Source organism: Lagopus leucura, unplaced genomic scaffold, assembly GCF_019238085.1.
Source record: "Lagopus leucura isolate 7727_CA_CO unplaced genomic scaffold, USGS_WTPT01 Super-Scaffold_100019, whole genome shotgun sequence".
Classification (NCBI taxonomy): domain Eukaryota; kingdom Metazoa; phylum Chordata; class Aves; order Galliformes; family Phasianidae; genus Lagopus; species Lagopus leucura.
Genome location: NW_024962273.1, coordinates 7,843,544 through 7,897,937, shown reverse-complemented (window position 1 = coordinate 7,897,937; position 54,394 = coordinate 7,843,544). Strand labels below are relative to the sequence as shown.

The window sequence follows — 54,394 nt, the reverse complement described above, 5'->3', positions numbered from 1 at the left end:
AGCTCTTAAATAGGTCCAGGAGGGGTGGAGCCTGGCTCCACCCCTTCTGGTAGCACAGGTGAATTGCCTTCACCTGTGCTCCTCTGGCTGACTCATGGCTCACCTCAGGTGATCAATCAGAGGTTCAGGCCGTGACTCAGCAGTTCCCATACAGATCCCTAAAGGCATCTGGTCCAACCCCACTGCAGTGAACAGGGACATCCACATCTCAGTCAAGGTACTCAGAGCCCCTTCCAGCCTGACCTTGAATGTCTGTATGAATGGGGCATCCATCACCTCTCTAGGCAACCTATGCCAGTGCTTCACCACTCTCATTGTAGAAAGCCTTCCCTGTCTGTGTCTCCTTCCCACTTCTGTGGTGGAGTTGAGAGGAGATGGGATGCAGGAACACTGGAGAATTGAGTTGCTTTCCACAGCTGTGGCATCAACTCTTGGGTCTACACCAGTGGAAGGACCAAGGCTGAGATTATAGCCATGTTCCCTCAAGAAACAGTGATTTCTCTGGAAGAAGGTGGCAGCATTTTTCATGCAAAGTTGCTGTAAATGTGGATAATGAGCTATCTGCAGCTAGTTTTCTCTTTTCTTGGGTAGGAGGTAAAGAAGGAGAACTAGCTTTATGCTGAATGGGTGCTTGTGCAAAGCGGGTCAATGCAGCCATTTGTGAGCAGCTTGCAGACATCAGGAGTAAAGGTTCGTTACATCTCTAATTTTTTTCCTCCTTTGGGCAGGTGGCCTAACAGCCCAGCAGCTGATCCTACTTTTTAAATTTAATTTTAATTGAATGCACTGCTAGAGATGCCTTAAATTGACTCTTTTTGTTTAAATTTCCTAAGGGATTTTGCCCCAAGACCTCTATCCTAGTGATAACTTATTCTGGCCAATGGAGCCAGTGCGTATTTATTGTATATCTGTGTCCCTTCTCTGGCTTCTGCTACCACGAGCACTGCAGTTGCTGATGACTAGAAAATTACTCAAGTGTGAACTGTTTCACTGTCTGTCACTTTCCTCATTAGGCTACTGAGAAAATATACCTATGACTCTGTCACACACAGCCCTCATTAGGTTAGCAGCACATGGAGATCATTGCCTTTTTTAAAGATGGCTGCAGGAAAATGGCTGTGCAGCTTGATGTTCCTCAGTAATAAGTGGAAGCAGCAAAAGCTGGGCTCACTACTTTCTTCTCTGAAATAATTGCATTGTTTGCAGAGCCTGATCAGTGCAAGGAACCAGTCAGAGACAGCAGTCCTGCTCCTCGCTGAGCAGAGTAGGCAGAAGGTGCTCCAAGTCAGGCACTGTGCTAAAGAGATTTGGGACATGAACACCCATTTTGGGCATCTGATTTTCCTTTTGCCTGTTAAACTCTGTCAAAAGTGGTGTGTTTTCCTTCTGAGAGCAAATCTAGATGTATCACATGTGGCTGCAGCTGGTGGAAGTGAGGGAGCAGTGTATTCTGCACCCAATTCCTACTGAGGAGCCATTAGCCAAATTAGCTTTAATTAATATGCACGTGGCTTTAGACCAGATTGCTGTTAAATGCTTGTGCTGAGCTTCTGCTAGAAAAGATGTGCGCAAGGACTACATCTCTAACTAGTGCTGCTTGCTTTTTAACTCACTTCTTTTCCAATGCAAAGTGGAGTGTGCCACAGCCTTCTGCAGTATGTGCTCTGAAATCAGTTCATTAACTCTTACACGCTCTAGACAGACGGGCAGCTATTTGCATGCTGGGATTTCTTTATCTGAAGAGTGCAAATAGAATAAGATAAAATAGTAACTACTGATGAACTGCAACATGTGCCAACTGCTAGAGAAGCCACATAATCCCATGTGCAACAGGGCCATGGTGTTGAATGGGACCATCTTGCAATGGGAACTGGTCCTTGCTTGAAACTGTGCTCCCGAAAATTGAATAGAGCCGATTCTGTGGTGGCTGTTCCATGGCTGCCTCAGTACAGCCTCCTGGGGCACTACTTTAGTCTTTCATGCTTTCTTTATATGTATTCTTATTGTAGTCTTAAAGACCTGATGGGCGTTTTCCACAAGTCTTTTTGCTCTGAACCTTGATAGCAAAGCATAGAGCAGTGTCTGGCCTCCAATGCTGATAATGCACCTCTGCTCAGCCATGTATGTGTTATTTCATTAGCAGTGGCATAGAGGACCAGCAATGTCCTACAGTTGATTAGCCTTGTAGCAGATGTGTATCCCAAAGAATAAGTTGATGAAAAAATTTATGGAATTTTAACTTATTTAAAGTTGATATCCAACTCCAAATTAATTTTGATGTTGGATATCATGATGTGCTTGACTTGCTCTGCATATATTCTCTTCAATTCCATATACATATGATTCTTCTCATTATCTGTACTTACAGATTCAAAGGCAATTAGCCTCGAGATTTCTAGAAATGTAGAAAAAGAGATGTTTGAATTTTTATTTCCCATAAAATTACTATTTTCTTTTTCATTTAAGTGGAACTGTAATTTCTCTTGAGGAACAGAAGAAAAATGTCTGAAACAAAAAATTCCCTCATGGCACTGGAGGCGGCAAAGGACCATGATCAAGAAAAAGAATATTTACTTGTGAGAACAGTGGTTCAGACATTGTCTGAGAACACTGTGTGTGGATTCTAAGGGACATGTGAGCTCAAGAAAAGGTTCAAACTTACATTTAGCCCATATGAAATGTGCCAAGGAATAGGAGTCACCCCACTAAGTAGCAGCCCAAAGAGGGTGGCTCTAACATCCAGCCACTGAGCAGCCATAGGAGACAAGCCAACATCTTGATTTTTTTCCTTTCTGTCAGATTCACACCACTTTGGTGTGAGTCACACCGAATTCACCCTGCTCACCCCAACACCCAAAGCCCAACAGGATTCCACATGGCTCGTCCAGCTTACCAGGCCGGAAAGAAATTCCCACCCTGTGCTAACTTCATAATTGCCTTCAGCTTCATGGTAGCAATTAGTTTTCTTTTCCACACCTAGCTCAGCTTCAGACACACCAACTTTTCAGGGAGATAATTAATTTACAGCAATATTACTTAGTTCATCTGGCTGCTTGCTGTGTCTTATTAATGCCTAGGTACTGAAGACTTTTTTCCCTTCATTCTGACAGGAATTCTTGCAGTCTCAATGAGCAATTAGTGTAAAAGAGAAGAGCTGTCATGAGGAGATAGAATTAATACCAAAAATATCCAAGCCCAAACCTGTAAATCTTTAATGTCTGCAACTTTACATTTTTTTTTAATTCATTAAAAGATACATTATTAACCACGAATTTTCTCCAAAATATGCCAGCTATTAAGTAAGAGCTTTTCCTTAAAGGTTTCACAAGTTAATTTTAATAATTGTCATATAAATTAGAAGTATTATGTCATATTTCAGGAGATCAAAATTTATCCTCTTTCACATACGATGCTTCAAGAGTTGATTTTTCTTTTTTTTTCTCTCTGTCTCTCTCTTTTTTTTTTTTTCTTTTGTAGAACAGCATTTTCATAACAAGGTACCATTTTCCATAGCTTAATTATCACTGGAGTTCCCATTTGGGCTTTCAAAGGAGTGTTGGCAGCATCATTTCATCTTCTTTTTGTTAAAGAACACGTAACACGTAAACGATGCGATACTTTCTGCAGTAGGAAAAATAAATAAGAGTCTTGCATGAAGATATTATGTGTAACAGAGCCCGAACTGGTATCTCACTAATGTGTATATAACCCACTTTATAGAACCATAGCTTAACCAGGCTAAGGGCTTAATTGTTATCGATTAATTCTTCCCACTGCTCCAATATCAGTCGTTACGGAAATAATCTCCATATCCCTCGTTAAACATGCATCAGTTTCCACAGGAATGCATTTTTAAATAAGAAATGCTGTTTGAATATTATTGGTTTTACTGGTTGTTCAGGCACTTGGAGCTGTGGTTGCCCAATCTGTCATAGTTAATCAACTCTCATCTCTTAACACTGGCTGCAGTTATCAATGAGTTGAGGATTAATATTCTGGGCGAAGCAGATGATAAATCATTTGTATATAATTAGTGTACAGCAAGGTTACAGCTGACATGAATTTTTATCTTAATTATGAGAGAAATTTGTTCCATTAATTTAATTTAGTTTGCATGAGTGGCTAGACACCTAACAAAGTTAATCTTACACCTGTCATTACAACATTAAGGAGAGTCTCATTTTCAAGCTGTAGACACAGATACTCTGCGTATAAGGATAATGTTGCTCATTCTGATGAGAAAATAGATGATCGTGGACAGAAGATATAGAGCCTACTCTTTTTAAAGTCTTCCCAAAGGATTTATGTGAGAATATTACAGAGATTCAGATCTTGTTGCCACCGTACTGAGTAGACTAATTTTCCTTCAGTCTTCCTTCTGTACTTCCTCATGAAGGAAGCTCATATTACTTAGAGAGGGAGTTTTTTTTGCCTTATTTTTATAAATACATATTTTAATTGCTACAACTATGTGTGTGTAGTCAGCAGAAGGCATGTGACAATGCCATACCACTTGTATGACATGATATCTGCATTAATGGCGATGGGTGAGGAAATGCACACTGCCTGCACAGCCTTCATATTTATGTGAGAAAGAATTATTCATAACTTCATCTACTACACAAACGGCAATTATGCAGGCATTTCTGAGGTTTCAGCACACTAAGTAAACCAAGTTCTCTGTTAATTATCCAAGCAATTATCAAGTCTGATAAATCATACGTGATTGATAGATAAGGTGGAGCTGTTTGGGTAGCAGGATATGGTGTTCGTTATTTTGCTCATAATTAACCGAGCACCTAAATGAAAGAAGACTATTTGTGGCGTCCTTTATAAAAATGTTTATCTTTATAGATTTGTTGATTATAGTTATTTAACCCTGGTAGGATGACTTCGGAAAAAGAAAAGCCAATACCCGAGTCTTTTTACAGCTAATGAGATGAGACTGAATACAGTGGGGACAGAAATATAACTGAAAATTGCATTCTGCACTCGCTTGATTCCAAATACATATTTGTAATACAAGCCGGTCTGCTTCACGTCTGCAGCATAAAAATAACCCTCTAACAGAAACACTAATTGAACAGTAACTCAGATTAATGTTTTGTAATATTAGTTCACAATTATTACTCTCAGCTAGGGTCAAGAAGTATATAGTTGGATATTCTCAAAGAAATGACTGATTTAAAAACAAAGAGCTCTAATGGAATTCAGTAGTGCTTTTCAGTCATTCCAGTTGGCATCTCTATTACCTGAAATGATTCACAGTCCATTATGGGAGCTTCCATGCTAATAGAATGTCTATCTTCTGTAATACAGACACATCAGGGCACTAACTGAGAATCTGTCACAATGAATTTCATCTAGATTTCACTTCATCTCTTCATGGACTGTAAAATTTGCTCTTGTACAATGCCTAAATTTACTGTGGGTAATTGAGAGAGATCTATAGATGCAGCATGTGGTAAAAAGCGGCTTTCCAGAGATCTATTGTAAATTGTGCAGATTTGGTTCAGCTGGGGAAAAATTATGAAGTGCTGAACATCAGCCTTTGCTAATTAAATTTTTTGGGGAGCTCTGGAAATATTTTGAGTGGATCACGGCAAATAGGGCAGTGAAAATAGCACTCTGCTTCCAATGTCTCTCCTGCAGCTGGAAAGGTAATAAAAAGCTTTTGAAATTTAAGAAACCCCAAAAGAGAGGTAGGCAAATGAGTGTAAGTAGGTCCCATTGCTCCTCGTGACAATTATGGATCACACCACGTAGACCTGTGGTATTTTTATCTGCCTCATGTTTACACAGTACAGGGTGGGCTGTTGCCCACTTTATCTTACTTCCTCCAGTCCTGTAGAAAATCCTCCTTAAACAGTGCAGGTAAGTACATTCTGAGACTATGAATTCTAACTAGATGTTGCTGTTAAGTTCTATGCATGGACTGCTGATAAAAAATTAAAATAACGTTTAACACATGGCTCATTTTTTTTCCCAGCTGAACACCTACTGCTCTGCTCATGAAATAGATATCCTGGGCAGTATCAACCATTTATTTCTTTTTCTTCTCTTTTTCTTTCTTTCTTAAAAATAAAAAATAAAAAAAAATTACTTGTTCTTATTAAAACCTAAATTAAATTATAGGTGTCCTTACCAATCACAGACTTTAATATTTGTTGGCCAATTACAATTGTGATATATTCTATAGCTTTTTTCCTAAGCCACAAACTGAATAATAGCATCATGCTCCACTGCAAGTGAAGTGATCTCAGCCTTTACATTAGGAGAAAATCAGAATGGTATGACTGCAGTTCATTACTGAAATAGGTAACTGATGAACTGAAAAGACAAAGGGCATTGTTAAATGAAATGTCATTATTAGAGCTGCTCATGTTTAACAAATGTACTGTAAGTGAATTCAGTGTTTTCTCCAAAGTTCTCTGTAGGAGGTTCACCACTCATATCTTATGTTCTCAAACCTGTTCAATGTATTTTTACTTTCCTCATGAAAGCAATGATAACTAAAGCCTTAAATAAACACCAGTTAGGCTGTTGCAAGAAAATGTTTCGTCAGCTTTTATCTCCATCAGGGTTTACCTCCAGAGCTATTGCTCACTCCTGATCTCCTGAAGACAAGCCTCTTAAAATGTTTCCAAATGTTTATTATGTTTGAATAAGTGCCTTGTTTACCCTGTAAGAAATTGGAAGGTAAATTCTGAATTTCGTGGGGAAAAGATGTAGGCTTTAGGCTCTGGTTCAGCAATCTATGACTATGCAACAAAGCACTTTGGCACGTGTTTAATGTCAGGTCCTGAGGTATCTGTTTTAATATGTTGCTGAATTGGGGCCTTAAAACACAAGCAGTACCTCTGTCCTCATATTTTAAGAGCTGTGTAAAAGTAGTGCTCTGATATTAAATAAAAAACATATAATACTTTCAGCATCTGTAGGAAACTGTTTGCATTGCCCCAGAGGTGATAAAAATAATTTATGGACCTCAGTATTTTTCTCAACAAGGAAATGACATCAGCTTTGGCAATCAGAGCTAGTTAGCAAAGCTTTTCTGCTACACTTATGGATATACTTGAACTGCATATTCTTTGACTTGTATTTTAGATTTATTGGCAGATACATAAGTCACAGTAAATAACTTAAAAAGCAAGTGATGCTCAGCGTATTTTGAGCATAGACTGATTGACAGATGAAGAACACTGCTCCTTCACCCATGATTGAAACCTGTGCCCTTCCTTGTTATAAATATGTCTAGTGGGATGTCATGTGCATTTTTTAAACAAAAATTCTAATATAACTGGAAGATGAAAAGCATATTCAGACTGTGATATGTGCAAATGTGAGCTTGAAAAGCAAATATGTAGTTATGTTTCTACAATAAGGGTGATGGAGAACTGAGAGCAACCTGGAAGCCCTCTTTTCTCCAGGCAGTCCCACTCTTCCACTCTTAGGGCTACAGAGTCTGACCCCATGCTGTGTTAATGGCCCAAAAGGAGAGATGAACAAGGCTCCTCTCATTCTGCTGCCACTGCATTTATGTTTGAGCCAGCACTGTTAGTAGCTGAGTGTTTCAGCCAGGGCTTGCTTATGTCTTGGACAGGTTTTGAAATAGAGATCTGGGCCTTGGATGCCCTGTGCTCCTCAGTGTAATGATGGGGTGTGATGGAGGGAAGTCATGGTGGGGTCCTCTGGTCTGCACTGAGCAGTGAATGTGAGGGATAGGTGTTGTATGTGATGACGTAAGAAAGCCCAAAGCCTGGAAGCACGATCTTTCCTGATACTGCTACAGATCTAACATGTTGAAAGCATTGAGCAAACATCACTACTATTTCTTCATCCTTTTTTCACTTTAGGCAAGGATTTTAAAAGCTGCAATCAAATATCTCCACTGACATCTCCATCGTTTGCCTGCTGGAAATTAGAAAACAAACATCCCCTCCTACCATCCTTGCACCAGCAGGAAGATTAATTTAAAGTGTGAGGCAGAGCTCCAGAAGTTTTTCTCTTCATTGTTTTGTTCTCGTGGCTTTAAACCAAGTCATCATTAACCCTTTCACGCAGCTTTTGTGGTGCTGAAAGAAATGGCATCGTAAAAGTTTTAAAGCCACCCGTGGTGATATATCCAAATTCTCTCAAATGTAGCACAAAATACTAAACATATAATAATAAAGAATGAAAGTTTACTCACTTGCAACTGAGCTTCATCCTCATCTGTGAAGATACACATAGGTTTTAAATACAGATTTAAGAAAGGAATGGTAGCAGAGCCTCTATGTTCTACTGTTTCTATGACCAAAATCATCACAAACAAATAAACATGACTTGGATTAGATCAGCAACTAATGAATGAATATTTCTCCCTCAATGTGCCTTAGTCATCCCACGGGTGCTCCATGCTCTGGAAATGAACCTTGCAGGCTGTGAATATGCACTGAGCTCCAGGAATGAGCTGCAGCAGTACCAGCCAGCGGGAAAAACATACGCTGAGATTATTTTGCCTATTTGTTGAACTTCACTGCCATCTGCTGCTGGAAGGGAACTCGGACCTCAGGCTGGGAAAGGTGCACGGGCAGTGTGTCATATCAATTCCAGCTTCGAGGTCTGAAAGTGCTGTAAATGGCAAGAGGAAAATGTTTGCTCACAGGATTGGTGTCCCATGGGACACAACATCAGGGGATATTCTAATAGACCAAAAGATGCTGTATCCCTACCAGTGTTCAAGTGGCCAGTGATTATGAAATCAGAAGCAATCCTGCCCCTGTGCAGGCTCATACTTCACTCAAGGGAGCTTTTTTCCCAGCCATGTCTTGTCACAACTCCAGAACACCAGCCTAAGGGATGCCATCCTTTGCCTCTTCTTGCACCTTCCTCCCTAGAGAATAAGCCTTCCTCATGTTCTCTTTCCAGCATTATTGCCCCGTCTTCCCTCCAACAGACCCTGAAAAATCCCATCTCTTCCAACTAGTTTAAAAGAACCTAGAGGAACAGCTTGAAAAGTAACCAGTAATTATAAGGTCTCTCATTCAGTGCAATGGAAATACCAGCACTATATTAGGCTGAGATAACCAGATTAGGTGCATCATTGCTCACATCATTCAGTATGTCAGGTAATTTTCTTCCAGTCCTATTATTATTGCCTGATGCTGGCATTTTCATTGTGTTTAACAACCAGAAGTATACCACATCCAGGAGAAGAGAATGAGGAAAGGATAGGGAATGAGGACTGTATATAAAGATATATAAAGACTATGTATATAAAGACTATGAATTCAAACAATAGAATTATATTACGAAAAACATGTTAACAATACAAAATATCACTGCTGGGTATAGTTAGAGATAAGAGGTCTGTAAAAGAAAATGACTTAATTCTTTACCTTGATGTAAGACAAAGCAACAGAAGTCTTTACTTTGACCTCAACAGGATTTGGATGAGACTCAGTAATACTGCTATGCAAGCTAAAGAGATCGTTGAAAATTAACCTAAATACTCTGTTTAGATAGTTAATCTGATGGCCTTGAAAATCAAATGATGATATTACATTTACTGCAATTAGTTGTTTTCCTCTGCAGTGTCTGGGGTATGCTCTCACTGAAGCAGTTACTACACCAGTATTAACTCTTTCCCCATGGCAACACCTACTATCTCCTTGCTTCTTTGCTGTTTTTTTTTTTTTTTAATTACTAAAAAGCTTGATAATCAATATAGCTGCAGAAAAAGCAAGATGCAGTCTATCTCCCCTTATGCCTTAGCAATAAAATTGCAGTTCAGTCCTGATCTCAGATTATCAGTTGCTATCAAAGCTGTGTTATGAACTACAAGGCATAAAAAAACGTAGCTCAATTTTCAGATACCCTACGTGCAGAGTTAGCAGTTAGAAAAATCTTATTTTGCCTTAGAAATTGACTGAATTTGTTATGGAATTCAGTGGAAAAGCTTCAGAATGGAACAGAGGCACAACAGTTCCCAAGTAGAGCAACATGTCTTGAAGCAGTCAGACTTGTATTATCCAGCACTGGGCTCCCTGTTAGCGCCAGAGTGTGTTCTGGTGGATAGACTCATGTCCATGTCTCCCCTGCATAGGCCATGGAGCAAAATACTTATCTTCTAACTCTTAAATGAAAGATAAGTGAAAAACTTCATGAAGAGGTCAGTCTAGAGCTGAATAAGGTCAAAGTGTAGAGACCTGTGTTCTTTTCTTTGCCTTTTATTTCTCTGTAACTATTCCTCTAAAAGTGTTTAAAGTAATAGTCCTAACTAACCTTTTCACAACACCTTTCTTCTTTTCTGTAGTTTCTTCTATGTGAGCAGTCAGTTCTTTGCTCAACCATCCAGCATATGTGCAGCAGCCTTTCAGTCTTCCAGAGTCTCTTAAGAACTGGTTTAGCCTTGGAAGTTCTGCTTCTGCCACCAAGTCTGTAGCTCATAACTGGCATTCTGACACCACAAGGCACAATAGCCCTGCTTACCATCTGATTTTGGACCCCCTGAATTTACTTCACTGTACTGAAAGCAGACTTTTTTTTCCCTCTCTCTTGCAGTTCAGCACTCTGACCCTCGCTAAGAGCAGCTCAACTATTCTGCTTAAGCTGATTGCACCGCTTCTCTGTTCCGCAGCACGCTGCCTTGCTTCATACACCTGCAGAAATAAAAGCAGGTAAGTCCTGATGTGATGCTCTGATACAGCACATGCAGCTCATTTCAGCTTGCTTTCTGAATCAAAAAATACAGGATATTTTCTGCTATACAAAGGGAGAGTACAGCAAAAGGACTGACTACAAGGCAGACAGCTAGGAAAACATAGATTGACAAAAGAGAAAAGGCATTGTCTGGTATTTTAAAAAATCTTCAGTAGAGAGTTGGAAGAGAGCCTTTCCAGAAGAGATTAGAGAGAGAAGTGGCTTTAAGATCTTGGTGAAAGGTTAATTATTCTCCCTGTGGAATCGTGCCTGAAGTAAATCTGGCAGCTGTACTTCCCAGTGGAAGAATTACTCAGTGCTGCCACTCAGTGCTTCTGCCCCACACCGACCATACAGAGCTTGCTGCTCAGCTTCCCATCAGCAAAAGGAAATAATTTCTGCTGAATCTATCTACAGCAGTGGATGGGTTTCTACTTTGCAAAAAGCCTGAATAAGAGAAGCAATGCATATCTGCAGCCATAGGTAATACTAGCCAAGTGTGTGGTGCTAAAAGAGTCCCACCAAGTCCTAAGAGCATAGCCAAGAGATAGAAAGCTGGAAGGTGATTATATTCCCTATATAGAGGCAGATCTAGGAGATAAGAGGTAGCTTCACATTTATTTCTCATACTATGCAAAAGTAACACAGACACCAAGTAAGAGAGCAGCAGTAATGGGAAGCAGAGCTTGCTGGAGGCAGCTTTTAATGCTTGCTTTGTGAATGAGCTGTGATTTTAATTGCCATTTGAACCAAACTAGTCTGGACAGCCTCCAACATAGCCCAAGTGTTAGCCTATCTGTAGGAATGTTTTAACTCATTGTAAAAGTCATGGAAGTTACTTAGCATCATTTTCCAACTGTTTCTAGAAGGAATAAGTCACTGATAAGAGAGCATGATTTGGGGATACACAGTATAATTCCAAACATATTACTTCATGCTTTCCAAACTCACAAGAATATGAACTGCTGGAGACAGCAGAGAAATTGCTAGGAGAATTCTACAACAAAAAGACCTCATTAGCTTTGAACTATACAAAAAAATCCAGCACAGTCGCTGGAGTCAACCAAACTGCTGCTTATGGGTTAACTGATAAGGAAAATGCTAACAATCTTGGAGGTGAATTTTTGTCCTAGGTGGCCCTGCTTAGAGGATGTGAGGCTGTGTAATAAAGTACTGCTAGTTCTCCCTATTTATATTATGGGCCCTTGCAATATTCAGTGTTTGTTTAAAGCCCAGCTCCTGGAATCGAGAGATTAGGTGAAAGTCTCTGTTCTAATTAAGAAACAAACATTTCTTCATTTTACCGCGGGTGGGGAGAAGCACTCCAAGGGCTCAAAAGCCAAAAGCAGATAGCAAAAAAGCTTTGTATTGATATATAATTTAGATATATTAAATCACCTCATTTAAGTCGATTACGTTATTTATGGAGATTGAATTTTTGATGTTCATTGTCTGGAAACACTGGCAATGCCATATCCAAGAAGTGTCTGATTTGCTTACTAAACATCCCATCTTTAATCAGCAACAGAACAGTTTCAGAGAGATGCAGGCTCAGGTCAGTAGATTTATTTCTGATGAAGATGGTGAGAGAAAAATAGCAGCAGTGTGCTTACCTGTGTGACTGTGACTTAGCAGGAAATGTAGAATACAGAGCAGGCATCCAAGGCCACCAGTAGATGCACAGTATGATGTCCATATCCATGGCATGTAGAAAAGGAAACAACTGTGTGTGGAACATTTGCAGAGCTGCTGAAGAGGGATCTTCCCTTTCTGGCATGTGATCTTTGGTACAACTGAATCACAGATACCCGATTTTAAAAGAAAGAACCTCCGGTGATGTAGAAACAGTTGCAAGCAATGCAATGTGCATCCACTGTTGCCAGTAGGTGAGATTGTGAGTGGATGCAGACTTGCTTATTGTCTCTGCACAGACAGCTTCAGAAACAGCTGAAATTAATGAATTTTCACTGTTAATGGAACCTTACCAGGTGGGCTTTTAACTATTAAGCCTTCTCGACTTGGGTCTCTCTGGCTTCCTATTTTTGTATTTTGCCTTCTGAGAAGCTTAGAACCCTATAAGTTGGAAGCTAAGACTTCTAGAGATGTAACTTTTTTCTCCCTCACCCTCTCTGATGGACCTTATTTCTAATTTAGCATAAGTGATTTTTCTTCAATTCATCAACTACTGAAATTAATATTATGTGGACCGTGATTGTGTGATAAGTTAAAAAGTAACTTGGTAATTATATGACCATGAATTTTTCACAAACCATATACATAAGAGACTTATGTGACAGTTAAGAACTTCCATGGTTTCTAAATTCTTGACTTTTATCTAATTTCTGGCAAGGTTCCCTGATCTTTAGGGGTTTTGCATGGCTTTTGAAGTACAAGCAGTAGGTCTGCACAAACCAAAGCTTAGCAAAGCTTGTTTTTTGAAGACTAAAATTTTAGAAAGTGCCTAAGTAATTAGCCAACTGTAATTACTAATTACAGTATCAATTTATCAATTTCTATCTGTACTCACATTAATTTCCCTTTGAACTGGAATGAAATAGATGCAATCACCACTGTGAAAAAGAATCTGTTCAGAAAAAAAAAATATATTTGCATATTCAGGTTCAGTTTGTGCTGAAATTGGTTATGATTAACAAATGATAGACAAGGTTATAAACCATTCTTTCCCCCTACCTCTGGATATACAGAAGATTTTTCTTAATAATTTTTTTTTTCTTAATAATCATTTCTGTGGGAAAAGAAAATCTTTGAAAAGACAGTTAAGCCAAGCTCCTTGAACACTGAAAAGAAATATAAAAATACTTAGATCACACATAGAAATCCTTGAAATGTCCAGTGCAATAAAACTTGCATTTCATGGGGCCCATAAAATCTGCTCCAAAGCTGCCTAAAAATGGCTGAGAACAACTCAGAGAATGCTTGATTTAAATTATGAGAACTTTCTGATGATTCAAAGGACAGAAGAGATACGGCCACCATCAGCTCAGATTTTTTTTAAGCACACTCACTCTTGTTTTCCTTATGTCTGATTGAATGACATATTAAAGCATATTAGAACAGGCTTTCCAAAATACATCCTCTACCCAAACAATACAAATAGCAGAATAGCACTGAGCTGTGGCAGGTGTCACCAGATGGTGCTCTTCCACCAACTGTCAAATGTTTGCCTTACTATAAGCAAGTTTTGACACTTAAAAAGATGTTGTTCTAGTGTTAGTTTGGATTATGTGAGAATCTGCCTAGAAGTAATTTAATGATGGAGGGAGTAGAAAGAAAATAGCAAAGTTTGCTTTCCATTTAGGGTTAAGTTGCTGACGGACTAAAATTCCTAAGAGGCTCTGTGGGCATCTTCCATTTCAGAGTGCATTCATGTATCAATAAATCAGTTTATGTCTATTCAGGCACTATATAGCTAATAGCTGCATTCTGAAGCAGCTTATAGATAGTTCAGAACATCTTAAGGGTGTGTGTAAATCGTTGACAGCTACTAGTGTCATAATGAGGTAATAGTATCAGAAGATTTGTTAATGGTTTTGATCCTTTTTTTTTCTTCTTTTTTTTCATTAGGAGAGGCTATTCTAGAAGTCAACAAAGTGAAATAATTCTTGACACAATCATTCTTGATGCTTCTAATTCCCAGAAAGGTCCTATTTACTTGAATATTGCAGGAATCAGGTAAGAAATGGGAATGTCTTTGTTCAGCACTTCACATACCTTCCCACTCAGTCTTCAGCCTATTTTCCTATTTTTTGCTCAGCTCTGTTCAAGGTTTCAGCTCAAGTGCTTACCTTGCATTTGTACCTTTCTGTCTTCCTGCTTCATCACTGGTATTTTCTTTTGCTCCTTTTACTACTTAGCTGTCTTTTCAATTGTCTTTCACAAAAATTGACATGAAAAAGAAAAGGCAGAGAAACTCCTCTACCTTAGACAGATTTTCTCTTGAGAGTGAAGTGTACCAGGGAGAAGTCTTTTATTGTTCCAGATTATCTGGCTCTACAGGAGAACTTAATTGTTCCTTTTTATGACTATTTCAAGTGAAGGATGTGCCATACTGTTATGACACATAGAAGGTAAAGTCTAAATCCATATATTTTGCCTAAAAAAATCAAAGATGAAAATATACACCACTCTGCCCCTGTGTAAGGGTTTGTTCCAAGAGAGACAGTAATCCAGCAGCCTGTATTCTTTTGTTCCTTCAACACCAAATAAATCTGAAAGCTTGATTCTATTTACAAAAGTTTTATCTTTCAAAAATATAAGTTAAGTTCTTGTGCTTTTTGTTTTTCAACAATTCCCAATCAGATTTGCTAAGTCTAAATATAAACAAGACAAAAAAATTCTCTCCAGAGCCAGCTTCACAGACACAGCTGTGATCTAACTGAAATTTAATACCCTGGCCAAATCGAGGCCTGCATGACGCACTTACAGTGCAATTGTTCTCATTTGCTTTGTACTTTCTCTGGTGAAGACTCAATGACTCAGACTTAATTAGCTGTTCCGCAGATGATACCTGAGCAGAAAAAGCCCACTTCATTCTCCCAGAGATTAATTTCTCCTGACTGTAAGAGCTACAAATGCCCTGAGACTTTCAAAAGAAAAGATGTGTAATAGCACTGTCCTGAACAAATTCCACTGTGAGTAATTGCTCTGTGTTAGCCTGTGCTCTGCCTGTCCTTGTTTGGACCTTGCAGTGTGTACCTACATGGAAACAGAGCTGTCCTTGTGGTCTCCATCCTTCCCACCAGCCAGAACAGCTGCAAAGCAATCAGAACTCCAGACGCTGGCAGAGCAGAGCTGAAAGAGAAAGGTTTAAAGCAGACAATTTGCTGCTTTTCAGTGCAGCTTTTCTAACTGCTCGCATGTGTTCTAGGCTTTTATCATGAATATCCATGATTCTCCATCATTAACTTCAATTTTTTCTTGGCAGCTCTTACTCCACAGTCAAAAATGATCCAGAACTGTGATGGTTGCTTGAGGTGTGTTATATTCAGAACTGTTATGAATTCTTAATAATGCTGAACATTAGAAGAATGAAATTATTAGGGCTAGATATGAGGTTTCTGAACATGTTTATTTCCCTTGTGCCGAAATGATAGCCATCGTGTACCAGTTATGAAAACAAACTAGCTTTGATCTCCATGAGGATGGTTTCCAGGGAAGGGGTCTCCTTGGTAGCCTGGAATTCCAAGTGAGCATGGCAGGAACTCTCAAAATCAAACTTCTTGTAACGTTCCTCCAAAATCAAAGATTCCCAAATCACAGAATCATAGAATGGCTTGGGTAAAGGGCCTTAACAAGCATCCATTTCCAATCCCCTGCCATGGGCTGGTTGCCACCCACCAGATCTGGCTACCCAAGGTCCCATCCAACCTGGCCTGAGCACCTCCAGGCATGGGACATGCACAGCTTTTCTGGGCAATTTGTTCCAGTGCCTCATCACCACCCAGGTAAAAAATTCCTAAATGTCACCAGTGGATGTAATAGTAGGCATGTTTAAAATATCATTGTGCAAAGTCATCTGTGATAAAAGGGCACTATACTTTGCAAAACATATCAGCCTGTATGATGGGACGCAATGATCTGCTGCAGCTCCTGACACAATGGCTACTGTAACAGGTCTGTGACTTTTTCATTTCACAGTCTTACTTCCACAAGTGATAACTGGAAATTTGCCATTGCCTAGCAAATGGCTTCTTATGCCTATTACATTTAAACAACAGAGGAAGGGGGATTCAGTATAAAAAGCTGGTTTACAACCAAGACAACAAAGAAGACAAAAAGAGTAAATGCACAAAGAGGAAGACACTGCTGCTGTGCCTAGCAGTCTTGCTGATTCCAGAAATCTAGATGAAAACCTTCATGGCAGGAACCATGTTGTTATGGATCAGGAAGGAAGTCATCTATGTGCTCGAGCTGCCAGGCAACAAGATGGGCTGCAAACAGGATTCATCCAAGAAGTGATCCGCAGAAAACAATGCAACAACAACAACAGCAACAACAACAACAAAAAAAAAAAAAAAAAAAAAAGATACTAACTTCAGGAGGCTTGGGTTCAGTCCCCTACACTTGGCTCTGGCTTCTCTGGGAATCAGGAACACGACTAAGACACAGTCATGCATTATGGAGGCACAGAGCCGTTATCAAGAAGACCATGTTCAAAAGAAAGTGATGCAGGGACTTGCCTTCATCTATCATGCAGAATTTATGGGTACAAAACAATGTCCTTTAGGCCTCCTCAACACAGACACAATTGGAAAAGTACCTAAACCTACCTAACAGTGTCTGCATAATGAGTGGAGCTTGTGCTATTGCTGTTAGAATTCCACCTCATGTTTTAACTCTTCCTATGAGAAGGCACAAGTATGTATTAAAATATACTGTGAAACTTCATGGCTACATCTGGTGGTGACCCACTCTGATACTGTCAGGAGTCCAGGCTCAACTGCAAAAAAAAGTTTTGTGGTTATAAAATAGAAAAATAAACCAACCTTTTTAGTTCAGCTTCATGAGGTCAAGATTAATAAAGTCAAAAAATCAAGACAGTAAGCAGAACGTGGCTAACCTTCACAGATCAGAAAAGAGCAGGGAAGGGGAAAACTAAAACTGAACCATCTAGAGGTTTGTAAGTATTAAATCTAGAGATCTGAGGAAAGTGAGGTTTTTCTTTTTTACACTGGATCCCTCTTGGGACTTTTTAAAACCTAATTGGTATTTAGAAGATTGATTATCTGAATGTCATAGGGGACAAGGACTCTGAATAATCAGGTAGATTTGCATCACAATTAGGTATTGGAAAGCAAAGCTTTGTGGAGCATTTTATTGAGGTTTGAGTAATCAAAGATGAGTTGTAATGACAATAGAGATACAGTTTTGTGTTTTCATGCCTTTCCTTTTGATTTCCTAGCCACATGTCAGGTGCAGGAATTGTGAATATTGAGAGTTGAAGCTTTCACTGCAAGGAGGAAAATGTTTTCAGTTCTCATGAAGAGAGGGCTGTTTCCAGCGCAGGTTTCATCCCTCCCTTGCCTTCCATGCAGTTAGCCTCTAGTTGACAGTGTTTCCTACTTCTTATTAATCCTTTAAAATGCTTCTTCGAAAGGGAATTTTACAGCAATATTGTGGCTCAGGAATCTTGTTTCTAAGCTGGTATTTCCTTTCAATAGCTTCGTTACAACCTGTCCAGGCCGCTGCCTCTAGGTCAGCACTTCTTGTCCTTCTTTCCCGTGTGTTTGCTTCAATCTCTGCGTGACAAATGAGAGCCTCATAGCTCCCCGTGAGCAGAAAGCAGATACGAAAGCGTGCATTGCTCACGTCAGTCTCTTGGGCTGCGCGACAGTTTTCTGCAACTCTAATTAAGACATGGACTGCTGTTACACCAGGATGCGGACCAAGCCAGCCCGGCGTATTTTTGCTTTTATTATGATCGTTCCGATCAGCACGGCCAGCCTCCGCTTCGCTTTGCTGCCCTCCAACGGGTGGAAGAGGCGATCCCTGGCGGCCGCGCTCCGAGCGAGCGGTCACATGAGGAGCCCCCGCCCTCCTTCCCCCGCACCCCCTTGCCGCGAATGGCACGGCCCGGATGCGCTTGTACGCAAGGAGGGTGCGGGCGAACCATTGAGCGGGGGTGGGGGAACCCGGCAGCCGCCGGCCGGGAAGAGCCCTTCGGGCGGGCGCTGCGCTGCGGTGCGGCGGGGGGAGCGGACGTGACAGGCGGAGGGCGATGGTGGTTCCCCGGGGACAGGAGCATCGGGCCCCGCAGGAGGTACCGTGGTCGCGTCTCTCCCCGCTTCTCCCTGGCGGAGAGGCCCGGCTTCCCCCGGCCGCGCGCCGTGGGGCCGCTCCCGGGGCTTCGTGCGGCGCTGCGTTGTGCTATGGGGCCGGGGGGAGCCGGGCCCGGCGGCGTCGGGGCTCCCTTGGGTCAGCCGTGCGTCGTGACATTGCTCGGCCTTTCGTGCCTGAGAGGCGGGGGAAGGTTCTGGGAGAGCTGGTGGGGAATGGGGGGGGGGGGGGGCGAGGGGTGTCTGCAGCGTGCGGTGCCCGAAGGAGGGCCCGCTGCCTCGTGTCCCGGTTTACCGGCCTGCCTGTGAGCCCTGGGTGCTCCCTGCCTCCGCTGGGTTCTGTGGGTCACCGTCCCTTATCATAGAAAAACAAATTAAAAAACAAAACAAAAAAACCTAACATTTTTAGGGGAGCACTGCCTTGGTAAGGAATACCCAACCTACCCCTAGCAAAAACTAGATGAATTTTTTTTTTTAAAGCCATACTTTGTCTAAAATTGCCTTGCCTGAACTGTGGAAAGCCACAACAGATTATCTACTGGTTTTTCTCTAAGAACGAATAAATAAATAAATAAGTAGATGTGGTAATGTGGGCTGGGCTGTCATGTGAAGGCTGAAATTGAAGGAAATGTACCTAACTGAGAATAAATGACCTGTGTTACGGCCATTGGGACAGGGTGCAGACCTGGAGTTTGGATAGGAGAGGCAGATTGTAGTATTTAAATGGGTGGGGAAAAAAAATGTGGCATTTAATCCATGCATTCAGTACTTCTTTAATATTTTTCACTGAAACAACCGAGTTAATGGCAGCCCATGGTTTCTCTAACTTGTCCTATGTTAAGATATTTAAGTCTGGAAAACATTCATAGGAAGTACGAGGGGAGAAACGTTGAATGAGTGTTCTGTTGCTCATTTGTCAGGTTGAAACAAGGGAAGATGAGGAACAAAACATCAAGCTGACGGAAATTTTGGAACTGTTGGTGGCTGCTGGGTATTTCCGAGCAAGAATCAAAGGGTTATCACCCTTTGACAAGGTGAGGCTAATGCATTATTTTACAAAAACCTTTTTTAAGTATATGTGGATTACGTTTTTATTTCAAATTAGTTTAGCAAGTCTAGGTGACTCTTTTTCAAAAATAAAATACATTTGCAACATTGGCTTTGCCATTTAAATGTGTCTGCACATGAGCCCTTTTCAAACAGTATGCACCTCTTATGTTTTGTAAAACATTTTTATGCAATGAAGTCTGTCTTAAAAGAGACAGCTGGGTTCAAACCAATTGCTGATATGCTTTTCTGTGCATGTTACGGCTTAAGTTTGAGTCATGTAGGGAATTCTGCACCTCTGTCAACTGCAGCTAAAACTACTAGGAATACCTGATGTTTGGAGATAAACACTTCTTGTTTTTTATAAAAAGCACAATAATTTTTAAGAGAGAGAGATTTGTAGCGAGAGAATTTGTGAAAGAACAGAATGGTTATTTTAGTGAAATTATTTTGGGGCTGTTTTACGTATCCGTAAAATGTCATGTGTATCAAGCATTCATTGTCCGAGGCAGGAAGTATGTGATAGTGACAATGAGCAAAGTTCAAGCTGAAAAGAGACTTCTGAATTGTTTTAGTGCTGACACTGTGAGAAGTTCCTGCACAGAGGTTTGAGAGGAGTTTTTTAAATGGACACTTCTGTTTTCTGCTGTTCCTTTGCTCATAGCACAGCTATATTTTCCAGTACAGCTTCAGTTTCTGAGAATTCCATGGCATTACTGATCTTAGGTGTTACAGAGGCTGTGCACGCACACACAAAGTAGTTCCAAGGAGACTGCCTTGGGGTGTAATGCTGCTTTTCTGCATAGAAGTGTATGCATCAGGTTTATACATGCCTGAATGCAATTGCAATTGACAGTGCCCAACTTTTACAAAGCAAGCATTGCTATTGAAAACAACTGGCTGCTAAGATGGAAAGAATACTGGTTGTTTGTCAAGAGGGCTAATTAATCTTAGAAACCTTGTAAGTATGATGTTAAGTTTTTCTATGTTTTAAACTGTTCCTTATGCTTATCATATTCGCATACATTTAGGTTACATTGGATATGTTTGCACGAGATTGTCTTTTAGTACTTTAGTGTTTAATGAAAAGTTGATTAAATGGCTGAGGAGTTTAAATATGCCTAAGTAGCTCTAGGAACAGGGTCTGAAAATGTTCTCTACAGAGTTAGGGATGTACATGACCATTTTTATACTGCACACATAGCGCTTGGTGTTACGAATGTCAGCATTTAGGATTGTAGGATATATTTGTTTCTGTCTCTTCAGGTTCCCTTGGCACTAACCATGCTGTTGCTCCTCTGGTAGGTTGTAGGCGGTATGACGTGGTGCATCACTACCTGCAACTTTGATATCGATGTTGATTTATTGTTTCAGGAGAACTCTACTATTGGTCAGAAAATGTAAGTTGTTGAAATGGCAACAGTGTTCTGTTTTGTTTTGTTTTTTGTTCAAAGGAAAGAAGAAAGGATAGGAAGAATTATCTGATATTTGCCTGTTTGTAATGAGGATTTTCAGTCAAAGTTTCTTCGTTTTCAAGATCACTAACTTTCAAAACATTCTGTGGGTTTCTGGGATACTCAGGCTGTGGTTCTATGAACTGTAAAACCAGAAAGAAGCTTATTGTAAATAAAGGCAGTGTTACCCCCTCTGGGATGCTGTGCTCTTACGTATCCCTACTATGCAGCAAAAGCATTTATGTGGCTGAATAACAAACTGGATTGAGAACTGATCCAGCTTAAAACCTACCGAAAAAAAAAAAAAAGGAAAATAGTTTTAACATGAATCAGTTACTGGCTCCAGGTTTCTATGCAGCTGTACAGATGCTTGTGCTGGCACAAGGGATGATGCAGAGGCCAAAACAAAGGACAGAAAGACCACACTGCTGGAAACTGGAAACTGTGGAATGCAACAGTAGAAGACCATCCTTGAGTTCCCTGTGTCTGCAGAAGTAACCTCTGATTCCTCTGTCTGATTCTGGTTTGCAACTATAGGCATCAGCAGACAGAATCTAAAGCATGACATTGTTGCCAAAACAGTTACCTATCCTTATTGTGCCCTAATGAGACCATTTTGTTTCAGTATAATTTCTCATGCAAGGAATTCACAGGGATTAGCTGGTTTAGGAGTATTTGGAAAGGCTGTGAAAATCATTTATGAGAAAAATTATGAGAGAGAGAATCAATTCTGAACTGCATTATTTCTTTGTGTTTCTGTGATAAGAGCCATAGTTAAAATTCGTGGAAAGTAAGTTATAGTTATAGAAGTTATAGAAGAGACTTACTTTCTCCATGTAGTTGGAAAGAGTCTGTACTGTTTTCTCAAAAATCATTTAGCATTGGCAAGACTTTAATGCATTTAGAAGTAAAATTTGTTGTTACTCCATTAAATTTAGAACTACTCGATCATCACAGCTACATAAAGCAAAAAAACACACAATTAAATTTAGACAAGCGATGAAGATGGTTGTGGTGGGTTTTCTTGTTCTGGGCTTTTTTGTTGTTAGCTGCCAAGAAAATGTTTCTTACCCTTAAGAACAGGAAATAATTAAGTTATTCTTAAAATGTTCTTTTCTCTCTCCAACTGACTGCATGTAAAACTGGCGAAACAAAAACCAAGCTTAACTCCCACAGCAGCAGAAATGATTTATTTGTATTTTGTAAAGGCGCTATTCCAAGACTCTAGTCTGTCTCATCCCTCTTCTTCCTCTTCATTTCTGACAGAGTATCAGTTGTCCATCTGATCTGAGCAGTACAGGATATCACTGAAGTCGGTACTGGGCCACTTAATTGTTTTCCTTCATGGGAAAATCTAATTTCTCCATGTTCATTCTTGATGCTGACACCTGCTTTAAAATGCAGTGTAGAGTACAGGCAGCAAAAAAGGCCTCGCTCTACAATGAGGGATTTTTTTGAAAGCAGAATGATGTTCTTGTAGGTGGATCCTTTGTTAGTATAACCTTTTCATTTCACCAGATCGGAGTGAAATAATTGCTGGTAAATTCAGTTTTATCCACTCCAAACCACAACCATATGAACTGTACTGTGCTTAGCAGTTAGGTGTAGTACATATTTGTACTCCTAAACTTTCAGTAATGATATTGGGATAATTTGGCAGTTTTATTAAACAAATTTTTAAGTCCTTAGAAGGGATGTTTTAGTCTTTGAATGCATATCTTTTATGGAGTATTACTAAAAGACAGCATACACACATAGAAATAAACACTGTATCTAGCATTTTGTATCTTAGGTGAGCAATTTCATCTGAAATGACAGGTGATTTAATCATTGCTGGGGAATATATAGTGCAATGTAGAAGTTACTTTGTAACTGAAAGTTAGAGCTGTATGCAATGGAAGCCACTAGAGGGAACTTTCTAACTACTAATTGTGTTTGCAAAAATAATTGGAAATTTTCAAGAGAAAATTGGGGTACGTGTGCATTTGTGTTCATCTGTTTTTGTTTGGTTACTTTTTTTTTTTTTTTTTTCCTCCTAATAGTGCCTTAACTGAAAAAATTGTGTCAGTATTACCAAAAATGAAGTGTCCTCATCGTTTGGAACCGCATCAGATCCAGGGTCTGGATTTCATTCATATATTTCCTGTTGTACAGGTAATAATTGTGCTATGTATCAATACTTTGCTGAAAAAGGCCATAAAATTTGCGTTCAGACTTTAACAAGGTTCCATACCATAGTACTGTTTGTCTCTTTATTTAACTTTGAAATGAGTAATGATAGAAAGGTAGTTCAAATGAATGCTTTTGAAGAGCTGAATGGCATTATAGATGTTTAGTATAGTATAGTATTAGTGTGGTATAGTTTAGTATAGATTATAGATAAGAAAAACACAGATACTGAATTCTTTGAAGTGTCTCTTGTGGTATTTGTCTGCTTAAAAGACCTGAAAGACTGTATGAGTGGAAAAATAAATTCCTCTGATGTGACCTATTGCTGTATGTTTGCTGAGCAGCACTGACCACATGCATGCTCATAGTTCTCCATTTTATTAAGATTCAGACTGACATGTGATAAGATACCACATGTAAATGGAACTTAAGAATGCTTGGTATGTTATTATCATTCTTCAGACTTTAACTTCATCTGCACACAAAAACGTATTCCTCATAAAAAGGGAAAGCGGAGGCAGTCTGGCCAGGCTTTTTCTTTATCTCCTTTCCTCCTTCCTGTGAAAGAGTGTAGCAAGCAAGAGTTTCATATAAATTCCAGTTTATAAGAAGCAAGGAGAACTTCCTGGTTTTCTTATCTTGTAGTGAGAGGCTCTTGAGGGAAGTTACTCTTAACTCTCTTTCCCCCAGACATGCTACTAGTACACAGCTTTCAAGCTGTAATCTTCCTGCTTACAGAGGTGAACTTGTATTTTGTCAATGTGATTTTGTGCTTCTGAACTTCTATCCTACTGGTGAAGAAAACCTACCTCAGATTAATTTCTTGCCCTGATCAATTTGAAATGATAATAATTGGCTACATATATCGTATAAATGACATCTCTCACAGGAAGAATAATTCCTGTCCTAAAGTGAAAATGTAAATTATAACTTCTGCTCCAAAAAATGTAGCACCCGGTATTCTTTTCTCTTAACCTCCTTTGTCCAAAATTTGATTTAGGATGTTACTTCTGGACACTCGGTCTTAATTGTTAGTACAGCTAATCCATGCTTGGTCAAGAAAGTCTTTCTTGGTGAACGTAAGTTGTTGGTTTAAAAGATCATTTTCTGGAAAAGTGGCTTTCTGTCATTTTCTGGAAGGCCGCAGGATCTTAACAGGCCTAAGGCACCACGGCTTATAGGAATTGTGTATTTGATAATGACACTTCACTCAATTCATAGCTGTTTTCAATATTCACTTACTAACTATAAATCACAAGGCAGTCCTCAGGTGATACAGAAGCTCTTTCCTCTGCTTAGAGTTGTGTTCCAAAAGCTTTTGCACTGTGCAAGCTAGTCCAGTGAACTCAATAGCAGGAATTTAGCTGAATCCTTCTGAATAGGAAGAATTAAATTGTCCTGGCTCACTGCCACAGGCTGTAAAAGATTTTTTTCTTTTTTAAAAAATGGGGGAAAAAAAGCCTTAAAAAGTCAGAACCCAGTGAGCAGATATGGTGAAGTTCTTCTGAGTGAATTCTGCTTGTGTTTACAGAGAAAAGTACATACACAATCTTGTGTGAAGGTGTGCTTTGCAATTTATAGCCTATATTTTGAGCTCTCTTGTTGTCAGCGTGCTCCCTTCGCTTTCGTGTTTATAGCGCAGAAAACTGGTTTTGGCTCAAACTTGAATCCCAAGTTGGATCTGATCTCTGATGTGACCTGCTGCACAGGCTGTCAACAGCTCACAAGATTTATCTTCTCTGACATTATTTAAAGTGTACTTGAATCTCCTGTGGCTTTTTGTGTGGTCTTATAAATATCTCAAGAAGTGTTTTTGTCTTTCGCAGGCATATGGTTCTTGAAAACTTCATAGGCTCAAAGTTGCATTGTTTCACAGTGGAGCTGTAGTTTGTGAAAAAGATCAATGATCTGTAACAGGAAAAAGTAGTTGAAATGTGTAGAGCCTAGATGTAGTGGCTTCTACCTGGGGCAGAGCCAATACTCATGAGGTCACATCCTAGTGGTGTGCTATGGACTAATGAGAAAAGACAGATTCTGTGCTGGGTCCTAGCACTGAGAGCCCAGATCTGTTCAGCTCGTGATTATGTCCAATTCCAGCTCATTTGCGTCCACTCTGACTGCTCACCTGGGCTGTGAGCAGTTCAAGCTTGCTTTGTAGAAGAACGTCCACATACTATGTAGAAGCTACCTGGACTATCTTTGTTTTATAGTGTGCTTCTGAAGGAATCTTTGGAGTAAATAGGGGTATACCTCTGCCTGCATGCAGAGTATAGTCTTGTTTTTGTGTCTGTGCTGTAAACACATTACTTTCTGGAACCAAAGGCTGTGCCGTAAGTAGTGAAGCAAAGGGACAACCCTGATGGCTCATATAGCATGGTAGTGTTTTGACTATAGAATGTGATATAATTTTTGCTGGCTGATAGAATGGATGTCATGGTCTGGTGAGTTTGAGCTACACTGACTGTTCCATGGTATAAACAGAAATGCCAGAAAACTGAAGTTCCACTGTTTTGTGTACTACTGTGGTTTTGCTCTATATTATGGAAGTACAATGTTAATAATGTTTAACAAGTAGTAATGATGAATACTATTGAAAATCTAATTACTTAGTATCCTGGTCACAAGTACATTGTAAAAGTGTGTTACTAGCTAAAAGTGTGCTACTGTGAAGTAGTAGCTTCTTCCTGCTAGGATATAAAGTTCCTCCAACTCATATTATTAGAAGGAATAAGGAGGGCTGTAGATCTTTTGGGGGAAGTCAATTATTGATTTTTTTTTTTTTTTTTCTTCCTTAAAAATGCAAGCTAAATGAATAATGCTGAAAGTGATACATGCTTATTTGCATTTCAGAGACTCATCATTTTTCTTTTTGGAATACATTTAGTTGAGATGCTAATATTTGGATCACACAAATCGATCTTGGTAGAATTCAGATGAACTTTACTTGTAGTTGTGAAGATTTCATGGTGTTTATAAATCAGTTTGACAGCTGAGAATTCCTAGTAGTTGAAGCTTCAATACTTTCAATACTTTCCATACTTCTTGTAAGAAATTAATTAAAATATAAAAGCAACTCAGTATATGAGAAATTGCACTACAAGCTAACTATAGGGGAAATCATGAAGGGGCATAACTAATTCTGCAATACTGTTTAAAATCACATACATAGAAGTGTTTTGGGGGGGCCCCGCCCGGGGGGGCGGATCAGGCCCCATACCAAGAAGTGTGAAAGGGGAGTCAGTTCAGTCTTTAGCCTGTTGAGCCCCTCTGTAATATGAACAGAGTGGCTCAGAAGTGGTTTGTGTTGTACAATATAAGAAATTCAGCAGAATGAAGGTTGTTTAGGTGTTTACAATGTGAAATTACCACTGCAAGGGTAGCCATGTGATTTCTTATAATTTCTTATTAGTTGTGTGATTCAACCTTTCATTCCTCTCTTTAATTCATAGAGGAATTGCCAACATGATGCTTATACAGTAGCTAATGCTGGTCTTTATTTATCCTTTTATTAGGAGTAGGTCCTTCAGTTACCATCTTCACAAATAAATTTTCTTGTTTGTGTTTTTCTTTACTGTATTAAAAACAATTATGCAGCAGTTCAATGTTGGCTGTTGTTGTCTTCCTTCCTTTTCCCACTGATGCAGATTTCTTTTTCAGTGGCTGGTGAAACGTGCAATAGAAACAAGGGAAGAAATGGGGGACTATATCCGTTCTTACTCTATATCACAGTTTCAAAAAACTCATAGACTTCCAGAGGTAAGACAGAAAATAGTTTGCTGTTCTGTTACAGTATGTAGAATGCCTTAGTGCATTATCAGCATCACAGCTCTGTGAAGTGTTCGTGCCAACTTTCTTTTTCTGTAATATAGTAATGAGATCCCCTAGAAGGACTAGGCTTGCATAAATGTCAGATATTGTATAAGCAGAGACCAAAAAGACTGCCACTCTGGATACAGTTTTAAAGATGTGCCTACCTAGCAGATGTGAGGAACAAATATTTTTCTGCTATAGGAAATCACTAGCATTTCAGCGAACAATTGGTCAACTCAGTTAGAAAGTATTTGACAAATTTGTTTGCTAAACTTATTACAATGGTTGAGATTAAGTCTTCATTCCTGGTATTTTTAATCACCTCTGATGTCTTGCAGGATGATGAATTTATGCAAAGAAAAGAGAAGGCTATCAAAACAGTTACTGATATCTTTGTAAGTAAATTATTATTATTTTCTAATGATCAAGAAGCAAGCAATTTTAGTAATGAATGATAGTGTTTGGTTTAATTCTGCTTGAAGCATCTGCTCCTGGATTTTCTCCTGAGAAGCTCCTATGCTGAATATCATTCTCAGGAAGGGTTACAGAAGACAGCACTTGATGTTGGAAACCTTTTAGGTACATCTAGGTAAACCACCAACACAGTGCAAGGTGTTCCATGCTATCAAACATATCAGAGGGTTGCTTACAGGTTGTTCAGCCTTCACTGGGCTGTTTGTCTGAAGCCATCAGCAACTGGGCTTAATTTATTTTGAATTTTATCAAAATGGCAGTGATGTCTTGAGTTTAAATGTCTGCATTTCAGACCTTGTCATTTTTACTGTTTGAGTTAGCAGTGAAAATATACACCATGCTTCGGGGAAGTTATCTTCAGGTAGCAAATGTTGACTTGGAAAGATGGTATCCATTGGGCTCTTCCTCCTTCAATCCAGATCCTCCAACTCTGTCTATATATTTGAAAGCTTTTTAACAAATGCTTCCAGGATGTGTCATTGCCTCTTATCTGAATTCAGAGGCCTGGCCAATAGCTCAAATTTCTGTCCTTGCTTGCTCTCTTATTTTTGCCAGCTTGCTTGCAAACATGTTTTGAGAAATGATGAGAAATGTAGGTGTGCTTTGAATAGGGCACTTCCAGGAGTCTTCCAAAAAGTGGTGAAAATGCTGTTCTTCTGGGAAAATCACTGCTATTTCAGGCAGCTCCTGCCAGGTGTTCTACACTCTCATTTGTGGATAGAGGTGTTAAGTGCTGGTATGATGGGCAATGTGATCACTTGTTTAGTGGACTGCACCAGACAAATCATCTTATTCTTTTGTCATATTTTGGAGGCATTTATTTTTCCAAATGAACTACGTGAGTACTGCTGAACTGAATGTTATGTGGTTGAATTAATGTATGTTTTAAAAGGGCGTTGCTATAAATGTCCTCAGATGATGACCGATGTGTGATCTCTCACTAATATGTTTGAATAATTATTTCTGCCATGACAATTTTAATTATAGGCAGTAGTAACTGTTTTACCCATTTCAGGATGGTGGTTTTTTTTTTGTTCTTGAGATATTTTTGTTTGTCAGTTTTGTTGGATTGTTTGGTTTTTTTCTGGGGGGTGGAGGGAGTTATCTCCATCATAAATGGGTGTGATTGTTTTATCTGTATACCAGTATAACCTTCTAAACAGAGGGAACAGAAGATTAATTCATGAGATCTTTTAAGGTATCAACACATGAGTGTAGTCCAGAGGAATGTGGAGAGTGAATTTTAAGGAGAAAAGGCACACAAGCTTTCCTGTCTGTCTGTAGAAACTGGAAAGAAGGATATAATCTCAAGACTTCTGCAGGTCACCTTTAAATTGCCTTACAGTGGAATTGGAAGAGAAATCAACTTTCCTAAAAGAGAATCACCATGTGTGAAAGATTAGGCTGTTGTCTGAATTCATCGTTAGACCGGTGCTCTAAGGACCTGCCCTTCTTTACTCAGAGGGACAGTACAGTGTGATTTATGGTCCCAAGGTTAGAAAAGGGAATATTAAATATCAGTAATGATTATTACAGTAAGTACTGCCATAGAAAAGTGAGTGTCTATTAAATGGAAATTCTCTTACAGTGACTTTGTTCAAGTACTTGATTGGCTAATGCCAAGGCTAATGTTAATGGTACAGTGGCTACACTTTATATACAGTATTTTGTACCACCGTAAGAGCTATGACTTTCATTGCTTTTCTGTGGGTGTGCAAATGCATGTTGTGGGAGTTTCTTCATGGCAAAAGGCTTGTTGATGTCACTGGTAAAAATGTAACAATGTTTGAAACAAAGATGACAGAAATTCAGATTGGAAACAAGTGAAAAATTGTGAAGAGTAACTTCCAAATTCAGGAGAAATTTGCCAAGGAATAATATTCTGATTTGTTTAAAATCACTACTTTGGGATTATGGGTCTTTGAAAGAGGTTGAAAACTGGTTTAGCAAGGTTAAAGTTCAAGAACTGTAGAAAATCAGTTTGTGTTGTATACAAGATTATATCAAGCAAAGCATAGTCACTTTTATTTTCCTTTGCAACTTCTTGCATTGAATCATTTGTCCTGCGTGAATAGAATTGTTTGAAGCTAAGCATATTTAAAAAAGCATACATAAAAAGCACAAGCTTCAACTCCATCTTTTATTTTAGTTATGTGTTTGTTTTAACCATTCTGAGCCTGGCTCTTAAGGGGTTTTAAATTATTCCAGTGTAAAACAAACAAAAGGAAATAAAGCTGTTGCTTTTTGTTGTTGACTCTTTGGTAATGATGATGAAGTTTTTCTCTGCTGTGATGGAGGTTGGAACTCCCTCTCAGGGGGGGAAAAAAGAAGAAAAGGATAAGAGTAAATGTCAACTTGTGGTGTTCCATGAATCCTTGTTTTGTTGATGGATTGCCATCCAGCTCTAAGATCACCATAGGATAATAGCACGAGATTTTAGCAAAAAGATTTGTTAGGATCATTTTGTTCCTTAAATGGCAGTAGGATCTGCTTTAGTTCTTGTGACTGGATAAATCTGTGGTGATTGTGTAGATAATGGTTATATTTAATTAATATCATTACAAGTAGAACTGACTAGTAAAAGAGGAAGGATTCTATACCTTGGCATTAGGAAAATTGTAGACCCTTCATTACTTTTTTTAGTAGATTTGTTGTGTTGTTTCTCATTTTTCTTTAAAATGTGATTAAGGAGAAGGTTGAAGAAATGACGTTTCTTGTCAAATAACTCGTTCTAATTTCTTTAAAATGTGGAAAAACAGATTCTGTTGCACATGGAAATGAATTTAGTTTAACATTTTGTGTAATTCCAAAAAAAAAACCCAAGAAGTATCAGGTGTTGAAGTACACTGAGTTTGAAAACAAGCAATGTTAAAATGCCACTATAAGTAGTAATGCTTTACTTATTTATTTATTCAGTAAAAAATGCTTTCTGCGAGCTCTGACTTCATCCACTGTCTTGTCTGACAGGAGGTTTACAAACCCCAGAGAAAATACAAACGTCAGAAGGGAGCTGAAGAACTGGTAGATGAGGAATCAAAGGTTCACGCTACGCTTCTTGAATATGGCAGGTGAAAGACTTGGTTTGTTTGAGGGTTTTATGTTGTGTACATTTAAAAATTGATTGTGTTTTATTTTTAATTCTACTTGAGAATCAAGCTTTCAGATATAGTCCAGTCAGATTTCAGACTTATTTTACTCATCCTGTTCCCCTGTGAACTCTATGCTATATATATGTATATGGACAATGAACCATGTTGTACCACCATTGGGAACCCATTTTCTGACTTTGCCCCTTTAGTGAGTTATGTTTATTGAATGTACTTATTCTTTGCTTCTTAAAAATGGCTTATGCAGTGATGGCAATACTGTTGAATGTTTCTATATTAAAACAGCTTTGTACATATTCTGTGGGAGGGTGATGCTCTGTCACTTTGCCTACGTTGCTAAGCTTTAAAATGCAGAGAGAACTTAATGTTGGTGAATTCTTGAAAACTTGGAGTTATGCTGTCATAAAATAGGACTGAATTTACCCCTTAAGTATGAGTGTTGAATAAATGGAGAACAAGTGACAGTTACACTTTTAACTTCGAGCCATTAAAGGCATAAATAGTCCTGCTTCTGCAGTAGTTAAGGAATTAAAGAGATGTAGCTGTGATCTAGTCATATAGAAAGCATCGCTCTTTGTGACTGGCATGCTGTGGGTTTAGTGCTTCATAAGTGTGTCTAAGTTGCTCATCTCTAAAATTCCTTTCTACCTGATTTTTATTTAAGATGGTATTTCTCAACTAGCAACGTAATTCAAATATCAATTTCGCCTCTCCAGAAAAAGAGGTAGAAAATTGTGAGTATATCTTTGAGGCTCTGAACACTGAGCTTCACAAAGAAATTACAGTTTCATCAAAGCACGTAAGACTGTTTTTTCTGAGGAGTGTAGATTGTACTTACAATTTCCTAAGGCCTTTCTAGAATTCAGAAGCTAATTGTTCAGGATTAAATTCTGACTGAGAGGAGAACAGCCCTTTTGCCTTTATGTCCCAACATTGTAAGAAGAGTCTAGATGTACAAATCATGATGGAAAGAGTGGACTGAGGTGGAATTGTTCTGTAAATATGCTGTAGTACCTGCTTATTTCATTAATGTAAAGAATTCCAAAACTAACGTGAGCCTAGCTTTGGATGCTAGTTTTGTTTAATGAATCACTTTTTAGTGAATCTTATCAGTAAAAACTGATAGAAATTTAATTTTTTTTGTGGAAATTGGAGACAACAATGTGTTTATTTCATGTTACTTTTATTCTTTTAGGAGGTATGGATTTAGCAGACAAGCAGGAAAAACAGAACAGGTGAAAAACTTTTAAAACATACTTAAATTTTTGGAATAATTGCATTGCTTTTGTTGGAGCATTGGTTGCTGTAAGATCTTAAAGATAGACAACATCATATTTCGGGTTACACAATTGACTTGTGGGGCTGATAGTTCTCAGAAGATTATGGAATAATGGATCTGTGCCAAAGATGTGTCTAGCCAGCCAGGGACACTGTCTTGAAGAGCTAGAATACTTATGAAGTGTGAAAAGGCTGTCATGAAAATGAAATGATGTGTGAGGCTGTTCCAGTAGCTGAAATGTTTCCATAACTGGAACATAGTAGATCTGGGTTTTTTTGTTGTTGTTATTTTCTTTTTTCTCCTTGCTGTCTGTATTAATACTTTAGATTACTGGAATTAGATTTAATATTTTCTTAATTTCTCTTCAAAAGACTGAAGATAAGAAAATTATGCTACCCTCAGGGCTTGCAGCAACAGGAAAAGCTGAGCCTTGTGATGAAGATGACCTTCGGGCAGCTGAAGAGGTGTGTCATCTGTCTAAATAGGCGTGGATGAAACTAACTGTTGGGGAGGGAAACAGTTATCACTGCTCTCCTCTATCATTGTCATTCGCTTCAGGAAGGAAGGTTTCTGTGCTTGCTTTCCTGAAGAGAATATGGAACTTAAAGTCAGTGTCCCAGAATTAAATGTTTATTGGTATTCAGTAACAAAAAAGTAAATTCTGCTTTGGACTCTGAGCATTTTTAGGAGGTAAAGGTTTGGGTTGATACAGGAGCTGCAGGCTAACTTACAGTATGTACTCTTATAAAGAGTTTTTCTGTATTTGGTAGTTTCGGACACCTCTGAATTAACTTTCACAGATTTACTATCCCATTACATGCATTAAAATACACGTTATGTTATATTAGTTGTATACATTTGCCACTGTCAGTAGTCAGAGATAAGTTAGGTAATAGAAGATTTGTGTAATACCTGTTGTTTTATCCTAGCTTCGCATTAAAACTCTGATGACTGGAATGGCTGCAATGGCAACAGAAGAGGTAAACAATGTCTAAAATTGATACAGCTTTATTTAAATTGTGGTTGGTTATGTTTTAGCAGTCACATATTCAGTTCATATTCATCATCAGTGTTTCTACTTTGTCAGGCTCCATAGTACATGGATATGATGTACTGTTATGATACAGGGGTGAGGATATTCATGCAAATTTTAGTACAGTTTTCTCCAGTCTTGAATTGTTTTCATTCTGGGAAAATGGAGCAGTACAACATTATCATTTTTGCACTTATTTTCTAGTTGTCATTCACTCTTTATGGTAATTATTCCTAAAATCAAGTTACCTGTGAGTCTAAAGTCTTGGAATTATTATGCATTAATTGTTCATGAAGAGAGTGCATGTAAAGATGGTTGTATTAGGAAGACAGTAATTCTTAATGAGGCTGATAACTTAATCCTGGTAAAATAATTGAAACAAGTGCCTCTTTCAAATGTTATTTACACGGAGAATTTAAGGGGAAAGATGTCACAGTGCAGCTACCTGAGATAAAGTATGATCTTATTTTATTCATCTTATGAAGACAGCCAGCTGAATAATCATTTTATGGGGGAGAGTGGAGGAAAATTGTATGCATTTCATGGTATTTTTCGAAGTGCTGATAAATATTAGAAACAATACCATTAGAATAACATGTTTGGAAAAAAAACAACTGGCATTGTGTTTTCAGTTAAAAGTCCTAGTTGCCTGCAGTAAATCTATATGTAATGGAACTTCTAGACTGCAGTAATCTTGAAATTTCTTTGGGTGAGAGGAATGGGAAGCAATTCACGTTTAAGAGTTGCTTCAGTTTATCATGATATCTCAGAAAAAAAGGCATTATTTTGTCTGATCTCAATGTTGATTGAAATGTTCAGAGCATGGTGAAATTGCCCTGTGAAAAGAACAGGCAGTTCCAAAACTCTCAGTATTTTGTCACTTTGATACAATTGCAGGGCAAGTTGACAGCAAGCACAGTAGGACAGATAGTTGGACTCCAGTCGGATGAGATCAAGCAAATAGTGTCAGAATATGCTGAAAAGGTAAGTGTGTTTCCTGATTAAGGTTTACCAAGTCGTGATTGATAGCTTGTTAATTAAAGCTTCCAAATCAGTTGCTTTGATTGTCTTAAAACAATGCTGTTTTATATATGCTGTGTATGACAGTGCAGTCAGGATTCAGGGAAGTATTTCAGTTAGACTTAAACATACATAACCTTTTGGCAGAGCGTGTATTTTTAATTACATTCACAAGCATCTTGGGTGTTAAGCAGCTTCTTAAACTTCTTTAGGGATAAAGGGCCTGTGCCCTTATGTGTTGAAATCAGAGATGTAAACTCAATGCTTTTTATAACGTTAAGTACAGAAATAGTTTGTTTCCAATTATCACTTGTTCTGGATCTGTCATTCTCAATCTAGTATTATAAAAAAAGACAAATTTTTATTGCTTTAAAAGTCGGAGGCGTATATTAGCTTCGCTCATTGTGTTCATCTGTGATTGTTTTCTTTACAGTAATGTGAGAAGAAAATCTAGCTCTTCAAGCAATTAATACATATAATACATCACTGCCAGTGATGAGTTATAGGTTGCTCTTATTTGTCCAATAGTCTTCTCATATTTCTTCTTTTTTGTTGACACTTATGAGGTATGGAGCTTTCCCATTTGGGAGATAAACCCTATAACTCAACAGAGTCTATATCAAATTCTTGGCCTTTCTTTATTATAAAAGATTGGAAGAACAGAAGTCCAGGGGTCATATTTCAATGTTACATTTCTTCTGCTCTGAGAGAAGGCAGCAAGACCTTGACTATTACAGTAGAACAATGATTAATACTCTGGGAAGTAAGAACTGATTCAAGTCAAGCCAAAAACATATTGCTTTTCAAATCTACTGGATTTGAAAAGAAAAAAAAAAAAAAAAAAAAGGGTGTGTGCATGCATACACCAGGAAAAGAGAACTAAGGATGTTACCAAACAGCTTATTAAAGCAACAACAGCACTCATGTACTGTTCTAATAATTTTAACCCCTTGTAACTATTCATAGTCTGAAGAACGGAGGAAGTGCTTGTTTGTCTGTCAGAGTTTTAATAGAATCCACAGGTGCATTTCCCGTGAAGAGAGCTGGCAAGCAGAAATCTAGATCTGATTTTGCCATTTGTTAAGACTGTTCTTACAAGATTGTATTTTTGCTGAAGATCAATGGATGCAGCTTTCTGCTCACCCGGTTAGCTTTGTAAATTCAAAGGAATGATAGCTTTTTATTAGCCCATCCATTGCAGCTTTTTAAAGGATAATTATTCGAAGTAGCACTGAATTTTACTGTTAGAGGGATTATCCCTCCGATCATTTACTGATATTCCCATTCAAAGAGGAAGCTTTGAGACCTTCAGTGCAAGTTCATAGAGAGGAATGCAAAACGTATTGATCTACATTCTTTGTGGATTTGACAGTAATCTCAATTGCTTTCCTGTTTTTCTTCTGATCATGTTTATAAAACATTGGAAAAACAGTTGATTCAGATTGAATTCTTCTAGCAGAAAGACGTAGAAAGTACGGTGAGAAAAAGCTGTTCCTTCTGTGTTTTCATCACAGCGATTTTTACATGACAAATAATGCCATGTGGGAAGTTATTTCTAGTAGAGAAAACCTAAATATTTTATTAATGCTATAGATTTCTACTTCTCTTTCTTCTTTTATCTGGGGCATAATTAAAATTAATATGTGCATGGTAGAAATGAGGAGAAATAGGGGTATGGCCGCACTTCATACACTTCCTCAGAAGACTTTAATGAATTTAACTGGAACTATATGTTGCCAAGGATGTTCTATATGGATTCATATTAATTTTTTTTTTTTTTTTTTTTTTTTTCAAGATCAGTCTCAGACTGGTTTAGCTAACATTTCTTTCTCTCACATTTCCAGTTTTCTTGGTTTGCATGTAATGTGTGTACTGCCCATTCCAGTACCTGACCACTCTTTCAGACAAGAAATTTTTCTAATATCCAGTCTGAACTTGAGGCCATTCCCTCTTGTTCTATTGCTAGTTGGGCAGAAGAGGCTGACCTCCACCTCCCAGCAAACTCCCTCCAGGGAGCTGTAGAGAATAAGGTCACCCCTGAGCCTTCTCTTCTCCAGACTGAAAAATCTCAGTTCCCTCAGCCATTCCTCTTAAGACTTGTGCTACAGACCCTCATATCTTCATTGCCATTCTCTGGATGCGCTTCAGGGCCTCAGTGTATTTCTTGTAATGAGGGGCCCAAAATTGAGCACAGTGTGCAAGTTGTGGCCTCACGAGAACTGAGTGCAAGGGATTGATCAAATCCCTGGTAATACGGGAAGTAAATGTTGGTGTGTATCTTTTTAATATAGTGTTGCAGGTGTTGTTTAGAGGCATTATTTCTTTTCCTAATTAGGTAGAAAGAAAGTACGCGAATTGTTAGGATAGATGTCAGAATTAGATGTCAGAATTACTTCACAAAAGTAAAATAAAAATAAATAAAAGCTTAGAGAGGTAAACGTAATTACCTCACTGAGTATGTCATTGTCATTCAGTTTGCTGCATCTATGCCAGTGTTTCAGTATCTAAAGACAACTGTTGGATGCTTTTTAGAGTTCTGGATTTATGTATTGAGGTATGGATAATCTCCTGTTCAAGAAGTTGAGGAAATACCATACTGAAGCATGCTCACACTGAAGCAATGCTGCTGCTTAAGAGGATCTTCAGCATGTTTGGATTTGTTTGTGGTGCTGCTGTCCTTGTTTAAAAAGCCTAGTAGGTTTAACTGTATTGCTGATGCAGTATACTACAATTAATTAATTGTTGCAGTATTTTTATCCATTCCCACAGCACCTCACTAACTTAATTTACCTAATCTTTTGGGACTTAATTCAGTTATTTGACTGCTTTCTTACCTTGGTGTAATAAGTCATTGTTTCTCTTGGACCATGGGACACAGTTCTTGATGAGGAATATCTCAAGTGTGCTCCAGTTTGGCATCTCCTTAGCTACGGTAGAGGCAAAAAACATTTGACATGAGGTTCAATAGTCTGTTACTGTTGTTTATTTTAGCAGTCTGAGCTTTCTGCTGAGGAGCGACCAGAAAGGCTTGGAGCTGCTCAGCAACACAGAAGGAAGGTGGCATCCCTGAATAAGCAGATTTTGCAGAAAACCAAACTCCTGGAAGAGGTAAGAATTGTGTGGGGGGATCAAAGAAGAAAACATTGATAAATGTGGGGGATGGCAGGAGAGACTGGTAAGTGAGCTTGGCAGTTGTGGGTGAGTCTTGCAGCTGTTTTGTGCTGTATTCATATAATCCTGAAAGCAGGATGGATCCCCAGTGTCTGAGATGTTCAAAATCTTTTTTTTTTTTTCTGGAGTAGATATTTTTGACCTTCTGCAAAATTGTAGCATAGTGTAGCTGCTGAAGTAGTAACACAGAATATTCCTGTAACTTGGTGTATGCTGAGCGGATTACCTTTTAATTTCTGGTGCAAGTCACTTCCTTTACCCATTTTCCTGGTGTATGCATAAATGTATTTGCTTCCTTTCCACACACTACTGAGAAGGCTGCAGTTTGCAGTGGAGAGAAAATGAGCTTGTAAATCTCTGATAATGTACTGATAAAATAGCGGAGTCCTTAATTAGAAACCTATTTTTAGTTTCCAGATGAACTTTGTATCCACAGGAATACGTAAATATTTCCTTAGTCCTGTAATGCTCTTTGCCATTTTAACAGTTGAGGGCCATTGAATTCTGTGTTGGTTATTTTCAGTACATAACAGTCTGTGTTACGTTTTTGTACAGAAGGAAGTACTGGCAGCTGTAAGCCAAATATAATTCTTTCATCACTTTAGTAAAGTAAAAATTTCCTAGCTGATCTTCTTTTGCCATTTGCCAAAGGCAGCTTTTGTGGGGTAAGATAGAAGAAGCTGGAATCAGTGGTAGTCAAGACTTCCTCTTAAAATGTGATTGTGAAATTCTTGTTGCAGTACTGCAGTAAGTTCTGGCAAGAGTTCCCCTATCAAATAGTTCTTTAATTTTTGTGTCAGTTTTCATGAAATGTGGACTTTGGGCTTAAATTAGGATTTTTTTTAACTAGCTCAAATTTGGCCTATTGGTGAGAAATATAAAAGTTGTAATATAAAAAAAAATAATGTTCTAAATTTCCCTATGGATAAGAATGAGTAAGGTGTTTGGTCACAGCTCCACATTGTGAATGGCAACGTAAAACATCAGGAAAAGAAGTGAATCAGAAAGCCAAACATGCATTTCTTTATGTGCAGCGCTTCTGCTTAAGTTTTCTACCCCTTGTCCTATTTCTGTTGTTTCTGCTTGTGATGTTACATTAAACTGTAAGTACTTTAGAGAAAGGGGAGCCTACAAACAGGAGGGGAATCAACTCTCTGAAAGGGTTGATAAGTGCAGGTCAAAGGGAAGTGGTTTTAAGTTGAGGGAGGGGAGATTTAGGTTGGATGTCAGGGAGGAAATTCTCTACTAGAGAGAGAGTGGTGAGGTGCTGGAACAGGCTGCCCAGAGAGGTTGTGGATGCCCTGTCCCTGGAGGTGTTCAAGGCCAGGTGGGATGGGGCCCTGGGCAGCCTGGTCCAGTATTAAATGTGGAAGTTGGTGGCCCTGCATGTGGCAGGGGGGTTGGAGATTCATGATCCTTGACGTCCCTTCCAACCCTGGCCATTCTGTGATTCTGTGTGTGTGTGTGATTCTGTGTGATACTAAGCTATCTGACAAAGTGAAATAGTCTGTGGCATTTTGGTAACTCCCTACTTAATGGATTTTCCATAGTTTCCCAAAATAAAATCAAATAACCACTTGCTTTATTGGTATGGACAGTTCTGTGGTCTCATGATGTTTTTATGTAAGTCTTGAATCACCCTAGCTTATTTGGAGAAGTGAAAAATGGGACTCTCTTTTTTGCCTGGAACTTGGCTATCATAGCCAGGCTAAATAACTTCAGCAGAGATTCAGTCCAATAAGTTACAAAAGGGATTCCAGCAGAAAAGTAAAAGCTGCTGTTCATTCTAGGATCTAACACATCAGGAAGGACGGGTGGAAAGTATTTGCTGCTAGTAATTGTTCAGATTACCTAGAATGAAATGGACTCGGACAAGAAAATACCTTGATTGTGATGATTTGCCTGTTGTTTAACAGATGCCCATTATCAGCATTTCAAATACTGCTATTTTCTGTAACAGATGAAATTAGCATGAATTTAGAATCATACTCTGTTCTTTCTCCTCATAATAGCTGCAAGCTAAATGTGCTGATCTACAGGCAAAATGTACTGAAGCAAAAAAGACATTAAGTGAGGTAATCTTTTTTTGTTTTTCTGTGCACTTACTCTAGCTGAGAATTCTTTTAAGAAGTTTTATATGGAGGGATGTATTAAATGGGAAAGCTGATTGATTACTTTTATGTTAAGAAAGTTTTGAGTTCGTAAATTTCTACTTTTCTGGTCCCAAAGAAACTGATTTGATTTTATTACATTACCTAGAAAGGGAGACCTTTTTGTGATACTGTTATGAGGATTACTATTAATTACATTTCTTAGGTCAAGAGTTACAGTGAAAAGCTGGACAAAGAACTAGCAGCCTTAGAAACAATAGAATCCCAAGCAGATTCCAGGTAAGTTTGCATGTTCTCCTTTGTAGCTTTTGAAGTTATGAAAAATGATGGTTTTAAAATGTCATTCGTTATGTCTTGCTTTTTCCACCTAAGCAAAGGATTATTGTTTAGAAAAATAAATTCTCTAGCTTCCTTCCACTAGTCAGAAGATTAGCAAGTAATTAATTCAGAGTGGAAAAATCTCAGTCTGTAGTTGAAAGTAATTGTAGATATTTAATTAAAGCAAAAGCACAAGTAACACTAAACACGCATTTGCGGCCTTCCTATTTTGATATTCTTTATACTTGAAACCTTAATCTTGCATAGATTAAATAGGGTGCTCTCTCAAAATTTCCACAGTAATGAGATTAGAATATCACAAAACATCAAAATACTGAGGTAGTATTAGATTTTTTTCTTTGTACTTCATGATACTTGGATTTTTAATTTACATGGACTTTACTGTAAAGTTGTATAGAACTAAGCCTGTTCTGATGTCTTTTAGTTCTCCGTCTGCTTAAATTAGAAATGAAGACTAATGCAGTTTTGCTTGGTCTTCAAATTCAGTGTGTTACAGAATCTGCGAACTCTGGTAGCCATGAATGAAAACCTCAAAAGCCAGGAGCAAGAATTTAAAGCACACTGTAGGGTAAGTTTTAGTTTCTTAGAAGACAATGTGTTTACAACTCGGTAAGCAAGCATAATACTTTCTCCTGTTCTGTCCTTTCTTCCCATTTCCCCCATTCCAGCTTCTTAGATGAGCCAGCAATGACCTGAGGAGCCCAGTGTCAAAGTGGAAATCTTGTTGAAAGCCCCTAGCTTTGGAGCAAACCACTAGAGATACAAAAACTGAGATAAATCTGTTACAGTTTCCAGAGTAGCATTTCAGCTTGGCTGTTTAATTGTAGTTTATTACTGCTGTGTTTATGGGCTGCCTAGAAATATGATCAGAGAGATTTGTTTTCATTCTCATCTATTTAAACAGTAGGGGATGGAATTTAATGGAATGAAAAGAAGTGAACAGGCATACTGCACTCTGGTAGATACTGAGCACAGAAACCTCGTTTTCTTATACAAACATTTTGGAAAATTCTGAAGAATTCTGATGGAAATGACCTTGCAGCTAACTTTAGGTTCATTCATTGTTAGGAATAGCATGCATTGCAGCTCTGTGTCATGCTGTTGCTGTTGTAGTGTTTCATTGTTTCCTTAGCTTATCATTTTCTATGTCACTCACTGAATGTTATGCCTAGCAGAGTATATTTGCAAGTATATTTACAAGTAAGAAATAAATCTTTTCCTGTGTTTGATAAAAGTAGATATTCAATTTTATGTAATGAGTTGTAAAGCATGCTTAACCCTGGGGGCAGGGGTTGCTTTTGGGTCTTCAAAATTTTTGAAGCATGTTGTCAGCATCACCTTTGTTACACTTGTATGATATCAAGCCTCCTGCCATCCCCTTTTTTAGAGAGTAGGTCTCAATTAAAAGCAACATAAACTCTTTTTTTTTTTAAATAGGAAGAAATGGAGCGGCTTCAACAAGATATTGAGAATTTGAAAGCTGAGGCAGCAGAAAATGGGGAGGAAGAGGTAAATAGCAAATGTGTGAAGAGCTTATTTTCAATTTGTGTTTTAAAATGCTGTTTTATGTCTTTCTGACTTGGGCACATTCTAGTTAGGATAAAAAGACCTGTTGCAATTTCTGAACAATTCTGTTCTCCACCACTGGTAAAGCCACAGTTCAGGCTGGTAAACAATAAAGTACAATAGAATAAAAATCACCACAGTATTTTTCATTCTTCTTGCTACAACGCATGGGGCAAACTCATGTGTATTTTTGTCTCTTTTACTTTTTTTTTTTTTTTTTGTAGTATCAGAGAAGAATCTCTGGGTGTTGTATTATGAGCAGTGCATATTTACAGCGTAAACTGGTCCTCCTCAGAAAATACATTTGTTCTGGAGGTCTTTTTTTTTTCCCCTTAAGGTGGATATGTTTGAAGGATGGAGGCACAAGTTTTCAGTGGCTCAGAACACTGCATACGTTAGCAGCTGTCTGAAATTAGGTGTAACACCAGTGCTACCGAACTGATGTCAATGAATAATGAATGAACAGAAAATGAAACACTCGACTTAATTGTTTCGATGAGTAAACATTATATTTATGTGCCAGAAATCAGGTAGATTATGGGTTCAGTGATGCTGCTGTCCTTCTGAACACAGTATGAAAAAATGAAAATGTAACTTAAATATTTAAAGAAGAGAAAGTGATCCATGCTTGTTGCAGGAAGTGTAGAATACATCAGAGGGTTTGCGTTCTGTCTTGGGCTGTGTTTATCCTTATCCTTCTGGACGTTGGTGGCCCTGCCTGTGGCGGGGGGGGTGGAGGGGGGCTAGAACTGGTTGATCCTTGGGGTCCATTCCAACCTGAACCATTCTATGATTCTCTGAACCCTGCTGGTGAATCAAAGTGTACACTGAGTGTACGCTAAACGTTTGCACAGTGGTTACAGAGTATCTTTGGATACACTTCATATACTGCAAGCAGTAGAAAAACAACTGACAAATCTTAAAAACTAAAATGTAAAAGTGTTAGCTTGTTTGCAGTAAAAGATGAAAATTGTTTCAAATTTTTAAATGTAGATTTTGGATCATCGTTTAAAAAAATAGCAAGCGATGATGGTGTTCTAGTGGGAGCCATTCAGTGGTAGATACAAATACAGACAGAACTCAACCTGCACATTTTTGTAATTGCAGCTCTCATTTGTCGCTGTAATCCACAATTGTTTTGGGTTCTCAAATTCTAGGAGCCGAATAAGCTCATAGACCAGCAATACAAAACTGAGAAAGAAAAACTTCAGAAGATACGGCTATTGTTGGTAAGTCTGTGAATTTACTTGGACAAAATGATTAAAGTTTTTTCTTACCCTGTCACTTTTAATACTAATTTTACTTTTTGTTGTAATTAAAAAAAAAAAATTAAAAATCACAAATCATTTACAAAATAATATTGTGCCTCAGCTAACACTTTAAAAAAAAAAAATACCAAAAACCAACAAACATTAATTGTTTAGTAAGAAAGTACTGCATGGGGGGCTTCATCCATTTTAAGAAGAGAACAAGAAGAGGCTTTGTTTTCTCCCCTCCTAACTTTCTATTCAGGCACGAAGAAACAGAGAAATAGCGATTTTACAGCGCAAGATTGATGAAGTACCCAGCCGAGCAGAGCTAACACAGTATCAGAAGAGATTTATTGAACTATACAGTCAGGGTATGTATATCAAGCAGGAACATTCTACTGAAGGCTAAAGCCCCAGAAGGAGGGCAATTGCATTTTAAACTTCTGGTTTGTAACAACAGCAGTTGCAAATTCTGTGGACTTTAGGGGTGGTTTGATATTCACATTATATACATTACTTTCAACGTTTTATAAGCTGGCTATAAGAATTCTCTTGTGGGCAAAACTTGATGTACAAGATTTTTGGAGTAAATTCTGGTTGTAACAGGTTCAGCCATATAGATCAATGAATGACAAGTGTGTTTAGAAAGTCCTTAATTTGCTATATACAAATGAAGTAGATTTAGATTGCTTTGAATTTCCTGGAACTTTGTTTTCTGTAGCACAAAATAAATGCAGTGACTTAGAATAATGCTGTGCTCAGTCTTCTGGCCAGGAACCTGCTCTACCCAGGCTAATGTTTATTAGAAAATAGAGCTGAGAATTTGTAGCAAATCTTTCTGAGAATTGTGGGTTTTTTGTTTTTTGGTTTTTTTCTTAGGAGATTTTTCATTCAGTTTCAGGAGATTTTAGAGTTGCCAAAAACAGGTTTTTGGACTTCTGGGTCCAAGGTATTTTGGACAGGGCAACCTTCACAGGTATCTTCCAACCTCAGTGGTTCTGTACTGGAATGCTTCTAAGTTTCACTATTCCATGCTATTAAATATAAATGTGGGTGTGTGTATATATGTATATTATTATCACTGCCAGTGCTGCTACAAGATAAGGAGGAGCTGCAGGAAAGGAGAGGTTTGGGAAACTCTTCAATTTGGCAGAAAGTCCTGCAAAAACAGAAGTAATCAAAACAGTATAAGCCTGTTGGAGGTCCTTCTCTTCATGCAGTTCTTCAAGCAGCAGTCTGATTTCAAAGCAGCAGCAGTTGGAAAGTCTCTCTATAGAGTGTGCTGAACAGCCTTTACTGATTTTCCAGCCTATCCCAGCCTTTCCTGAATTGATGCTTTCAGGCTCTGAGTGCTCAGTATGCTTTTTAGAATACAGGGTCAGTTGCAGCAGTGGAAAAGCTCTCTGATCACAACTCATGCTGCAGAAGTAGTCAGTGCTGATTTTCTGTCACCAAAACATTCAACTCTGGGATGTGAACAGCTGTTTGGCTTCAGCTGGAAAACATCATCAAGCAGTAGGACTTCCTTTAAGAAACTGGATTTTTAATGATGTTATGACATGGCAGGAGAGTTGTGCTGTCTGTTAGTGACTCTATTAAACCTTAGTCCAATATATTCGAAAAAGGTCTTGTTTAAAGACGACAACTTGTTAGCTGTTAGAGTTTAATATGATGATTTCAGTCTAATTTAGCTTACTCATGACATTTGGAATGATTTATATCATTAAGTCATTTGCTCTTTTTAAACCCCTACTTGTTTTCTTGGTTCAGAATTCTACACAGTGCTTGATATGTTAACTGAAATAATTTTTGCCAGTTGTTCCTCTCCGTTGAGCTTTTTCCCACCATCTTAGGTTTCCTTTATCAGTGGAGATCTGACGAAGAGGTGAGCGCTTCAGAGATTTGAGTATCAATCATTAGCTTGTAGGCCCAAATGAAAGGTGTGTCTGAGCCTTACTTTCCCCACTGAGCTGTGACTGGTATTTGATATGCTCACCTACAACATTTTTTGAAAAGAGAATAATATGTAATTCTATCAGCTTAAATGTAATTATAAAGAGGGAAAGAAAGCTTTTACTTTTTTTTAAAGCCTCCTTAGGCGTCTTGCATATTCACATCTTGGAAGATGCAGTTTAATGTACTCTGGTTTCTTGCACACAGTACTGTCAGAAAATCTGTACCCCTGCACTCTGTGACCCACCAGAGCACAAGTTATGTAGGGTAACTGTTAGCAGCGCAGCAGCCTGTATTGTCTAAAGATAAAAGCTTGTGAAGGAAGAATGAGCGGACAGTGGTAAGGAAGCACAGCAGACAGTGCCAATGTACATTTGCATAATGTATGTAAAGGTCTATCAGTAGCTGGGATTAAACATTCATCAGTGTTGTTTTGGAGTTCAGTTCTCATAAAATCTGGAAGCTCCAAACCCTGCTGGAGGTTCAAATGCAGAGGAAATATTCTTCCAGAATGTATTAAAGAGTGAGTTCCATTATTGATAGCAGTGTATTATACAAAGCCTGTGGAATACTTATACAGGTTCCCTTTTACTCATGCTCTTCTATTCTACCTTTTTTTCTTTGCAGTCTCAGCAACTCACAAAGAAACAAAGCAGTTCTTTACTCTTTATAATACACTGGATGATAAAAAAGTATATTTGGAAAAGGAGGTAAGAAAGTGTTACTGCTGTTTTCTAAATATTCAGTCTGTGCAGGAGAAAGTGAAAGCTAAGTAAAAACTCTCTATTTAGAGAATTATCAGTCTTTGAAAGTAAAATTGAGTTGGCTTATACGAATATTTTTGATGTTGAGGTGGGAATGATCTGTGTTGTAAAAGGTACGTTTCTTAGTAAAGCATGTTTAAACTGCTCACTGTGCAAACAAAACACAACATTTGGTGAGCAAATCTCTCTTTGCATAGTTTGTGAGACCAAGTGGTTGTCAAATTTATGGCAACAAAAAGATACCTGTTTATTGAATGACCGTTTCCGTCCCTTAAGTGGTGAATTCTAATATGTGTGCTAGATGGTTTTCAGTTTAGAAAATCAGTAGTTCATGTGACTCTTTAGATGGCACGTGAACAACTGATGGAGTAGGTCTAAAAGCAGAAATGTTCTTCAGCAATTAGCTTATGCTGCATGTAACTTCCAAGTTCCACGCTTCATTTGCGTGGATATAATTTCAAAAGGCAAATAAACTGTTCAAGCATTTCATTTAGCTTAATGTCAATCATGAGAGAGATGTTTATATGATTTCTTATGCAGTCATAGCTTAAAATACTTTTAAATTGAATTTTCCATTATCTTTGCTTCACGGGGTTTATAGTCTGGCTTTCATTGTTGTGCAGGGTAACACATCAGCATTCTTACTGTTGCAACAGTTGTGCTGTTTTACTTTTCATTACTTGGCTGTTTTGTGGTATAAACTGTAGAACTGCATTCTTAAACACAAGCTTGTTGGAAATATTTCAGGGCACGGATGTAGATTTGGCAAGTATCGATGAGTCGCACAGTGATTTCTTTCCTCTGAGTAACAGAAATCTTTAAGTGTTGTAGCTTTGGAATCCGCTCAGAATTTGTTTCATAGTAGAGTCAGGAACAGCTTGAGGTTCTGCAATGCACGTGCCTATTGCTGTTGCATTTATATGGAAGACTGTAGATTTGAGGGAGGTCAGTTCAGCTTTCTTGTAGCAGTTAAAAGCAAATGGTTCCGTTTGCAGCGCTTAGATCTGTTCAGTACATTTCCAAGTATTCATCATAAGGAGAAACTGCTTGGAAGGTTTAACTGCAGGAGATTTGGGAGAGTTATTGATGAGGAATTCCATGAGGAATCTCATTCATTGCTAACTAGTGAATTTTAGTGCTCTTAGCAATCTTTAATAGTAAGAAAAAAATAGGCAGTTTGATCAGCTGGGTGAGCTATCCCAAGAACAACAAAATAACTCCTGTTAATGTTGTTACAGATTTTTCTTTGTCTTATTTAAATATGGTGTCCATATCTTGTAGCAGGAGCTACTCATACTGATAACAAAATATCAGCTATTTTCTTTCTTTTTTTTTTTTTTTTTTTTTTTTCTCTTTAATTCACAGGTCAATTTACTGAATTCTATCCATGACAACTTTCATCAGTAAGTAATGGTTATTTTTCTCTTGATAGTTGCAGTGGGTAGTATGGCTGGTTGGAAAAATAGGAGGGGGAATGAGTAATGGACTCTAAAAATGCGTTACAGTATTTTATTAACTTAAACTATTTAACAAAATAGTTTATTAATTCTGTTTAAGCCAATGTTTGGAGAATTTCAGACTTGGAATTACTTAACTTTTATAGCCAACAGATGTTTTTAATATCTGGCTGTTCAGTTGTGGTTGTGTAAAGAAATTTCAGTCTTAATTTTCCTGGCATTAATTTAAATATCTTTCTCCATTTTTTGAAGCTGTAGTTATATTATATACAAAACATTAGATTCAGACATATTTCAGATGTTTTTTATAGACTAACTCAGTACTTAAAAGGTTTGATGAAGTGTGAAGTCAAATCATAGTTCATTTGGACACTTCAGGTCAAAATACCATCTGTGATACAGCCAACGTTTATTTCTCTCTGCTTTTTTGACTTTAGGGGAAAAAACTCCAGTGTGAATTTTCTCACAGCAGTACAGTAGAGTCATAGGAGAGGAGATGATCTCTTAATTTTTAAATAATTCTTCTTATTATATCTTTTCATAATTCTGTTATGACTTTTTTTTTTTTCTCCTGAGTAAGTAATTATCTCTATAATACAGATTCACCAGGGTGGGAAAAGACCTCCAAGATCATCCAGTCCAACTGTCCATTATCACCAACATTTCTCAATAAACCATGTGCAGCACAGCACCACGAACATACACATTTGTGCTGTTTTATGTTGACTCAGTCATTTTCAATTTTTATTTTGTTAGTGTCATATTCAAAATTGTAACTACAATAGAAACAAGCCCAAACAATTCAGTATTTCAAGTGTTTTCCATTGCAGCAGGAATTGTAGATCTGTTCTGCTCAGTGATGATATCCTTTTGAGTCCAGTCAGTAGAATCCAATATTGTAATTGACAGCTGGGATTTGGCTGGCTGCATTGATGGGTAGGGGGTGGTATTTTCTTTGTTTCCCATTATCTGTTCAAGATAAGTTACAAGCCCATAATTACTTCAGGACTTTTCCTGTCCGGACACAAAATACTGGTTTAGAATATTAACTGTTCTCCTAGTTCTCCAATCGTCTTCTTTATATTTGAATCAGCTGCTTTTCTTACAAGTTTGTGCTCTTGGTCAGTTAGTAGCAATTTATTTCTTGAAAACACGTGCGAGAGTCGAACTGCCAGAGAGAACTCTGGTGGTGAGCTCTGTAGTCTCTGTTCCCATCTGATAGTTTATATCAGCTGAAGAGCTGCGCTTTTACTTGAAGTCAGAGATTAAAAAGATTATTTTTTTTTGCACAGAATTCTAAGTAATGCAAATGCTCGAACATCAGTGAATACACAGGGTAATTGTAGATGAGATGCATTGTCCCACATGCGTATCAGTTTGTTTTTCTTTGTTTCGTTTTGGTTTGTTTTGTTTTGTTTTGTTTTTCTCCAGAGCAATGGCATCTTCTGGTTCTCGTGAGCAGTTCTTACGACAGATGGAGCAGATTGTGGAAGGCATCAAACAGAATCGAATGAAGGTCTGAGACACTTCTCACTTACCCTAATAGAACCTGAAAATTATTTCAGAAAAGCCTCTTGGACAATAACTATGTATGGCAAAATTCAGTTAGTGAGGTGCAAATTAAGCAAGCATATTACAAGTATTATTTTTTTCCCTATCCATCAGAAACTGCTCACTGCTGAAATGTAAGTGAATAGAGTAGAAGAGAGGTACTGTTAAGGGAGAGCTTCTCTGCTGATGGGGAATTTTATATTCTTTGTTTCTGGCCTTGTAGTGATGTAGATGCTTGAAATGGCTGTATGTACCCAAAGTCTCACTGATGTCCCTGAGGTCCATGGGAATTTTTTTCCAGTTGGAAAATGCAGTAGTACAGCCGTGCCTATGTTAGACTCACTTTCTGGTGTTAAGTAGATTTAGAAAAGTGCGTTGTCATGGGTCAAGTGAAAGGGCTTTGTGGGTGTGCAGAGCCCAAGAGTTACTGCAGAGAAGGCAGACTTGCTTCTGGTAACACTGAGTGGCTGTTCTGTGAAAGTTCAGCCTCGGTGGACTTTGTGCTAAGTGGGCTTGGGCCGATGTACACATGAGAGCCAAAAGTTACTCCAACTAAAGGTGTCCACGGATGTATTTGCATGCAGTGGAATAGCTTTAAGTAGTGCTTGTCAGTAGCCTCTATTCCTGAGAAGAAGGCAGCCAGCCTATCATAAGAGCTGATCTTTCCATCTAGAGACTTGAGAGTGTTTGTCACAACTTTGGCACAAAGACAAAAGAGAATTTTCTTGTGTGGATCTTGAGCAAGAGAAAATTAGAAAAATTTAATATGTGCCCTGCTCTGTTTAGTACAACTAGCATAAACAATGAAATCAAGATCTTGCTGTTTTGTCAAAAGGCTGCATGCAGTTTCCTGTTAATTTCACCATGTCATTATTGATGTAGAACTGTTTGGTGAGCAAAATTCCGGGCTTGCAGAAACATGAGCCTTAGTTCAATTCTGGATGCTACTTACAGTGTTACTGATACTGAGATATTTTAGTTTTTTAATTTTTCTGAAGTGTTGGCCTAAATGTTTGCTGTGCTTAAAGCACAAGGCAGGGATGTCATTTGTGAAGCATCTGTCTCACTGTTATAGAAAATTATTTCTTACACTTTGTGTGCTTGTACATGTGTTTCTCATACAGTAAATGACCTTTAATCCTTCCTGTATACCAACAGATGGAAAAGAAGAAGCAAGAAAATAAAATGCGAAGAGATCAGTTGAATGATGAATACTTAGAGCTTCTAGAGAAACAGAGGCTTTACTTTAAAACAGTGAAAGAATTTAAAGAGGTAAGAACATTTTTTGCTAGTGTAAGTTGGCTAATACTTGAACTGATCAGAAGTAGTTTAAGAAGTTCTGCACAGATACACTGATTGCTTTGAAGCAAATTACAAACTTTGCTTTTGGTTAAGAGCACATTTCTAAATACATGGGTTTGTCTGAACTTTATCTTACTTTCTACATTTATTTTCTGGTGACTTAGTGGTGTTAAATCACAGAGTTAGAATTGCCTTAGGAGGAAGCTGACAATCTCATTTTGGTATGAATTTTATATCACTGCCTAGAAATAAGCAGTATTCATATTGTGTGAATGGATGAAATGTACTCTTGTCACTAGCAGAATTATGATTTTTTTTTTTTATATTTGTAAGGCTTATAACGTAGATCCTTGCTGCATTCTACTCAATGGGAATTTAGATGGCAACAAATGGTAGTGTTTTTATTTTGTTAATTTTGTGTTGTCATATTCAAAATTCTAATTGCCAAAGTAATTAGGACTTTCAAGTTGTGCACAGGTGTTCCTTATACTTTATTACATGTTAACATTGTCTCTTCTTGGATGTTTCCACTATTCCATTATTTTTAAACTCTGAATTTTATTCTGAAAATTATTTTGACACTGATTGGCTGGCAGCCCTCCATGTTAAAAGGGAAGTATTAATTTGTTACTGAGGAAGCTGCATATTTAGGTTTCAGGATGGAATCTTCTGGAGATCTATGAGCAGCATTTGGGCGTTGGAGCAAAGAGGGTTGTGGAAATGTGTGAGTAAGAGAGGCAATCTAGTATCTTTGCAGTCATAAATACTTTAGTAGCCAGCCTTGTATTTTACTTGCAGTGGAAGGACTGTTTAACCCTTCATTCATTTCACTTTTCTTGAGTTTATCATCATAACGTGTGCTTCTGTTACTTGTTATCATGGTAAAGAAAGTAGTGCTGCCAGGCTAAATTGTCATTTGGCATCAGGTGTTTTGGGAGGAAAAAAAAATATTTCTGGTTTATTCTGGGGTAGCCCCCTCTTGTTTTGGATGATGTGCTCTGGGAGATGTGCTGTTCTACTTTTCTGACTTTTTCGCATCCTCTTTGAAGAGATTAGGTGGTTGTGGGGGGTTTTGTTAATTTGGGTTGGTTTTTTGTGGTTTTTTTTTTTTTTTTTTTTTTTTGAAGTAGAAAAAAAGCCATTTTTCTTCCATTGCCCTGTGAGAGAACTTCTATTCGATCTTGCTATTTTTAAAAATAATGATATAAAATTGTGGTTGTGCTGCTGAAAACAGATGGTATATGCCTATGTTCACACATTTCTTGACCAAGAATAATTTCCTGTACACTGACATTTTGCAGACTGCCTTCTGGATTTTCAGATGTTCAAAAAGTAATCTCAATTTCAGATTTTTTTTCAATTTAGAAATAAACATATAGATATACTGTATCCACTTCTAACAATTTTAGACTAATGGTCAAGCAGTGTTCCTATTGGTGTGTATGTCATGAAGCTTAATGAATTTTCCATTGGAATAACATTGTGGATGAATCAAGAGTTAACTTCAATTTATCATTCATTCCAGACTACTGTGTACTTCAGAGGTCTTTCAAAGACGAGGCTTTGGTTTACTGATGTGCAGATACATACAGTAGGGTTAAGAATAACTACTTTATCTGTTTGTTTTCTGTTAACAGGAATGTCGTAAGAATGAAATGCTGCTGTCCAAGTTGAAAGCTAGTTCTTCCTGAAGATCTCCAGCTGGTGAAGTTGATCTATATGATTGTTCAGTCTATACATTAAATCTTTTTTGTGAAGTGAAAGTTACAGCTGCAATTGTAGACCTATGTGTGTGTATATACACATACACACAGCTGTAAAGTCTGGGATTTTTTCCAGTATGTACTCTTCTACATTCCTTCATGAAATGGCTGTATTATTCATTATTGCCTCCACTACACAGTAAAGAGTTAATGCAGTACAGCAAAACAGAAATACTGTCTAATTTTATTTATTTTTGTTGGCGGTTTATTTTTTTCTTCATGGTAAGAACAACAAAGATGGTTTTTATTTGGGTTTTAGCACTGAAGAACTACAAAATTCTGCAATAAGTAGATATAGACTGTGTAGTATGTCCAGTACCGTAAGATGAGCACTGCAAGGTGCAGTAGCTTGTTAATTTTGGCCAAACATAAACACAGAAAATAGTTCCCAAAACTTTCCACCAGCTAATAACTTCACATCATTTTAATTTAAACTCTAGATAAGATCCCAGAGGAATAAAAATATAATTTCTAATGGTTAAGACAAAAGAAAATGGAAACTTACCTTGGATAATTCTCATGTAAAAATATAGATCTATATTTTTATAAAGTCTAGCAGTTGTATAATTTTGTTTGAAATTTCCTTTTTATATATAGAGTATGCACTTGTTAAATTAATAACTCCAGGAAAAACACCTTAATCACTAGAACCATCGTGTTATCCCTGGCTGGGATGAAAATCTAAGTCTGTGTCAGCTGTAACATAGGAAGATAAAGATTCAGACTTTCTACTCAAATGACTGATGCTCACCTTTTGAAGACAACAGCCTATCTACCCTACTGAAGATTTGTCCTTGAAAGTTTAGAAACTTTGTGGAACACTTTCTGAAACATTTTTATATCTGTATGTATGGTATTTTATAATTTAAACAGTTGCTTTTTGTACTTAACATCAGGATTTTGGACTGACTTAATGTACATCACATCTTTTCTTTAGGAAAAGGAAAACCACATTATTTTTCCCCAGTAACACTGATGACTGCTGATAGATTACTTTCTATGGCAGCAAATACAAAATAAAAAGATGTTTAGCATTCAGTGAACTTTTGCTTTTGTGTTTTTAGGATGGCACTTCGAGGTTCCACACTTAAGGTTGATGTAGAAGCCTTAATATGATTTTGAATTACACGTGCATTAAAAGATGGATTCTGTAAATGTAGTGTCTTGATATTCACTAGTAGAAATGCTTTCGTGTGTCACATAGCACTTGGCAACGTGTTACCTCTTGCTGCTTTTGTTAAGCTTGATGTTTAGATATCTGGAACAAACTATCAAATGTGCTGTATGCAGAGCTGATCCATAGAAGGGTAAGATTTGTTTTGCATAAACATTTGCTTATGGTACAGAATTCTCAAAGGAGATGGTACGAGTTCATCACACTGCACCACCTCGCTCCTTTTGACAACAGTGGAATGTTGTATGTGACCTTATGCAGACTCTGTAGCATTAAATGGAAAAGCATATGCATTCATTAAGCTTTTGGTAAGGAGATTATGGGCATTCTGATTCTATCTGGGTAAAATGCAGTAAGCTACCTCAACTCTGGTAGGCGGGATTCAATGTGATATGGCTTCTCATGATTTTGAGATAACCTGAAATTTCCTGTTCCTTCAGTACAAATGGGAAGAATCTTTATACTGAGCCAGATTATGCCTTACTCCCCTACAATGGCTATGACTGAGTATAATGCAGGGTGCTTCTCTTGTACTTACTTAAAAATCTAGGCAAAACTGAATTTAGAGTATCTAAAGAAGGAAATCAGAATTTCTCCAGTTGGCTTTGATACCAGTAGACAAATGGTGTCTACAAACTCTATAAAAATTGCGATTATCTTTCTAATTTACACACTGAGATGGTTTTTCTTCTGATACTTGGGGAAAAGTCAATTAATAGCATGAGAAAGGGCACTTTTGCTAGTGGCAAACTTTGTGTCTCCTTGATGACTGTTCACTGTTCTTCATCACAGAATCACAGAATTGTAGGGGTTGGAAGGGACCTCCAGAGATCATCGAGTCCAACCCCCTGCCAAAGCAGGTTCCCTACAGCAGGTCGCACAGGTAGGCATCCAGGCAGGTCTTGAACATCTCCAGAGAAGGAGACTCCACCACCTCCCTGGGCAGCCTGTTCCAGTGCTCCGTCACCTCACTGTAAAGAAGTTCTTGCACACATTTGTGCAGAACTTCCTATACTGCAGTTTCTGGTCGTTTCCCCTCGTCCTGTCTCCATACACTGCTGAAAACAGTTTGGCCTCGCCATTCTGCCCCCCACACCTTAGATACTTATAGACCTGCATCAGGTCCCCTCTCAGTCGTCTTTTCTCAAGGCTAAACAGACCCAGTTCACTCAGCCTTTCTTCATAGGGGAGATGCTCCAGGCCTGTCACCATTTTTGTAGCCCTCCGCTGAACAAAAAACACTTTTACAGTGGAGGAACAAACACACATTATGCTCTGAATACTCATGAGAAGATGCTTTTTGGGAATGGTATCCGTGGTGCTTTAACACTATAAATATGACAATCCTGCTGACTAGAGCAAAGTAAATTAATTCTGGCTTCCACTGAAATGCTGATAGCTATTTTTAAAAGTGGAGGGCTGTAGCATAATATAATTTCTAAGTGGAGTTTTCAAAGACCAGAGAACAGTCAGAGAACAAGTGATTATTGTTTTACTTTAAGCAGTGAGCTTCCATGTATGCCATAAGTTTATATGGTCTTTTTATAGAATTGTGGTGTTACTTCTTGGTATGTAGAATTTAAAGTACTTTTATTGGTCACAGATAAGTGGAGCTGTGTGGCTGAGGCAATGAATTCTGAAGTGCGTGTATGGAAAGGACTGCTGAGTTTGCTGGTTACTTTCTTTTACTTAGCTGCATGTAACTGCAGAAGTTTTTGCACAAACTAAAAAGCATTTGTACTCTGAAGTGTTCATTATGTTTTGATTTGCATCAGAGCTAAGGTGTTCTCAGTGCTAACCAGTATACAAGCATTTGATACCCTCAGTACTCATTAATTTCAGAAGAAAGCATGAGGAGATTATTATCATGTGTTCTCTGTCCCTTGTAAAATGTACAAATAGTAGCAACAACAGTGGGTGAAGGAGAGAGATGAGAACATCACTTTAAATTATAACAGGGACTGGACAGACTTGCAGACAGCACTATTGATATGGAAATCTCTGTAGGCAAGTTAAATGGTGACCAGTTTTCTTTTTTTTTTTTTTTTTTTTTTTTTTAAGGTTTCTTCCTCTTTAAGCCTATTTCCTGAAAAATCAGCTCATTGGAACACAATCTTAGGT

General features: G+C 38.1%; 1 protein-coding gene and 1 long non-coding RNA gene across 4 annotated transcripts in view; both read left to right on the top strand.

Moving 5' to 3' along the window:
• Positions 1–14,363, top strand: part of LOC122183636 — an 18,648-nt gene extending 4,285 nt beyond the window's left edge. The window contains exons 3-4 of one of the 2 annotated variants that reach the window (XR_006180299.1): positions 10,546–10,661; positions 14,269–14,363. This is a non-coding gene — a long non-coding RNA (uncharacterized LOC122183636). Of the gene's footprint in view, positions 1–7,856; positions 8,191–10,545; positions 10,662–14,268 lie in introns of those variants that run through there. The other variant, XR_006180300.1, reaches the window with a different exon arrangement.
• Positions 14,364–18,362: 3,999 nt separating this feature from the next.
• Positions 18,363–51,271, top strand: CCDC93 (coiled-coil domain containing 93). Of its 2 annotated transcripts, XM_042877898.1 has the most exons (23): positions 18,363–18,463; positions 19,400–19,513; positions 20,832–20,926; positions 23,023–23,134; positions 26,807–26,905; positions 27,298–27,354; positions 30,401–30,501; positions 31,736–31,775; positions 32,191–32,283; positions 32,749–32,799; positions 33,750–33,836; positions 36,864–36,980; positions 39,056–39,118; positions 39,360–39,433; positions 39,980–40,061; positions 40,931–41,002; positions 42,217–42,288; positions 42,572–42,680; positions 44,890–44,972; positions 46,392–46,429; positions 47,915–47,999; positions 49,193–49,306; positions 50,974–51,271. In XM_042877898.1, exons 1-23 carry the CDS (start codon positions 18,422–18,424, stop codon positions 51,025–51,027), a joined length of 1,854 nt encoding a protein of 617 aa, XP_042733832.1. In that variant the 5' UTR covers positions 18,363–18,421; the 3' UTR covers positions 51,028–51,271. The 2 variants fall into 2 exon arrangements, with proteins under 2 accessions (XP_042733832.1, XP_042733833.1); XM_042877899.1 differs by lacking the exon at positions 18,363–18,463 and having other exon boundaries at positions 19,460–19,513; positions 20,793–20,926.
• Positions 51,272–54,394: the final 3,123 nt, after the last annotated feature.

Excerpts from the sequence above, each read along its gene's own strand:
- CCDC93 (XM_042877898.1), top strand. The coding sequence starts at position 18,422 with ATGGTGGTTCCCCGGGGACAGGAGCATCGGGCCCCGCAGGAG. Across the intron at positions 39,434-39,979 it reads GAATCCCAAGCAGATTCCAG|TGTGTTACAGAATCTGCGAA; the intron begins GTAAGTTTGCAT and ends CTTCAAATTCAG. Across the intron at positions 41,003-42,216 it reads CAGAAAATGGGGAGGAAGAG|GAGCCGAATAAGCTCATAGA; the intron begins GTAAATAGCAAA and ends CTCAAATTCTAG.